Raw genomic sequence first — 72,089 nt, forward strand, 5'->3', positions numbered from 1 at the left:
ATGAAATTTACTTTTAAAGGGAAGGAATGAATCTTGGAGTGTATCAGGTAAGTGAAACTAAGAGAGAGGAATAAGAGTATCTGAAAATGTGCGGTACAAGATGTTTAAAAAATAACCAACTATTAAAAATTAAATTGAAGAAAAACATCAGGAGGTAGAAGTTTATAGTTTTATAAATTTATAGATCTGTTAAGGAATCCAAAAAATTTATTCGTAAATTTCACAATTTGTTTTAAAGTTCGTCAACAGATGTCACTAGTGAGAGGAAAACACAAAAAGCAACTCTTTCCGCTGTAACTCAGACTATTCCAGCTGCATTTAAATGTCAAACCATTTTATCCTTAATAAAAACCATTATATTCCCTTGAAGAAGGTGGTATTGCTGTTATTTATTAGTCATACTTCACTCTCACTCTTCTATTGCTAATGAAAAATAAGGAAGCGGCAATTTACTTTTGGTTAGAAGGAATGAATCCTACAGTTAGCAAGAAAAGTTGGACCATATGTTATAGATACATAAAGAAAAAAAATATAATTGAAGCACAAATAGAGGCACAGAATGGGTATACCCTATAGTTTTGGTACTTGCAAACAAGAATCTTCTTCAGTGTCGAAAAACAAAAGAAAAATAAATTGGAAGCGAAAACAGGAGGGGAATTGTTTGGCATTGTGGTAGGTACTTGTTTATAAATTTTTGTTATAGTATATCCATTTTGTGCCCTTAGTTGAGCTTTCACGTTATTTTACTTTTAAAATCTTTTGATTCATCTCATCAACAGCAAGATTCATTCCTTATATTCAAAGTAAATTTAATTCTTTTTCTTTCTCAGTCGAAATATAAAGGTATGTATCACGAATATAATAATATTTAATATATAATAATTTAAATATCGGGCATTTTTTTTCGAAAGGAGATCGCAGTGTTCCTTGTGGTTCACTTTCTCTGATCTAGATTGTGCATTATAATTATCACAGATTGTCTCACATTACGCTGTCATTTTTTATTTAGTGTTGCTATTTTAAACTGGACAGTTTTAGGTAATCATTATTTTGGTTTTTTTTAAGTCTAAAAGAGGTAAGTTCTTGTGACACCTTCAGACGGTCTGGATTCCGTACCTGAAAATATGACGATCCATTTCACTATTTTCCAGAACCGAGTCAACCAATATTTTAATATTAACTAGCCCTTATGATTTAGCGATCATCAGTTTAAGTTACATTGACATTTAACTAATGTTCGATATCGTTTTAGAATGTATTCAAGAGGGGTTCCATGTGTGATCTAAAGATGATTATATCACATTACCTAACCATGACTCCGTTTTTCAGAGCTATATTTTTAACGACTATTGGAAGGAATGGCAAGTAATTTCGACCCCAGTCAGATGACTTGGTCGTCACCTGGGCTGGTAGTCTTTTCTCCAAACTTACACCCCACAACCAGTGAGAGGACTTTCATCCACAGTATATCTAACGTGCATTTTGTTGCGCATAATTGCTGGTTGTTTAGTAAGCTGACAGGATCGCACTCACAACCCCAGCTCTTCACCAGTGGCGGGATCGACGCCTGAACAAACCGGAGCGCTTTCAGGTGATTATATTTTGGCAGTTAGATCTCTTGCTGCTTTGTGTGCAAAATTCAACTCAAGTTGATAGCAATTATTTAAGCATTTCATCCACGAAGATAAAGTTTCACTCAATCTTTACGCAATAATGATATAATATATATATCTTTGACTACACTAAATGTGTTTCAAAATAAATTAGATTGTATCCTTAATTAATAATTTCCTTGCAACTGTTACTCTTAAAACTACTTCTTAGAAAAACACGATATCTAATTACGGTTTCGAGATTTATTTCTACGTTTACATTATATCCTATTTACAATTTGGCTAACAGTTGCTAGGTTTAGCATAATTGCAGCTCACTTCTTGGTTTATTATTTTTTAAAGAGCAACAGCAGAAGTAACGGTAAAACGATTAAGTCTAACGTCTAATTATGGCTTCTTAGTAGAATTTATATATATATATATATATATATATATAAGTTCAAAATGAAGAATAAAACAAAGAAAAATTATAGACATATGAAAAAAAGGGGGTGGGAANTATATATATATATATATAAAGTCAACTTGGCTTTAGTATAATTACAGCTCATTTCTTGGTTTATTAGATGTTAAAGAACAAGAATAGAAGTAATGATAAAAATTTTAATTTTAATTACAGTTTTGGGCTCTATTTTCATATTTTTATTATATCTCATTCCACTTATGTCTCTCTTATTTATACTCTCGTTTTAATTAAACCTATTCTACTATGTTCATTTCATTTATAATTGGGGTATAGAATAATTACAGCTCTTTTCTGGGTTTATTACTTACTAAAGAACAAGAATAGAAGTAAAGATTAAATGATTAAATTTAATTACGGCTTCGTGCTTTATTTCGTGCTTTGCATCATATTCTATTCTACTTATATCTTTCTTATTTACATTCTATGTTTTATATCCTATGTTTATCACATTTATAATTTGGATAAAAACTGTTAGCTATAGCATAATAACAACTCATTTCTTATTTAACGAGCAATTGTAAGAGTATAGATATTCCACGAAAATTATTTTCATAACTTATTAAGTTCCTTTTTGAATAATGTGGTGAATAATTCCGTTTTTAGTATAACTTTGGTACGTGTAAAAATTGAATGTGATTGTAATTCAATTTAAATATAAGTATTTAAATTTCAAAATGTTAAATTGTAAGATTTTTTAATGAATTTTGTGCTGATTATTTCAAAATAAATATATTTACTAAAACAAAACAAGTATTTCCATTTATCGTTTTACTTGGAAGTTTCAAACTCATTTTTCTAGCTGCATAGGTTTTCAAGATGAAAAGGAAAAAAACATGTTTTTCGTAACAAATTCAACTGAAAAATTTGTTTTCTCCTCTGTTATTACGGTTTTAAGTCTTTCCTTTTTTTTCTTCTTTTATACGGAGATTTGTTTTTCTGTTTAGAAGCTTTTCTAAGAATTTCAGAATATTTTCATATTCTTATTTTCAAGAGGATTCGAAATGTTCTTGTTGCTTTAAAAAAATTTATTCCGAAAGTGTATTGACTTACTTTCGAATCAAAATTGTCTGCTACTTTTTGTTATTTTTTTAACTTTATTCTTTAGCCTGAAAAAAAGAATAAAAATGATGATCAATATTTTTTTATATTTATTTTTTTAAAGGATATATATTATTAGATAAAGTTTTCACTTTGCATAAATTTGAAATAAGGTATCAAAAAGTATGAATGTTTAAAAAAAGGAAAACTTTTTTTAAAAGCTGGAAATGTAATGTATTTTCTTATTGTGATGTCAGGGAGTAATAGTAACTCATATAAAATAACGATTTTTAAAAAATTTCCGATTGCAATCAAACATAATTTCCTATACTTAATTTGAGAAAATTCACGCGTTTCAAATTATATAAAGACTGTTACATGTATGATATCCTTAACAATTTTAGCAAAGGAAAATTATTTAAATCCGGGTACAAAAATACGGATTCGTCAGCTTTTTTTCTTTATAATCTAAGTTATGATTTTCATGTTTCAAAAAAATAATATCACCAAAAAAAAAATAACAATTAAAAAGTATACACTAAAAGTAATTCATTGAAAATAATACATACGAACAAAAAAAAAAAAAAAAAAAAAAAAAAAACTAAGTTTCTTCTCAAAATAAAGCTAAAGCATGCATTAAGCGATGTTATAAAAATAAGATGTTTCCCATTTATTTAATCTATTACTTTTCTTTATCAAACTTGATAAAAAAAAGTCTCTTATAGCTTTATTTTGAAGTTCATGATAGTCTGAACAATGCGCGAATATCTCTTATAGCTCCGATTTTATTTAAAAAAAGTTTGAGAAAATGGCACTTTGTCAATTGGCCCCATAACCAATAGAAAAGAAAGTAAAAAAAAGAAAAAAAATAATTAGTAAAAAATTTTTTCTAATTATCTTTACCCATTTTTTGTGAATAGAGAAGACATGAATAAAAAAAAAGCATAGATCTATTGTCTTGGCTTTGAGGCCGGAAAAATAAAAACAACTCGTTTTACAAAAAATATTAGTATCAAACAGGCTAGGATAGGCTGGTTGGTAGGGCATTAGCCCATGTAAAAGAGGTCGTAAGTTCAATCCCCCCTGGCCGAAGGCTTACTGCGTTCAAAATTATGACTAGAGCACTCTTAATCTGTCACGGTGACAAAGTCTTCCAGGTTCCAATAACAAATCATTACCTCTGGATCGGACATTGATCATGCTCTGGTTCAGGTCAAAATTACAATCTGCAGATCGATGGATGGTGTGTGAATGTCTCATCCCAGTAAAACGGGGTGTGATGTATGTGTGTTGCAGAAGTCAAATCCTTGACCATAGATGGCGTCAAAGGAAAACAAGAAGAAGAGCAGAGCAACCGTCAGTCTTAAAAAATAGGCTTGTCATTATTGACAAGTGTCATTAGACAACAACAACAATAATATCAAAATAAATTCCCAAAATAATAATTCTACACCATTGTTCATTAAAATTGCTATACAAGGAATATGCCACGTGGCATTAGGAAAAACTTGCATGACAAATGAATCCTCATGTGATATGCAAACGATTAGATTAAAATATATTCATGTGAAGCATACGGTAATGGAGACGCTTATTATGCAGATAAAAGTAAGGATTCACAGCATTTTTCCCATGCTTAATTTGAATTTAAAACGTAATTTTATTCAAAAATAAAGTTTTAGTCCTTGATGCAATAAGAAGAAATGCCTAACAGCACGTGTATGCTTTGATTAAGGTAAAATTATAACTTTTTGAGATTGTTTATCATATTGCATTTTTATTGCTGTCGTTAGCCGATATCTCTTAACTATCTACCTCAAAATATGTAATAGATGGGCTCAGGATGGTCATACGGGACGTCATGATAGATTTCAGCGGCCCCCACTTCTAATACCAAAGATAACAAACTTTTTTTTTCACATAGTCACAAGGGGTCACACGACTACATTATTAACCTAGCGTAAGTTTGAAAATACAATTGTTTGCCAGGCAACAAGTTTGTGTTCAAACAGTTCACCAATTTTTGTAGCAGTAACAACTTCCAGCATGCCAACCAAGGCTTCTGCTACCTTTAACGGTACATCATAGATAGCAGCACCTTCAGTGAAGTGATGAACGTCACCCATGGAAGCATGAATGGTGGCACGTAATCTTCACAGACGAATGTCAGGTTTGTATTCTGAACTATGATAGCTACGTCATTGTTAGCAGAATCACGATGAGCACAAGTCGTCAACTTGACATCGTCATGCTAGTCCATCATCCAAAATATTTTAATTGGTGTTGGGTATCTGAGTCGATCAACTCTTATTGATTCCCATTGATACATCTCAGACGCGTTAGCAGCTGTTGCTCTGTCCCATAATCGAAGCCACTCAAACTCTATATTTCAGCAGGATAATCCACAATTTAATGTTGTCTCTACTGTCCTGATCCTTTTGAATAGAAAGCATTTCCGACAGTCACCCTTGCCAGCACGTTTCCTTGATCTTCGAAAATTGCAAACTTGTAATTTATAGCTGCCAAGTGACTGACTCACCATCACTCATAAATTACTTCTGTTAATGAACTGTGGCATAGTCTTGAATTGGCAGATTGAAGTTCCGCAAAATGCCATGGAATTTCTGAACCAAAATGCCATAGAATCTAACTCACTATTTTCAGTTCATTAATTTCAGTTCTGAGAGATGAGGCAATTTTTGGCACTTATTTCTCAGGGCCTACATACCCTAATCTTTTGGTAAATTTAATAATCACTTGCTATTTTCACAATAACATATGCGTCCGATAAAATACCAATCCGCTTTTTCAATTCCCTCCTGGTACAGCATGCTTAATGCTCAGCAGTGTCTGTTCAGTAAAAGAAAATGATTGCCACGTAAGCAATAGTAAAGAAAATAAAAGAAATAAACCAAGAAGACTGCTCTGTGACACCATTGCTAAGTTTTTGTGAGGAAATTATAAACGAATTTGTGGACAAATAATGAATCCGTGAAACTTCCGAGAATAAGAAATTACGCATTATATTTTTTAACAGCAGACACTAATGATCTCAATCTTTGGTCTGAGAGGTGACAAACCAGTTGCTCATTTAACCTTGGCACCTGTGAATGTAAGACTCGGAGGCAAGCAGTCCTACCCACGCCAAACTTTTACAGAACTAGGGACGCATCACACAATATAGAACAACATACTGTGAGAAACAACCATGCTCTGAGTGGGATTCGAACCTTTAACTAACGCCTTTGCTGTCAGACACACTAACCGCGCGACTACTTGATTGGCATTGTATGTAAAAACAAAATTACCTAACACAACTCCAATAATCCGGTTGACAATAGAAGTGCAAAAGCAGAAAATGGGATTTTCAGTAAATTTATTTTCTAAATAAAAGGAAAACATTAAAGACAAAACCCTTCACATAACGTCATTTCCCTAAATTATGATAATTTTTCTCGATCAATTTTAACATCTTGAGGACGATAATGGGCTTTTCCGAACAATACGAACTTCACTTACAGCTCCAATTCCATCAAGAGATAAAGTTTGTGAAAATGGCACTGAGGCAAATGATTGTCACATAACCAATAGTAGAGAAAGTAAAAGAAAATAAAAGGAAAAAAAGCAAAGAAGATTGCCCTGCGGTGTCTTTACCAATTTTTTGTGAGGCGATAGGACATGAATCTGGGGACAAAACATGGCGAAGCTGAGAAAGGAAAATCACACATTATCTAACAAAACAATTTTTCTTCCTTTAAAGGCCTTAACCAAAAAGAAAGCAATAAAATCTAGGGCACCCCAAAGGAAAAGCAAGCACCTTGGACAAGATCCAAGACAGAAGCCAAGGGATATTAAGATAAATGTATTTCCTACCATGGTTTTTCCTTTGCTCAAAATAACGAGTTAGGAAGTGTTCCTTACTCTGTACTTTTTGGAGACTTATTTCTTTAAGTTGATTTAATTTCGTATTGATTTTACAATATAGAGTAGAAATTCCTTGAAGATTACATGCCCTTCTCCTGAAATACAAATAAAATTCATAAAAATCGGTCACTGGAGCATTGGAGTTTTTAAACTAACTGCAAATCACTTGACAAACTGATACAGTAATGTGGTTGAGGAAAGAAATATAAATGAAGATAACGAACTAAGTTGAAAATATCTTAAAAGCAATTGTTTGATTTCTATTCTTTGATGCTCATGAAACATGTTAGAAAAATTAGTTATAATTTTTTTGGAAAGTCTTTACTTTCAGGACTATTCAGTTTCTAATTAATAATCATTCACTTATCTTAAATCTCTAAAATAATTTTTATTTTATTACTTTCCTTTTCTTGATTCTAACTATGCAAATCACTTTCAAACCATTCTAAAGTTCCTAAAATTATTCTTTAGACCCCCTGCTGGTTTATCATCACTAACTTTATTTATTCACATAAGTGTATTTATCAGTTTAGTACACTCATGCGAAATTAGACACAAAAACGTGTTCTTTTTAAATAAGCTGACGTTCAATTTCTTTTACTCATTCATATTCTTAACTCTAATACTCATTTTACTCATTCATATTCTCATTTTCTTATCTCGAAGTCACTGTAAACAAGAAAAGTCCTTTAAATAAAAATGTCAGTTTGTAGCATATTTCAGGCCGAAAACAACGAATCTGCAATTATTTTTTGTTTGCCACGTGCCATTTTCCAAAACATAAACATTTCAGTTTGGCGAGCACTTTACGTATTTTAGCATCAACCTTACAGGCAAAAGAAAGAGCTCTCATTGGCGGTGATACCTTTGCAAACCTGGCGACTATTTTAGCAACCTTGGTGACTTTGGGGAAGTTTTGGCAACAGCCTTATCTACCTAGTAAAAGTTTCAATTCGCTAGCTGCATCAATAAGGAAGATGTCTGAGAATCGTGGCGTCTTATCTCCTACGAAAATGATATGTCAGGGTTTCGATGCATGGATCAATCACCTTTTTCAATGGAATTAAGTAGTTTCATCTGAAGGGCAAGAATAACATTTAAATATGTTATTCAGTGATATTTCATTGACGCATAGCAAAAACTTGAAAAGTCAACTTGAGGTACAGTTAAAAAGCAGCTTGAAATATCAATAGCTTAGTTGTCAAAGATTAGGGTTCCAATGACATTATTTGCTCAATTATTTATGCTGTTTTTTTCTTCTTTATGACTGGAACTGAAGAGTTCACATTTATAAAATTCTTCTTACCCAAAATTAACTTATAAATGTTTTATAATACTTAACTATTAGTTTCATTATTTAAAATGATATAGAAAATATACAATTTGAAGGTATAAAAAAATGTGAAACCTAATAAACAGCGCATTTTATAAGTGACAATATTCTAAAATTTGAAATAAATGTCCTATAGTTCCACAGTGATTGCAAATAAAGAAAAAACCTTTTTACTAACTGTTATGAGTAATTTTAAATACATTTCTGGACATATTCAACTGATTTACTTAAACTTAGCAGTTTCATTCAAATGCATAGCCATTCAATTAAACTATACAATTTCGTTCAATCCATGAAAAAAATATTTCCGACAATATTGCTAAGGTACAACTACTGACAAAGCGCTATAAGGTTATTACATTAGATTATGGCTAAAATCAGTTAAAGCCGACAAAAATTCTCTTTATGAACTTAACTAAATAGATTTCCTGGAGAAGTCTTCAAGACAAAAACAACCATCTTCAGAAATAACTCGTTTTTCCCAGCCCTTTATTCCCAATGACAATGAAATTTTCCTTCATTCTTTGCCAATAAGCCCCTTTGGCGCTATGTCCATTCATTCTTTTATTTCCGGTTGAATTCCGTCCTTCATCCACCTGCACCAACGAAGGCCTTCCTTAATCTCATTTAGCCTGTTACCTAATAACACCGCTGATGTCCTTATCGAGTCTGGAGGACCCATGGGACCGGCTCGTTGTTAGTCCGGCCGCCGGACACAAGAATGGTAAAGGTAGTGTTCGACTTCTAGATGAGATTAATGCCGACTAAATGAAGTGGTAAGCAAACCAAGAGACGCATTTTCCACGAGGTGCTTCCTTTTATTAAAGACTTAACAGGTAGAAGCCTTCTTTGAGTTGCAAATACGTTTTAAGAGTTCAGATATGTGGTAAATCCATGTTCGTGTTTTCCGAAAACTATATTCATCGCACAAATGTTTTAATATTCACATAATGGTTTCGTTAAGTAGGAAAAATCTATTATATTTTTATGAGAATTTATTTGATATTTGAGTTGTGGTGGTAAGTTTTTATAAAGTTGCTATTCCATGCCTTGCTGAACAAATAACATGCAGTAAGCTTTAAAAATAAAGGTAAAAAAAATGAATATTGCCAAATGAAGATCAAGAGCGAATTACGGTTTAAGTCCATTTTTCACAAAAATAGCATTAACATCACCATTCGTTGCATTTTTAAGGATTACTAAGCTTTGAAAAATCCTTGACGTGGAAAATCATGTCTTTCCAAGAGTTATTACTCAGTGAAGATGGGAATAAAAACTTCTTCCTTTCCAAGCACAAAATTGTTTTTTCTCTGAACTAACTTTTATGGACATAAGCCATTTTCCCCGTAGTCTTCCTTTATAAATTAATACTTCGCATTGGAATTAGTAATTAATTGATTAAACAGATTTCGGCAATTTACGGTAAGACATATACTTTTTTGGCAAAAACTTATGATTTTTGGTAATTTGTTGGGATTAACTGATTTAAGAAGCCGTAGAATTTTTCCATATTTGCGCTCCTAAAACGATCTGAAAAGCCGACTTATGTACTTTAAACGATCACGTTGTCAAAAGAAAATAAATATTATGTATTGTCCTTTTTTTACCCGAAAAATTACAACTGTTGTATTATACAGAGTAATGATTATAAAATAACTTTGACCTTCTAGAGAATATGCCCTTTGAGTGAACGAAATGAAATTATCTGCATAGGTATTGTGATTTAATCGCTCAAGAATGATGTTGAAAAACAGTAAAAATTGGAGATTTTTAAAAAATTGGAAAATTGACAAAAATTGGAGGTTTTTAAATGGCAATACCAATTCTTATAATCAGAACGTAATCCTTGCAGTAAATAATCAAAAATGAAATTCAAACCATATTTTTAGAACAATAAATTGTGGCACAAGACTTTTGCTATACGTCGTCTTTTTTTCGTGACCACTAACGAAAAGAGAGTGTGTTGAAAATCTTTAAAATCAGCGAAGAAACAATGGACATGTCGGACATGTAAAGACAGACATATAAAAAAAAATTAAAACATTAAATGCTTTCATTGTAATTTCTTCTCTGTTTTTAAAAGTTATTATCAGATTTCCTTTTTAGTTGTCCCGAAAAATAGCAACGCTAATCAAAAGTTTGGTGTCTCAATTTAATGCGCTAAACGTATCGTTCCAATTCCATTTTATGTCTTCTACTGAAAAGATTACGTTCCGATCAAAACAAGTGAGGGCTTCCATCTGACCAACTGTAACCATGAGAGCAACGCAATCATTTTTAACATCAATCTTGTACACATACATCATAATACCCATGCACGAAATTTTATTTAGTATCATTTTAATGGAATATCCAGCAGAAAGTCATATGTCGGCAGAATTCCTTTATAACCACACTGTAAAAATATCTAACACTCATTCAGAGTGTTTATTTAAATAACATTTAAACAAGATTTCTCCTAAAGCTTCTTCAATCCCAAGACATTAACCTATCAATGTTACTTTTTCATTTAAGCAGTTTGAAATTAAAGCTGTTTGGCTTGCTAAAGTTTGTAAAATTTTAATTTCCTTTCATAAAAATCGTCTTTGTCTAATTTGGAAACTTTAGACACAATACGTTTCTTTTCATGCATGATTTAGTAAGGATATAATAGGATTAGTAGCACTCAAAAAAGCATGAAAAACAAAACGCCCAGTAATGCCATAATAAACTATTGCAAGCATTACTTATAATCCTATGTTTACGTGACCTAAAATAATTTGTTTCTACCATGATGCTTGTAGTATAGTAATTTAATTCATATAGAAAATTGTCTTTATTTGTTTAAATGAAATGTTCGAATTATTTATGACTATTTTAATTAAACTTTATTAGAAGCATGAATTTGCCATGTGGAAATAAAAAATTTACTACCGCAGTTTCTCTAAATTATATATACCCAATATCTCATAGCCTTCTTTATTAAAATGAAATACATGAATAAGTAAAAAATTAAGTGAAATATTAATTTAATAGCTACCATAAGACTTTTTTGTGATTTTTTGTTTAGTTGTAATTTTATAGAGCTTGTTTCATTTAGCTTTTGGGGCAAAATCTTCGTATTACAGTCTTTGAAATAAAGATTTTGTATGTGATTTTTCGTTTTTGAGGAAATAATCTTTATCTTCTCTCTCGGCAAAATTTTTTGTATGTATGCTCCAAAAAGACGATAAAAAATAAACGAGAAGATAAAAAAAATTTTTTGTGTGTAATTATTGGACTCACATTCATTATTTTTTGCACTCATAAATCTTAAAAACAATGTATACCTCACAAAAAAAGAAATGCATCCTATCATGTATGAAATTTTGTCTTAATAAATTATTGAAGTTGCCTCAATTTTTAAAATTCACTTTATAGAACTCAAAGGTTGCTCTAATAATAGAATATCTATAAATATCACTATTTGAATTTCTTAAATTTTATCATTAGAAATATCGTTTCACCAGTGCTTATTCAAAATACATGCGGAATATTCTTTCAAGAGTAATAGAAATTCTTCGCCAATTATTTGTAACAAAATCCTTAAGAGTCAAACTTCCCAGGTGACAAACGAATCAAAGTTTATTCTTGGTATCACAAATCTTTCCCTGGAGTCCAAACACAATTTCTTCGCCAAAAAGGAGCCAGGTCTGGACATGTTTCAAGTAAAACACTCCAGACGGTATCTTTATAGAAGTTATTTCCCAATTCTGAGGACACAAATCTTTCGCCAAACAACTCGAATGCCATTCCATTCAATCCAGTATGCCTAGTCTCATAGTGGAGGCTGGACATGTCTCTCTTGGGCACACAAAAGGAATCGAAAATAGAATGAGGATCACTCTCTTTTCTTCTTTCTTCAACGTTAGTTCCGAAAAAAGGGACGAGGACTTCCCTATTTTACCATCCCTTTTGTGTGGCGGAAGTTTATGGTGATGCCATTCCTTGGTTCAAAAAAACGTGCTTAGAAATGATACACTGAATGGCAACAGAGACTTCTATATGTGAGCAGTCACATGGTCTTTGTGCTTGGGTGGTTGTGTAAAGAATGGTGACGTGAAGATAAACTAGCTGCGTTAGGGGTATTGTTCGAGAGTTTTGATGCTTTTGGGAAATCTTGGATAAATCAAGTAAGCGAAATTATCAGTTATTTGGCCCATAAACAAGATTTAATAACACTTCGAGAAAGTATTTGAGTAGTTTATCTGCAATATAGTTTTACTGATGTGTCATACTTTACCCACCACATCTATCACAACTATAGAAGAAACTTCCAAGTAAGCGAAATTATTAGTAATTTGGCACATAAGCAAGATTTAATAAAGCTTGCATTAGTGTAGTTTATCTATAATATTATGCTAATGCTTAAGATGCCACATCTATCGCAACTATATAAAAAACTTGCAATTTCATGAGAATTTAAGTGTTCAGCAATTGCATTTGAAAAGTGTTACATCACATTATTTTCAATAGTGCTGAATTATATTTACGAGTCAGGCTTCTCAATTATATTAGAAGCAGATTTGAAGTTGAAATTAGTCGTTATTTAGCCTTATGTTATGAGTTCTTTAAGTGGGTAATGAGCTTCTAGTAATAAAAAATGAAGAACAGTTTAAATTGGTTGGAGAGCACAGCTCAAGAGAAAGGATTAACTTGTGAGCCATGCGCAATCGTTTCAAGCTCGTCTCAGTAGTCGTTGTAATATTTTTAGTGCAATATGTTTCTCCGATCAAAAAAATTTTCAAATATAATTGAGTCATAAAGCAATCTGTAAAATATTTTCAGCAATGCGCTGTTTGAAATACTGAAAGTGAATCGTTAATTCTCGCTGTGATTTTCCTAAAGTAGCTAGTTCGTCAACATTACTTAGAATCCAAAGAAATATTGGTTATTTCAATGATTTAATAAAAGCTGTGAAAACAGAGTGATTAACTTAAGCCAAAATAATTAAAGACATTATATCAGCCATTCCAATAAACTAATGCTATCATCAGCAACTGATAGGAGTTTTAAGACACAAATAACCGATTTCGTTATCATATTGCGCCTGGTCACTGATGATGGTATTTGTTTATTATACTCGCGAGTATAAGACATTAATTTTCCTCTGGTGCTATTCTTTATCGTTTTAACTCTCTATAACGGTAGGTTATTGTTCAATTTGAATTATTAAGGATGCAGCAAATTTGCACGACATCATAGTTCAAAATGTTATGATGATTTAAACCTTAAAGTATTTTTTCAATCAGTGCTTGTGCATCTTTTGAGTAATGAATCGTTAAGAGTAGTGAAAATTTGCTAAATTTATTAAGCATGATTCCCCGTTTTTTTTCCACAGATACATTAATAAGATTGTCAATTCATTACTGTAAATAGGAGAATTAGGAAAAGTAATTAATGAGTGTATTTATAAATCGGCTTAAGACATACACACAAAATAAATTTCTCCTGTTTTTTTTTCTCTCCTTGAAACAACCCTCTTCAAACGAGAAGAGACATGATCCCCACATTCGTTCTACTCTGTTAGTGGTGAGAAATAATCATTATTTCATGAATTAGGACAACCATTTCCCCTGTAGTATCAAATAGCAAACTTCCTCTCCCCTGAAGAAAAACTACACTTTTCCAAATGATCCCGTTTTTCAAGTTTCATTTTAAGTATCGCTTTCTATTGTCATTATCGTTTATTTCAGGTTTTTTTAGTTATATTTTTTTCACAGTTTCCGTTCATGTTTTTGTCACTGTTTGTAAAAAGAATAAAAAAACATTCGACTCCACAAAACTTGTTAGTAGAGCCCTGAGGGAAGCAAAAAGCTTTTTGTGTCAGAAAAACTAAAAAAAAAGTTACGTTCATTAAAAGGGGGCTTTTAATAAATCCTGCATGGAAAGGAAAAATAGTAAAAGTTATTCTTGCTCTTTTTTTATTAAAGAGCAGTAAAAAGTGGTAAAAGAACTATCGATAATTAATGTACCATAATTAAGAAGGGGAAACTATTTTTTAAATGGATAACTGAAACCGTGAAAAGCTTTTCCAAATTTTTTTTTCTTCCTAATAAAAACCGCCTTTGTAATTAGATGGAGTTTTTTCCCCATTAATTTCAGATCAAAGCAATGTTGTTTTAGTGGTTATTGAGTGCGCTTTTTTACGAAAGGATATCTATTAATTGTAAGGTTTTTCTGGTGGTTAGTTTATAACTTTTGTAATTAAAATCTATTAAAAGCTTCTGCATTATACTTTCAAATTAAAGGGTCTTCCTTATTCCATGACTGAAACATGAAGTGAGGGAATACGTTTTTCCCTGAATGATTTTATTTATCTTATTAACTGACGTGTATCGTTTAGATATTTATCTTAGACAATGGATACGTATAACCTTATGAAATACGTATAAATAACCTAGTGAAATAAGTAAATACGCATAACTTTACGGGGTATTTTTGTCTTTTTCTAACTTCACATGTTAACCACCAGATTTGAAAAGACGTGCCACACTCGTCAAGATGATTTAGTCAAAAATTGCTTAAGATTGATTTTGTTATAAAATGCACTTCCGACGTGTTGTGCACGTCAGAAATTCATTATAGCAGATATAAAAGAAATGTGCTCGATTCATATCACAGAACTCATTAAGCTAACAGCAGTTGGAAGTACCGGAAGCAAAGTTGATATAAATTTTTATTCTTTAAAAGTATATATTTAGTTTCTTAACAACTGGATTAAAACATATACCTTTGCGTGACCTTAAATTTTCAATTCTGTAACCACGTGACTTTGAAATCGAGTCAAAACGATACTTAGTATACTAAGTTTAGTGTCGATGAAATTAGCATAAAGGAGGGATTTTCTTTTCTAATATCAAACTAAGGCACATTTGCTTTACATATGTATGAAAAAAACAACGTAAAATGTATCACAACTGGTTTCTGTTGCTGTAGAAATTCTATCACTGATACTTTTAACAATGACATTTCTAACAATGATCCTTCTACCAAAATTGCTACAAAAATTGCTATATGATCAACAAAATTGCTGATGTTGTGGTTGTTGTTGTTTTCGTATACCTGTTAAGGCAGAGGGGTGCGATTGTTCTTGTTTTCCAGTGGTGCCATCTATGGCCAAGAATTCAACTTCTACCACAACCATACGTCACGCCCTTTTATAGGGTGGGCCCATTCATTCATCCTCAGATCGTAATTTTGACCTGAATCAGAGAACGATCAATTTCCAATTCAGTATTTGGAGGTATTGATTTGTTATGGGAACATGGAGGATTTTGCGACTCGACAGATTCAACGTGCATCAGTCACCATTTTACTACACGGGGAAACTGCGGCTGGAGGGGTTCGAGTCCACGAACTCTCGGACATGGGCCAAGCGCCCTACCGGCCAGGCTATCCCGGCTATATATGATGTTGTGGTTGACATAAAGCATTAAATCCTTTCCAGTGTAGATTAAAGTTCCACTTTATATATATATTGATTTTTTGTTGACTTTAACCGGCAATTTATTATTCTGACTGCCAAAATGAAAGCTATAATAAGAATTAGCAAATTTAAAATATAGCAGTTAAAACAAAACGAAGGAAATAAAAAAAAAATATATGTGAGGAATTTGAAAGTTTAAAAAATAGTAGCTAAAGCAAAATAAAGAAATACTATATATTGAAATAGATACTTGTTATTAAATTTATTTTTAAAACCAAACTAAAGATTTTTTCTAATTTATGATTATTAAAATTTATGATTATTAATATATATATATCACAATGTATTGCAAATAATTAAAATAATAATGCAAACAATAAAAACAATCTCAATATGATGCATGGCAAAATTAAAAATGAATCTATCAACACTCATCGAATTATCTCAGAATGCGTGTACGGAATAATAATTTTAATGAAAAGTCAACAAATCAATTCGCATTTGTAAACAACATGCTCTAAATCTATCCTATTTAGACTATTTTAATTAAAAATTCTAATTGAAGGCTTATCTTTAAGGTTGTGTCCTTCATTAAGTAAACAGATTGTTACGAGTTTTCAGCAATATTACCAGCTAATAAGTGAATTTGTTAGACGGGTTTCCGCATAGTGTTGATCGAAATCTTGTCAAATTTGTTAAAATGTATCATCTACAAAGGTTATTAGCATTATTAAAGTAAACATGTTTCTTTATCTATTAATTAACTAGAACTGTCTATGAGTTAAATAAGAATTTTCTTTAGACAAGTTGCTCAGTCGATGAAATTCCGACTTTAAAAACTAATAAAAGAAACGCCAATAGTAATCATGTTCAATTAAGTATTTCATTAGTTTTATGAATGCCTTCCAGGAAGCAGAACCTTACAAAGAAACGTCTTATTACCTACATGGAAATTTTCTTTTATTTAATGACTGGTGTTGAACAGCAGTCCCCTTTTTGTGCTTACGACTAACAAACTTAAATCCGTATTCTCGTAATTTTGAACCTGACGGAGAAGACTTGGAAACTCCTGTATCAAACATTGGGAAAAAGCATTACTGGGAGTAATCCGCAAAAGCTTTTCATGGGTAGGAAGACCATGAAAAACCTCTGGTCATTAGCCCGACGGCAAGCAGATTCTAACTCACAATTCTTCTTCCACTAAGTATATTTTACGACAGCATTTTAGTAGGTGCAAGCCGGAAGCAGAATTCATATTGACCAACTATCGCTGGAATTCATACCCGGGGCACCTCATTGGGAGGAGAACGCTTTATCCATTTGCTGGCCACCGTGACTCTCTAATTAAATATTGTGATGCATACATATATATAAAAAAGAAAAACGCTTGGAAAATCTTTTTACAGAACATTTAAAAATGTTAATCATTATTCTTCATAACCTTGTCTCAAGTCCTTGAATTTATAATGGGCAACTACTTATACTCTCGAGTTTCATAAATGCATTTCTTTTTCCATTTTCCAAAGATCGAATACTGAAACAAGCTAGATTGAGCAAGAAATACTGAATGCTGTGCTACACTATCTACGTTCTTTCTTATTAATTTTGTCTTATCTTATGTTGCTTAAATTTTCCTTCAGAATTATAATTTTAATAAACAGTCCTAAAACAATTTAACTTAAAAAAATATTTTTAAATGACCTCATGTAAGCGTTTCATTTTGCTCGGTCAATGTTGCATTTTGCATGCATTAACATTTTTTGAAATTCTTATTTGGTTTCTAGTTACTGTAAAAACTATTAAAATATTCTTCGTGGAAGACATTTTGAGCAGTAGTGTAAAAAATTAATTCCTAATATAATACTTATTTAGAACCTTAAATATTTTCTTCTACTTGACATTGGATTCGTTGTCTGAACACAATTTTTCAGAACGTCTATTATAGAAGAAACATAATTCATTAAAAAGTAAATAATATTTATTAAAAATTCAATATGACTCATTGGCTGTTTAATGATTGTATTATCTTTATCGTTAACTGTTGCCTAATGAGATTTTACTATATAATAAACGTACACTCTTAAGACTTTATTGTTGACAATTATTGAAAATCAAAATTATAAATATAACAGAAAATATAATTAAGAAGGGATGATAAAAATTATTACTGGTAAGTACATATAAAAAAGGGCTGAATAAAAATTTACAGGAAAATAGTTATGCGAATTACTTTCGTTTTATGCCAATGACTACCAAAATATTTTTTGTTCATAAAAGTACTGGTAAATTTTTTGTATATAAAAGATCATATCATGCTATTTTTCTCTCCCATAAGAATGTGCAAATATCTATGACACCTATACATTAATGACATACAGAAAAATATAAATAAGGTCTGTGTTGAGAAATAAATTGAAGAAAAAGCGTTTGTAAGGTATATTCAGAAATTGGATTTCAAATGGATATATTTTACTTTTATTTTTTAATAAGAAATCAATATATATTCTTGAAACTGATCCATTATATGTCTCTATCAACTGTTGAAAGAGTAAAATAGGAAACTATCATCTAAAAGTGCTGGGCATTTTTATAAAAATTGTCATACATGTAACTATATAAAAATACAATGAAATGTGAAAAATAATAAAAATCAAACGCATTATTATATCAAAGACTATTATTAAGAAGGAGTTATAAGTATCGCTGATAAATACTTTTAAATAAGGGCAGAATAAGTAATTTTCAAAAAAATAACTTTATAACTTTCATTCATTTTATGCGGATATCGGTCAAAGATATCTGAGAATATTTTGTGTATAAAAGATCGTATCGTGCTTTTTTTTCTATTCCATAATAATATGCAAACCAGTACGGCAATATGTTTTAATGCTTGGAATTGATCCGTTTCTACCAATTGTTGAATGAATAAAATAGAAAACTATTATTTAAAAGCACTGGTCAGTTTTAGCCTTAGACGTAACTATACAAACTATTTAAACTCAAAGAAACGATTGTTTAGACAAATTAATTGTATTTCATTAAAACTTTTCAGACCAAATCACAGTCGAACGAATTCGAAAAGTAATTTAAATGCCAAATACTCGCTCCTATCTTTATCAGTATTCTAGTAGGGAAGCCTGCTCGAGTTTGAAATAGATTTTAAAGCGGTGTTAGAGAGCTAAAAGCAAGGTTACAGCTATCGCCTCATTCGGTATGCATTAGAGACGTCGGTGGCTTGAAACTTTCTGAGTAAATGACCGATAAATATCCTGGGATTTTTAATTAACTCCTGACTCGAGGAAAGACGTATCGGGTTTTTGGATCTGTTTCTGATCTTGTCCTCCGATACGTGAGAAGAATGGATATTGATGAAGGAATAAAGTGTTTCAGAAAACCTTGTACTTCTCTGATTAAAACTACCGATTTATTTCAAATTCTGTAGTACGGAAACACAAAATCAGCAAACATATTAAAGTCTTTATATTTGTCTGTAGTTCTGAATTGAAATTGTTTTGCTGTATCTGTTTTTAGTGTTTATCTTTATTACTTCTTATTATAGATATTATTCATATCATTATTATTTATTATATTATTATTATTAGTTATATTGTTATTATTAGTTATATTATTATTATTAGTTATATTATTATTATTTGTTATATTATTTAGTATCTAATGTCATTATTATTTATTATATTTAATATTATCATTGTTGTTCATTATTATTCGTTATTATTATTTATTGTAAACATTTATTTTTTTCTCAGATGTCCACCTTACTACTTACAATCGCGCGTGGTAATGACATTATTGGACAATATAAGCATGCAGTTGTGGAAGAATTTATTTAGTTTGTGGCAGTTGGAAAATGCATTGTTCAGACCATCATTTATTAATGTTCATCTTTGTCATTTGTTATTAGTATTATGTTAATAATTATGTCATTTATTATTGAATAATATTATTTATTATGCTTAATATTATCATTGTTGTTCATTCTTTATAATTATTTATTATTAATATTTTTTTTCTCAGATATCCATATGACTATTTGCAATCCCACGTGGTATGAGCATTATTGGACGCTTTAAGCATGCAGTTGTGGAAGAATTTATTTAGTTTGTGGCAGCTGGAAAATGTTTTGTTCGGACCATTAAATATAATTGTTTTTCTTAATTATTTATTTATTATTTTTATTAATAATGTTATTTATTATTGAATGTCATTATTCATTATTATGTTTAATATTATCATTTTTATTCATTATTATTCTTTATCATTATTGCAATCGTATATTATTAATATTTAATTTTTTCTCAGATATCCAGCTGACCATTTTTCAATTCTACATGATATTGAGGTTTTTGGACGAAGTAATCTTGCAGTTGTGGAAGAATTTCTTTAGTTTGTGTCAGCTGCAAAATATATTGTTCTGAAGATAAAACCATTTTAATAAATAAGGTGACGAATACGTCACGGGCTAATTAGAAAATACAACACTTTTTATATTGGTAACGTCATTTGTTTGACTTATTGCAGTGAGCCATTTAGGTGGTTTGCGAAGTTAGGTAGGCAGCCAGCAGTTTCAAATTAGCTTACGACCCATGCTCTAAGCCATGCTAGTTAACAGCAAATAGCTCTTTAAATCCGAAAATCAGTTTATAAACCTGGAAACAATTGTTACCAGCTGTAGTGGTAGGAAACTTGAAATCAAATATTGAGGGACAATAGCTAACAGACTTGATTTTATATAATTTAAAATAAAGTTAAGTAACACAAAAACCGAAATAACTTCCGGCAAAACTGCTGCTCGATATGAAAATGAATGTTGAACACTTAATAAATTAGGGAAAGGACTAGTTAATTATTTTTGAAGGTAAAACAATGATAATGCATGGCCTAGTAAATCAAAGTTACCATGAAATAAAAAAATAAAATTTTAAGAGGTTATATTTTTAAATAGTTATTAGATGGTTAGACTATATTCATTTTTATGAAAACTCGAAATGAACAAAAAAAGTAAGAAAGCCTAAAATATGAAAGCTACTCCCCCCCAAAAAAAGAGATGGCTAAATGATAAAACTTTGGAGACTAGAGGGGTAAAATAGTATGGGGACGGATAAAGAAGGATGGAGAAGGCTTAAAATTAATGACCTGGCCTATAACATGCTGTAGCGCAGTAGAAGAAGAGATTATATTACTGTGTAAGTTGGTATTATGTTATTTTTGACGTTTTCACTAATTAAAAATATTTCACATTGAGCTTGTCATATATTTTAGGAACTACAAAATCACGTAAGCATTAAGTATATCAGGATTTTCAATTAAAATTTAGTTACGCTCTAAAGTTATTTCTTGAATTTGCTCTCTCAAGAAGAACGAAGATAAATAAAATCGATTTAAGGTACCTTGTTTAGTAATTAAAACAACCGCTTTTATTTTTTTAAAATTTTTTTAAACAAATTAGTCATGTAAAAATCAAAATAAATCATTTGTATCAAGGTAAAACGCCAAGATTTCAAATGCTGTGAAACAATGTTAATTGAAAGTGTACGGAAGAAAAATATTTGAAAGGCATAATCTCTATTTCTTGTAGTCAACATATTGATTTTCGAGCTATTTTTCTTTAATTCATTAGAATGCCACTTGGGAAACCTTTATCTATTTATCTTTATAATTGCGTACCAATTTAAAGAAGTTGATCTTAGTTCATCTAAAAAATTATTATTGTTTGATTAATTTTTTAAGACACGTATAGTTTAACGTATAAACGGGATTGTTACGCACAGTCTTGTAATCTTAAGCTTGTGTTATCCTTCACTAGCCCTAATGTTGGAAAACTTGACTGTCCACATATACCACGGAGGTTTTACACACTGTATCGACCATGCATGCTGTAACTGGATATTTTTCGACATGCAACGCATCATCAGCCTTTCGAAATGACAAAGGTTTGAATGTTTCCTTCGTTAAATATTAACAAATTTATTCCCATTAAAAACTTAATGATATGTAGTGGCCCTATAAACTACGTAATATGTAATCACCAATGTTGTATTTTATATGCAATTTTGTAACAATACATAATTTTCTATGTAATTACAAAATGTTCTTATAATTTAATTTTATACTTTTCTGTAAAATTTCTTCATTTTCTAGATAGGCTTGTAATTATGTTTTTTTTCGATGCAACTTAACCATTTTTAATTCTTAGAATTCTTTGAAGGATGAAGTCCATCTGTTCACAAAGCATAAAATAACAAATTCAATCTGACTAATAACTACAGTTAATAGTCAGTTTTTACTACATATATAAGCTGTAGTTTAAATCTCAGACATCATACAACCTAAAAGCTTACGGTAATTTGCTTCCTGAAATTGTATTTTACAAAACGAATGCAAAATTAATGCAATAATGCGTAAATAAAGCTGATGTGTGCAGAAATATTTTTAAATTTTGCAGACAAGTAGTCTATTGCAGAATATTTATTTAAACTTTGTCTTTATTTCGCGCAACAGTCGATCGTAATAATATGTATCTCTATAAAGACATCAGTTGCCTTGATTTTCTTGTAAGCTCTAGAATAAAACTAGACAATAACACTGGAATCCGATTCTAGGTTTATCTAATACTTTCCAGAACTAGAAATATCTGAAAATCACGGGTGCAAGTCATGCCAACCAACACTAAACTTCATGGAATGTATTGATCTTTAGTCCAGAACAAGAATACCAAAATAAATATTGTTGGTGATAGTTTATTCCTGATTATTCGAGAAATCTTTGATCTATCATTGAAACTCTAATTTGTAACAAACAAAGAATATGTTAAAAAACATTCTAATTTTTACTTCAATAGATTCTAGAATTTAGAAGATTATTTAGAATTAGATTCTAGAATTAGTAGTTTCAGAAAGATATTCATAACTTACAAGAAAAGGAAGGCAACTGCTCTCTGTAAGGAACTGATCCTGTCACGACCATGTCAATTGAAGGAATTTTCAGTTTCTGGAATAATTAAACTTTACTTTTATAAATTTTAGTAATCACTGTAATATTTAATTTTTAACGCAAGATAATTTGCCGACCGGCCTCTTTAGGGGACAGGGAACTGTCCTTGCATCAGAAAGGTTCTGGGTTCGAATCCCGGGCAAGGCATGGATGTTTCTTTCTCTCTGTGTGTTCCATGTCCTTTCTCCTTTGTGTGTATGAATGTGACTCACCCTATAAACGGGTTTGTGGTTGAATGAATGGTGTGGCAGAAGTCGAATTCTTGGCCATAGATGGCGCCGCTGAAAAACAAGATCAATCGCACCCCCTCTGCCTAAACAGGCATACGACAAAAAAAAATATGATAATTTATTTCAATTTTTAACTATAATAATTGAAAAAGTGCAATCAAAACCCAAAAAACAATGATAGTTTTTTCTGTTTTATTTGTTTTCTAGGTCATTTGCAAGCTATTCGCATAAATTTAAAAACATTTTCGCGCATTTTATAGGGCCTTATTTATACAATTGTGCAAATGTAGATAAGAAAGACTACAGTATGTTTTCACAGAATTAGTTCAAATATTGCTCTTGAGAAACCATGTATTTCATTTATTGAGCAATGTTTCAGCCAACCCCTGCTTCTACAGAAGACATTTCTTCACCTTAATCCCACAACATAATATAACGGTTCATAACCGGCTCAAAGTCTCATAGCCAACTGTCCCACACTTCTGGTGGTATATTTCCCAAAACTAATGTCCATTGTTAGCTCCATTCGCAATCAACGTTAAGCTCGTTTTCCATACCGTTAACCGCTCGTAATAGCCTTGGCCCCTCCTCGATTACAAAGTCGAATGGGGGGAATGCACTAATTGATAGATCGCAGCAATAGACCCAGGCCCCCCTAAGCAATCGCTCCTGGAGACCCCCTTTTCTATTGGAATTGTGAGTTAATGTCTCCATTAAGACGAGGTGGGGGTGTGGGACGAGGGGAATGATAGAATAAATCCAAGAGATCGAACTTGTCATTTTATAGGGAAGGGATTCTTGTGTGAAATTGATGCTCGTCCACTCATTTGTGCTGCACTAATTGCGGCTCTGTTTTCCTAATGGCCTGTTCCTGAAACTTAAGAGATGGAGGATTCAGATTTAGGAGAAGTTGGCGAATTAATAGAAGAGACTCGTAATGGGGGGTGCTTAAATTAAATCTCCAATGCATGATCTTATGGAGAATCACATTCTAGAAGATGTTCTGTGGGGTAATTCAAATGCTATCGTTTCTGATTTAAAATGATGTTTGGGGTTTTGCTGGGGCTTATATCTTGAATTTTCTTTCCCCTATGCATGCTTTATCTCTATCAGGAGCAATTAAGAGGAATGAAAAAGCAATTGGAACAATTGAAAAAGAATGCAGTATAAAAGTAGGATAAAAGTAAAATGCAGTGGAAGGAAGTTTTTCAGTTGGTTGTCGGATTAATTTTCGACTATTTGTTTTGGTTTTAAAGTTCCTTTAGCTTTGATTTGAGGTAATAGAAAGAAAAGTTTTCTAGACATTTAAAATATGTTTTTAATATATTAGAGAGATGTACTGATTTCGGGAAGCGTTTCTTGAAAGTGATAGAGAGATGGGTAAATTTCATTTCAAGTGTGCTAAATATGATTTTAAGGAATTAGAAAGGTTAGTCAATCTTACGTATCGTGGCTCTAAGGCAATAAAAGGATGAGGCACTTTCATTTCAGGTGCGGCAGAAATATTTTAATGAACTAGAGAGAAAGGGTAAATTTACGTACCTACTGCAAATATATACGCGCATGTTTTGAAGAAACAGAGCTAGGACAGCTCTAAGAATCTGTGTTCTGAGCATGCGCAGCTATTACAGAACATGCGAATGTGAACATGTACGATTGTTCGTGAAGGTGCAAAATCACTCTCTTGAAGTAGATTATAATTATTTTTCTGTGACTTTCACTATTGTTTAAATCATGTAAATACATGATTTAATATAAATATATTCTCTGAAATAAAATGGAAATTAAAAAGGAAGGAGAGAAACATTTAGACTTTAATTCTTAATCGCGATTTAAATTGCTTACTATTAATTATACATTATTCAATTCACCATAAAATAAAACTAATTTTAGTTATTAATAGGTAATCTATATCATAATTTTGAATAGTTGAAATTAATAAAGTACATTGAAAAAGCATGCATAAGAAAAAACGTTATCGGAAAAGGGTAAACAAAAGATCAGGGTTACGTAATGCAAATATAATGGAAACAGGGTAAATAATTAAGCATATAATAATAAATAGCAAAATTACATGATTTGAAACAATTTTTTAACTTATCTTAGCCTGTTTAAGATAATTTTCCTTTAATAGCACATTGTTATAATATTACAAATAAATCTTTAAAAAAAAATCTGGACTTAATTTTTGTAGTTAGGCCCTGGAACATTAATGTCCCGTTCGTCATCTTTAGTCGACGTATGTGGACCCTCCAATATCCAACAGCAACAGATAATAAAGTGATAAACATTCGAAAAAATACAAATTATGATTCAAAACAGTGTGAAGGGATATAAATAACACGCTTATTGTTAGACTTTTTTTTAATCGAAATGTTGCATAAATCTTCGCAGATATATGATTTTTTCAAGACAAAGCCGCCATGACATTTTTGAAAATTCTGACAACCATACAAATGGAAGGAAAGAAATTCAAAAGAGAGTAATATGAAAATCGAATGCAAAAATGGGCTCTATTTAGCCCAAAAGTTAAGTTGGAACTTCTGATGGGACATATATGTTCCGTCAGGTTCGAAGGGTTAAAAGCAAGCAAAAAGTAAAATTTAGACCACTGAAATTTGCCTAAGAATTTTTCATAATATTTGGGTTATTTAAACTAGTTATTTTTTGTAATAATTCAAATATTGTATACAATAAGAAGGCAACTATGCACTTAATAATACCCAATAGCCCCCAAGGAGGTACACGATTTCAAAGCCAATGACGTGATGGTGACAATGTAGACAGCACAGTTCACCCTACTTCTTTTCAGGCTAACTAGAATCTATTTATTTACAGCTGGGTGGTCTTCGAACCGCTACCGGAAATGATAATAATAATAATAACGTAAATAAAACCAAAACCGGGGATAAAAACAAAATGACAATTCAGTGTCTGAACCATTATATCATCGAAGCCTGCGAACATATAAGTAGTAGGCTAATTGGCACTTTGCAAACTGCTAATATTGCTCAACAATACGCCTACTAGGCTTACTGTAATAAGCCTAACAGATAATGTTATCAATTAGCAAATTAACCTACGACACATAAACAATATTATTACTCGCAATATTAATAATGTGCATAATATGAGTTCATCGATAGCCAAGGTCGTTAAATACACACAATACCCATTCCTGTTCTTCGATTCTATACAATTCCTAGTTTTCAAGCATGTAACATAAGCTTTACCAAAGATGTATCTACACTGTCACAAAAAGAAGCACTTTAATCGTTTTATCTGTCTTACAAGCAGGAAACAAAAATGGACCAGTATTTTCCAGGATCAGAATTTCCCATTATGGATATCAGATTCTGGATCACCAGCTATGAAACAACGAGTTTAATCCAATCAAAGCCGAATATTTCCGTTGCCAGTCTCGTTCTTCAAAGAGAAAGAGCCCTCTAACAAGAGCTTCGCATTTTCTAAAATTCAATTTCACAATTCGAAAAGTGCTCTTCCCCTCCCTCAACCCCTCGTCATATTTTGCCTGTGGAAATGAGAAGATATCTCTCCCTTCCTCCCTGCGCAACGGTTGCTTGATTTGAATTGTGTTCCTCCAATGTGTTTTGTTTTATTTTTATGTTTTGAGCTCTCTTTGCGATCAAGTTAGCATTTGATGATTTCGATGCATATTGAAATTTTTGAATTTCCATTTGAACGTTAGTACCGGTTTCGTGTTGCAATTTTTCCTTCTCTATGACAATTCTGTTCAAGTTATTGAAAACTCCCGTATGGTAAACGTATAGTTTAATTTCAAATCCGAGTAAAATGTATTTAAAAATCTAATATATAAAATTGGATGGAGTGTATAGGGCATTTATAATCAAACTGAACCTACCCACAGGCATATGCAACCCTTTTACTGAGAGAATAAAAGCAAGATAAGGGAAATTAAAATAAAAAGAAAAGGAATAAGGGAAATTTACCTGACATATTTCTGTAATTCAAAACTCGGCAGTAGAAGCAAGTGTGGGAGCGGACGCCAACTAAGCTTTAAATGTAAGAATGGTCCACAAAGCATGTAAAACTCACAATAGTTTGCAAGCAAATCTACTATCTATGTCGAGGTAGGTAGGAATACTTTATTTACGTCACGCTAGAGCTACAAAAATGGGCTATTGGTGAAAATATCCCTGAGAATGATCCGAAGATATGTCATTACAATTTGTGAAGCCATTTTCCTCATTTTAGACATAGCTCTGAAGGGGAACGAAATTTTCTCCAGATCCTTTACAACTGGTATTGCTCAGCGACCAACCACAGAGCTTTCAACTTCATAGATTTTAAGAGCATATATATTGCAAGTACTCGGTGGCTCTTGGTGGATTAGAGGACTGAGCCCGGACCGAAGTATGATTCTCTATTCTTCAGGGCTATTTCCGCCCCTATCTATGTGGAAAAATCGGAGTGCTCACTAAAAAGCAGGATACACCTTTTCGCCTCAATATAAAGTCTATTTTTATTTATTGATTTTTTTCATTTTAGTGGACGTAACTTTAATCACAACTTCCACTCATGTTTTCTGCTATATTTACTTTTTATTTTTTTACACGATTTTATTTTTATTTTAACGCTTTTGTACACTTAATTTTTAGCTATATGTTTCCCATTACCGGCTAGTTTCTGATATAATACTTTTTCGTAGAATCTCCTTTTTCGTAGAATCTCCTGTAGTTCTTAGCCTCTCTGCTAAATTTGGAGATATTCGGGACCTTAGATTGTGATACAGATGCCTCATAGTCGACTCAGTTTAATACTCATAAACTCTCTGTATTTTTTAAAACAATCTCTAGTGTCAGAGTGTTAGAAAACTGGTATGTTTCTTCAAGAAGATCAAGGAAAAAGCTTTTTTTAAACTGCTATCAGACAATAATAAAGTTCTTGTCAACTCATTGCTTATAACGCTTTCCCGCTATATGAAAATGGTTGTTCAATATACATCGTTAATTATGTATTTCCACAGATCTTGAATAAAGGTTTTTTTTTACTTGTCCCCTGTTTATCTGTAGACTGCTGTTCATTAATAAGTGTTATATTGATCAGCGTACAACAGTCAGCCCTAAAGATAAAAAACAATAGTTTTATTTTAGACTACATATTGTTCTCGTATAATTTAAAATAGTTCTAAAACAACAGTTATTAATTGAATCTGTTTCAACTTTTCAGATTCATGCTAGTAAGAATATATTAGTAATTTTTATTGGCCTAAGAAAAGCTTTTGTGCATAACATGACTAATCAAATAATACCTACAGAAATTATTAGGTTACTCGGTTTCAAAAGTTAGCTAAAATCATTTTTTTGAATCGACATTTTTATCTTTAAAAGTTCTGTGAGCAGAAACAACTTTCGCTGGTTCACAGATTCGCTTATCAAAACAGTCAACTGCAACTCATTGTGAGGTGTTAAGAGTCCGATATTTCTTTTAAATCGAAACATTTTTGTTTTCTGTTTTTGTCATGTGAACCATTGACTTTTCTTTTCATTGCCGTCAAACCCAAACTTTTCGAGTCCTCCAAATAGGCTGCAAAATCATCAAATTGGGACAAAAAAATTTTATTGCAATTTTAAGTTTTCGAAAACTCAATTTTTTTTGGAAAATATAACCTAGAACAAATAAAATGCTCACGAACAGCTAGTTTATAATTGGCGGGATCCCAGTTGCGTAGAAAGACGTCACCAGTCTTGAGTTGTTATAGTGCTTTCATTCCTTTTAATGTAGACTATCTCTCCTTAAACCTTGATGATGGATTTAGAATCATTTTGCGAGTTCGAATTGTCTAGATTTTAATTAACGATGTTCTACTGTATAATTCTAGAAGATACACAAAAGATTTCTGAAATATTTTGTGCTATGCGCGTAATATATCCTTCTACACCATAGAGACCGCTTTTGTTGTTCAAATAATACTCATTGCAGAAATAATTTGGAATCGATGGAGACCACGGATGTTCCTAGATTTACTCTTCTCTCGGGGATTAACGACTTACCGTGTGTTCTTAAGAAGCAACAGATCCTAAGGGAGCCATTATTTTCAACCTGAACCTATCTTATCCCGTAGCTCGGACAAGATGTATGGCGATAATGACCTCTGGTCATCTTCTCTTAGTCAGACGCCTGATGGCAAGAAGTGCCATTGACATCAGCATCTGTTTTCTTCCTTCTAAAGAAAAAGGAAAAATCACAGTAACAATTCTTTTTCTTAGAGAATTGTTCTGGGATAAAGGAAGCTGGATTTGTAAGTGATGCTATAGGGATTGGAGTTATTTAAGCTTGTTTACGGAATATTTTGTAACCGCTTTTACGTTGTTTTTGTTTTAATTAAATAACTGATTTTTTGTTATATTTAATTTGAAAGTGTTATTCGTTTTTGGAAAATTAGCAGTATTAGCACTTTATTACTTGTTTATCTTTTTATAACTAAGGCAAATGGAAAACTAATCAATTTTATTACAAAAGGAAAAAAATTATAATAAAGCTTTAATGGAAAAAAAAACCGAAATTTGTGTTGAAATTAAAAGTGTAAACAAATATACAGTCATGTTAAGTGATAGATAGCTATTCCATATATATTATTATAGCTGTTCTGTAGATTAACAGCATGGGATGAGATGTTGTACTCTGTTATATAGTAAAGAGTTGATCTTTATAAAAATTGCATCGGAGATATTCACTGAATTAAACAAACAGGATCAAGTGCGACATTCATTAGAAATACGCAATAAACCCCACTACTTATTCATCACATTATAACTACGAAGATACGAATGATGCGAGATATTTTATATTTTTCCAATGGGGAAAAACAAAAATTAGTCGAAACAGGCCAACTAGAAAACGGAAATTTTCAAACAACTAAAACCTTGAACAAAGTCCCTGTTTTGTTATGACTATTCCATTATAAAGAGTACAGAGAGAAAAAAATGAACCAACGTAGACGTGTAAATGAAATGACTGCCCTACTACCTAAAAATATGTGGTTAATTTATTAATAATGATGTTATTCTACGTATTTGAAATTAGAGGACAATTACATCAAGAAGTGAGATAAGAGCTAGTGATAATAAAACAGAGAAAAAGAGTTAAAGAAAAAAATGTATACAAAAAGCAAAAGTGTAAATATAGTAATAACTAATGAAGAGTTTAAGAAGCAAATTTTTATTAATCAGTAAATTCGGCTATTATTTTAGCAGTGAAATTTTATCCAATTTCTTTTAACAGCAATGATGCATGAATAAGAAAGTTCAAATAATCATCAAAAATTGGAAATCGTATGAAAGAAATAGGTCTGGAAATCAAATTAATTTCTCTTGCAGTATCGATCGGTATTTGTGATTTATAAGTATTGCCCCCAAAATAACTGTCAAACTACATGACGTTTAAAGATATAACCATAGTTATATCAGCTGAAATATGACTTTTCTCCTAAAAGGCTCTAAATAATGTCTTTTTAATAAAGAGGAGTTCTCACCCCCCCCCCGAAAATATAGTAAGCTAGAAAAGTCAGTGATCCCCTTTGGGCCAGTGACCGTTTTACTTTTTGTCAGAAATTGGCAGATACCTCTTTTCATTGTTGCTCTGGCCGTGTGCCAGCTGGCACCAGTGGCATTCACAACTTGGGGGAGGATGGAAAAGTGTCAGGAAAGGATGATGCTGAAGAGCTTCTTAGCAACGCATCTTCTTTAATTACGTATCAGGAAGAAGACGAAGAGTTGATACCCCGGAGAGAAGGAAGAGTTTTCTGTATCACAAACCACTCACCAGGGACTTCAGCTGAGAGTTTGAATAAGGCGGCATCTGTCTGGGTTTATTCGAATGTATCAAATATTTGGGATGGATCATTAGAGTGTTATTCTCTGTAGAATGCATTCGAACATGCATTTGAAAATAGTCTGATGTACCTACTTTTGCATTGTTGGTAATTGATTGGGGGTGTAAAGCACAATGCATCCTTTGATGAAGTGACACGAAATAGAAATAGCGTATTTCCGGGAGTAGGCGAATGAATACAATGGTTATTCATTGAAAATATTTTGAATAAATTGTTATTTAATTGAGATTTGCTAACGAAGTGCTGTTAAAGGATGTATATTTCAATAGAAGGGGAAGTTTTCATTTTAAATTTTAAACAAAGCGTTCAAATTGAGTTTTGAAATAAGATACGAGTAATATATGATGCGATGAATATTTTCATTGAAAATAGAAAATACGGCAAATTGATAACTGCAACTGTTAAGAAGAATCGTCTCGATTAAATTTTCAGCTTCAGTTTAAAGAGAAAAATTGAGTATAAAATATTACTTTCAAAAATATATTTAGGGTCTATTATTTTCTAAAAACATTAATGGAGAAAGTTGAACCATATTCCAGTAAATATTTAATAATATAAAATAAATTTACGAATACACTGTTAAATATTTGCAACGCATTGAACTACAATATTGTCTTGAAACTGAAAAAACAACGGATTTAAAAAAACGACTTGACAGTTATTTTTCGTACTATTTTAATACTATCGATTCAAAATGTTTCTAAGCTGTTGTACACGTACCTTGATATTAAATTGATAATATAGAGAAAAAAAAATACTAATCTGCTATGCTTAAATCGTATTATATAAATTAGGAGTTAAGAGGATTTTCTGTAACCAATTATACATCGGCGCTGCTTGCTACAAATTAAAAATCAACGTAACTCACGTTTATTTTCACCTCTTTATGAATTGCAACGACGTGATAATACGTTTCTTCCTATTTTTTCTTAAATTTTCTTGTTTCTCATTTATATTATTTTCAAGATTATCCAATATTTTCCTTTTATTCATATCCATTATTTTTATTATTTGATTTGAATTTTTTAATTAAATTTTTAAGACTTTTATCATCAAGTTATCTTAAATATGAAATGAACAAAAGATGAAATGGCATTATGTTTAAACTATTTTCCTTCAATTATGCTTATAATATGGCATATATTTAGATAAAGTTACTTGATCAGTCAGCAATTAAATCTGTGAATGTTTCAGATGCCTTTTATTTCTCTAAAAAATAATAACTGTGGTTCAGAAATCAAACTTCATGGATTTTTCAGGATGTCATTTTTTTTTCATCTGTGGAAGGAGTGTCTCATGCAGGAGGTTTCATCAGAAATCTCTTATTTGCTACAGATGGTTTCAAGAAGTCAACATTTCTCCAGTTGTCATCTTTAAAAGAATTTGAACGAATTCTCTGAAAATTTGAATCCCTCTTGGTAACATCTTCTTCACCATTTTATTCAAGTATAATCAAGTCTGTTAAAGAGAATAATATATCAGAATTTGTCTCCCTTACTGATTATTATTAATAATTACCTATGAAGTTTGGTCAGCGTAATAATTTTGAACGCATTCGGCTGAAGTTTCTAATATGCATGCATCATGGTAATTTCCCCAGCAACCAGCTTGACAATCTCAGTTTCTTGTTTACTTTAGGTGTGGATGCCCATTCACCCTTTTGTGTAAATACTTACTTGTGCTAGACGGTGTTTTAATTCTTTTAGATAATTTGTACTTTTTTGTTTTTTTAAAGCACTTAACCTAAAAATGCGCGTCAGTGAAGGATATACAGCATCAATGTATACTAGGTAGGGACCCTTAACCTTAAAAAAGCAATAGTGCTAGAATATAACGGGCAGTGGCATTTAACTCTAAAAGACGTCAGTGTAGGGTAAACCGGGCAAATAGCAACTTTAATTAATACGATAAATGATAATAGCGGCTTTCCATACAGTAACATTTTCATTCCTATCTATTAACAATAGTAAAATTTATGAATTCAGGATTTCAAAAATTATCAGTCATCAATAGATATTATGATAATGAAAATAAAGTCGAATTTTTAAAACTTTTATTTTAAATTAAAACTTAGCGGAAGAACCGCATTTCACGTGGTCCCTTTTAATAACTAATTTATTAACACAACACATAGACACATAAAAATTACCTTTGAGTTGAAGTTTCAATATAAAGAAATCATACGTTTTTTGCCAGAACACATAATCGAAGATAATGCTTTGAAATCATGATTTTGTAAGTTTTCTCAAAATTCACTCATATTATGAAATTATTTAAATTTATGATACACTTGAAAACAATTAAATTTAAACCTAAAGTGCTCAAATCAGGATGGGCTTAGTTAGTGTAAGATGCGGAAGAAATGAAGCGACGGATGAAAAAAAAACGGAAGTACAAGAGTTGCCAGGTTAGATAGCTACGTTGCGTCGTTTTTTCAATAGTAATTTGGAGTTACGACATTTTCTATCTGCAAATTAAAGATTTAGTCGGAGTTACGGAATTTCAGAAAATTACTAAAAAACTAATTCTGATCCAAATTAACTAATTTTTTTAAATTTATTATTATTTTTTTACGAAGGTTGAGCGAAATCTGTCGAATAGTTCTTGAAAAATGGAATTTTTAATATCTGACGTTTTTGACATTCAATTTTTGAACCAATTTTGCTTAATTTTTGTATATTGTCGTCTAAAATTATATTCTATTAAAATGATACAAAAAATTGTATACCTTAAAAATTCAAAAATTTTTTGACCGTTCTAAAATAAAGTAATAAAAAATAATAAATGTTTACTAAAAGTTATTTTATTGTATGGAATTATCTTTGGATAAACGAACTTTATAATTAAATGCAAACATTTTTCTATTCGCTTGAAAAGTTCTCGAGATATAGCTTAATACGTCAAAAATAAAATTAACACTAAGGGGTAAAAACTTTGGATGGCTCTCTTGACCAATCTATTGAGACCATATATTTCCCAGATTGTGGCTATCCCTATATTTTAGGGATAAGATATCTGAATCCATCGAAGAAAAAAAGGTATGTTTATTATGAGAGCATTTGTTTTTGCGTAGGACTTCGTAACTTAAAATATCGTCTGCAATTATTAATTATCATAATTGAAGTCAACCCCTCGATCCATTAAGATTGAGTTCTAGAACAAGTAGATCCGATCATTAGATTAAAAGTTACTCAGGATAGTCAGTCTTTTATTTTTATTTTTATTTTGGAGCACTGTACAAGTATACTCACTTGAAAAGCAGACGACTGTTTCGATGACATAAGCAAATACCACGCTTTCAGTACCGAAACGCCCGCCCTTGTTAAAGCTTTTTTGCTCGTTACATTAATGCAGTAACCGAAATTTCACAGTTTAACTTCAATTATTAGGAATACTAATCAAATATTGTCGATTTTTTTAATTAATCAATTTTTTGGTTGATTGCACGAAAAAGTAAGATCGTTTTGACTTTTATATGATACAAAAGTTTTAATCAAGCATAGTTCTGTTTAACTTGACAATTAAAATGAATTGGTGTTAAAATATAGATTTTTTTAGCTGGATTTGAATCCAAGGAATTTTAACGAACTAAATTTATGGTAATTGGACGTCATTAATTCATTAAATGAGTTAATGACATTGCCTAACTTCTATTATAAACAAAGCTATAGCAATATTAGAGCATTCTTGCCATTTATTCAAAAAAATAAGATATCTTAAAGTTTTAAATGTCGCAAAAACTTAAATCTAGCATGTTCTTGACAAATAAAATCTAGATTTTATTTAGAGTTTTCGCTCCCAGTTATGTTTTTAAACTTCGTGTATAAATAATTATCTGTTTTTAAATATATTTTATTTATAAATAGCTCAGTGCAAGTAATGTAATAAATTCAAATAAATAAATGTTAATTTTGCTATATATGAAACTGTACTATGTACAAAAATACTGCTATGTAATAAAAAAAAATTTATCTTTAAAAAAAATGCTTCTCTGTTTTGACATTGAACGAATTGCCTCACTTTAGAATGCAACAATCGTGCGTTGCATATAAGTGATTTCAATGGATCTTTCTTTTCCGATTTTTTAACATATATATTTCAATTAAAAGAAAATTGAAAGTTAAAAATTTTACCATTTTTGTATTGGTACTATATATCATTAAATAAATTTTTTTACATTTAAACTGATGCATTTAACTAACATTTATAAAACTAGTCTTATAAATGTTATATATTTTCGAATTATTATTCAAGTTAACTTATCAATCTTATTATTTTCAGAAATACATTCTCAGCCGATACGAAGCATCTTAATATATACCAACGTTTTTCACAAAAGAGCCATTGCAAACAATAACCTCTAAAAGCCTTAAAATACGATCCTCTCTCTCAATATTTAATAAACCCCAATATTCCAAGAAAATTCTTCAGAAGATAACATCTTCTGAGTATCCCACAAAATCCCCTTGGTTTTATCAAAAATGCCATAAATTAATTTACCGGAAACAGTTAAGTGGGGGGAAAAGGAAAGGATGGCGCTCAGGATTCTATCTCGCAAGTCAGGGCGACGTTGATAAAATCCATCATGCTTTTATAGGACCCCCATAATTTACGACGTGGGGTTCAGCTTATGCATAAATTATACATGCACACTGAAGACGCATGCCTCCCACAAGTTGAATGTCCCCAATGTCAGGTCCGACGACTATCTATTCTTCCTAGGTCTGGCTAACTCTGAAGACAATCATGTTTGGGGGGGGGATGGTCTGGATGAAGGATGGTAACAAGGGAGGTGGGGGTTTTGTCCACGACACTGGGGGCTAAATTAATTTGCTGCATATCCATGAACATGATGGAAGATTTAGAGCCTCATGAATCTACAGCAACGATATAGGCTTGTTAGGATTGTCTCTTGAAAGTTTTAAGATATGTCGTCTTGATTTCCAGAAGGTTTTGAGCTTATACTTTATGACGTGGATAGTTTTTTTGCAGTTAAAAACATAAAAGAATATAAAAGGTAATATTTTATTTCAAACAAAACTTTTTAAAATTTTTAACATTATCTAAAACTAATGTGTTGAAAAAGTCGGTAGCACTAAAAACAAATGCTAAAAGAGAAAGAAAATAAAAAACTTTTTCTTTTTCTAATTAATGATTAATTCTAAATTTTCATTATATATACATTTTGTAATATTTTGGTTGCACTAAAACTTAAACATATTTTTTTAAATTAAGAGTTATAAACTATTTCTTAAATATCAATTTTAATCTATAAGTTTTTATTTGAAACACAGTAGCATATAGTACAAAATATCAGACAAAAATGAATAAATAAATATTTAATTATTTCGTTTGAGCCATGGTGCCTCAAGGGATAGAGCACTTGGGCTCCCAATTAGGTGACTCGGGTTCACATCCCAGTGATGGCTAGTTGATTCGAATTCTGCTCGCTGTTCGCACCGAGAATAGTACTGACGTAAAATGTCATCAGAGTTAGACGGATCATAGGTTAGATTCCCCTTACTGTCAGGCTAACCATGGGACGTTTTCGTGGATTTTCTCTCCATATAACGTAAATGCGGGTTAGTTCCATCAAAAGGTACTCTAAGAGGGCAGATTTCATCCAGGAGATTTCTTGTCTTCTGGATTGGGTTCAAAATTACAAGGATACGGATTTGAACATTGGTAGTCATAAACTCAAAATTGGAAAATCTGTTCATTGACTGTTATAAAATTAAAAAAATGGTTTAGAGCCTTGGTAACTAAAGGGTTATAGCTCTCGCTTCACAGTGAGATTACCCAGCTTCGAATCTCAGCGATGGATGATCTATACGAATTCTACAGCCGGCTTGCAACAGCAGACGTAAAATATCCTCAAGTTCGTGAGATCATAGGTTAGAGTCAATTGGCTGTGAAGTAATCGTGGGAGACATTCGTGTTTTTGCTCACCATGCAACGCAAATGCGTGTTAGTTTCATCAAAAGTACTCCACGAAGACAAATTTCTCCCAATATCTGATCAAAGAGCTTCCTAGTCTTCGGGTTCAGAATTATAAGGCTGTGGAGTTGAACATTAGTAGGTGTGCACATATAATTGGGTCGGCTGTTCAACGACGGTTTTAAAATAATATCGTTTTCATTGAACTCCTTGCATACTTGAAGAACATTATATTAATTCTAAGAAATGAAATAATTACCACAAGAATTTGAAAAATTCAAATTAAATATTTGAAACGGAAAATTGAATAACTCCTTTCCTTAAAATCCTGTTTAATTAATAAACTGGTAACTCTCAGTCTGGTTCTTCATGTAGAGCTGTCGATGCATTGACAGTTTTACCAATAATGTGCATTCAGGTAGTCACATATTCACTTGAGCAAGCTAACTTCAACTGAGAATATTTTTTATCTACTTGGCCCGAATAGTCGGTGTATACCAAAGCATTAATTTGTATTTTGCTTTGACATCAGTGTTTCATTATAAATCTTGGTTGAATAAGATACAGCAGTGCCTTAAGCACAATAACCCGTGATTTTCGGAAATTTTTTTACCAGAATCCTACTTCCTATGTCAATATTAATCTCCATACCAAGTAAAGTACCATTTTATTTGCAACATGCAACACTAAATATTTTCAGTTCAAATAAAATCAATCTGTCTAGAAAAACAATAACTTAGTAAAACGCTTATTCGGGTAGGTAAATGAAAATTTAATGATAAAGGGAGTTTTAAAGAGGTAATTTCAAAATTTTAGAAAATTAGTGAATTTTTCAAAATCCCATGACAAAAAATATGAATAAGCGCCACCAGGTGGTGCTCTGCGTTCTACTAATGTTTGCTACAACGCACCAAATACTGCTTGGTGGTTTCCACGCTCACCTGATTCACTTTGCTGGGAAGCTCTCAAAAATATCGTATATAAACGAATTGTGAAGAGTTCAATGAATTTTGCCGTAAAACTCGTTTTTGTTAATGCTACTTTTATATAAACTCAAGATGTGTTCGTACTCCGTCGGTGTCAAGTATGCATAACATTTGATGGGGCATTATTGTTGTATACATTTTGTGTTACTTTAGGCAGGAAATGCATTTATCTAGTACATGCATAGTAAATGCAATATCCAGAAGGTATTTCCCATTCATCATGTTTTCATATGTCCTTTCAAATCTTAAACCTTTGTTGCCACATTTCCTTAACGTAATATGTTGTTATGAAATTTTTAATCTTTATGAGATGCCATATCAATCATCATTTTTTTTCTAAATTATTTGAGACACCTGCTTGTTGCAAAAATATTTGTTTCTGAAATTTAATTATTAGGCTGAAAGCTAAGTTCCAACCGTTGGGTTTAATTGGCTTCAAAAGTTTAAAGCTTGGGAGCATTTTATTTTTCTCCAGAAGCTCTCTAGTCGTTTTACGTTATCTTTCATGCAAAAGTTGGTTTAATCACTTTTCACCGAACTCAGCTGGATGTCCAGAGGAAGGCTGAGGTTAAAACTCAACCTTTTTAAACTTTGCAGACTAACATTCTGCTTAAAATATTTAATGACACATGTTAATATTTATAAAAATATTTTAAATAAAAAATAAAAATTAATGCAATGTTAAAATTTAAAAATTCAATTTAAAATTGAAATGGTTTGAACTTTAAAAATGACAACAACAAAAAGCGGATAAAATTTAGTTTCGAATCAAATGTTTAAATTTAGTTATAAATTTTAAATTAGTTAAGAAATGTTTGATTGAATTTTACATAATTAAAAACATCAAATATCCACCGTTTACTTTTAATTTTTCTGTTTAAAATATAAAATTACTGATAAATTTAGTCGAACAATTTCACATTCTCTCCTTTATTATAATTTCAAATATTATAATTTAAAACCCTTTTTTATTTTTATTAACTTGTCTGAATAAAATTGTAAATTTATTGTTTACGATGCGTTTAAAAACCGAAAAACTTAATGTTTTGAAATTACTGCCAAAAATTTTTTTTCACTTAGTTCTTCCATTCTACAATCGATTAGCAGAACGAGAGAATATTAAAATCCTATTAAATTTAATGATAAAGATTAACTTAGCAAATAATTAATCTCAAAAAATGGCAACCACAACTTTCAAAATATTTTTTTTGATAAAAATACATAACTTTTTTTATCATGCTTGTGAAAAATCTTTAACTTGAAACATCACCTTCAAAAATAAACGTTATCGTGATTTATGAAAATGAAAAAAAAAAAAAAACTGAAAAAGCATCGAGACATAACACAAAAAAAACATAAAAAAACTGAAATTTTTGATACTTGAATTCCGGTAGAGTTTATTAGCCCCCTGAATTTATGTTCCTTACATCCCGCTATAACGTTAAATAAATTCTAAGCCTCGGAACAACTTAGAAAACTTGGTTTTTATGGCTCACATTAGTGTTAGAAAACGACCCCACCCCCCATCACAAATGACCCTATTTCTTAAAAGCGTGTTCTTCCACATAGGCTCTTTTTATTAAGGGAAATAGCCTGGGAATAGCCCTTAACTCGCATGGCCACTATCCCAAAAGTGCCCTTCTCTAATGACCCCAAAAGACGCCGGGATCAAAAATCCCTTGTTATATTCGCCAAGTTTGGCGCATTTATTTATTTGGTTATTTTTTTCCCGATGCTTTTACTTGGGGGAATTTCTAAATTATACATTATTCATGGCAGTTCTTAGAAAAGATCGTTTCTTTTTACAAAAATCTTTAGGAACCGTTTTTATCTCGTAGGGTGAGAAAGAATTTTCATTGAAAATGCTTTTTTGATCTTTCTTTACGAGGTATTTTTTTATGTTTTTTGTCATGAGGGTTTATTGTGAATTTTGACATATTGAAGTAATCAAAGTGATTTTAAATATGGAAGTGAACAAATTATTGTTAATGGAAAGGTAATTTTGTCGTAGTGAATCAAATGGAAATGTAATTTTTAGTGTGGGGACCTATGATGAAATTAATGTTTTACGTTATTAAAAATGCATTATAATTTAATTTTTATTTTATTTTTGTTTTATTTGTTTTGAGCGTTCTTGATACACCTTAATTATGTCAAGTACACATACAACATTTCGGCTTAGGCTAATGATTGGCTGATTAAGAAAAATATTTTAATGATACAAGAACGGAAAGAAATTTCAATTCACTGAACACAATTGTATAAAAAAAGGCAATGAAAGGATATCAAACGGAGATATAAACTTAGTGCAATGTGAAAATTAAAGGATAAAATATCAATAAGGTTTCTCAAGATCGTGTAGCCTGTATTTTTCTGTGGAAAGTAAATCCATTCTGGGCATCGGTAAAAAGTGAGGGAGTTTGAATTTTAGTATTCATGTCGCACTCTGTGGGACAAAGCATCAAATTAATCAAGTTAAGAAATCAGATTGTATTTGTTAAATCAGAATGTTCGTTACAACTAAGCGCGTTGAATTATTTAAAATCAATAAAAAAAAGCTTAAATATGTTTTCAGAAATAGATTTATTTCATAATTTTCTATTTACTGTGATTGGATGTTTGAAGTTTTGTTTGAAATTGAATCTCAGTGATTGTTCTTTGTACACAACATGCATGGCACAAAATACATTTTTGATAAAAATTATTGTTTTCAGAAAATATTTAAAGTTTTTTGACGAATTCATATCTTTGGATTTGAACACAGTTTTGGTCATTTTTTTCTCTTTTCCCACTCAATCGTATTCTGCAATTTAGGCAGACATTTGAGCAACAATCGAGACAGAAACTATTCATTGGTTTGCATAACAACAACTTTCGTAAGTTATTGCAATTGTTCGTTCTATAGCAAGATATATGATGCACTATGAATTGTATTTATTTATTTAGTATTTATCGGCATACGATTCTTGAAAAATGTAAACTTTAATCTGAAGGGTTATTTCTAAATCATTAAAAAACGAATACAATGTTGATGAACAATCGAATAATTTTTTCCGATAGTTTAAGCAAAATAATTTTATTATAAAATTTTAGCATTAAAGCAACCATTTATTAAAAATTTACTTATTAAATTACAAAATCGAATACACTACGGCTGTAAATACATAAAACCAGAAAAATGTATTTGTTATTTAATCAGTGCGATAAATAAAAAATGTCCAAATATTTATAATTTTACTATCATTCAGTGTATAGTGATTTCAAGTATTGCAGACTTTCCAAGCTCACCAGTGATTTGTCTTTTGCGAATCAAGTCAGAAAGGTGCATCTTTCGTTTGACAAGAGAGCACCCCTAGAGTGACAGTACCTCACGGAACCCGACGGATAGATGGCAGCACCACTCATCCGTGATGCCACTTCCTCGCTTTAGACATAGATCTGAAGGTAAAGGAAATTTTCTCCAGATCCATGCAATCCATGATCCTACTCAGCAACTGACCACAGAACTTTTTATTCAACAGAATTTGCAAGCACATATACGATTTTTTTAACCGTGTACATGGTCTTAATTGACTCGAGGAGCAAACCACGGCCCCTCCAGACCGGAAACCGATTATTTAACCACTTTGTTACCACACTGCTTTTAGTCGAAAGCTGAACAATTATCATCATAAAGATTTATTATGGTAAAAATTTATAGACAAAATTTTAAAATCGAAAACTTGTTTAACAATTACAGATTATCAACTCATTCTTTCAAACAATTGTTCTGATAATATTTGATTTTTTTTTTCAAATTTATGCCATAATCATATCAATTGCTAAATTTCAAAAGCTGTTTCATTTTAACAACTCTAAATGAAATCGAAGAAGAAGAAAATAAAGTTTGAGTTGACACTATTTGCTTGGACCGGGATAGTCTGGTTGGTAGAGCACTGGGACCATGTCCAAAAGGTCGTGGGTTCGATCAGCGCCGGCCGAAGACTTCTCGTATAGTAAATAGTGGCTGGTGCACGTTAAATCTGTCGGATCACAAAGTCATTCATGTTCCCATAACAAATCAATACCTCTGGGGGTACTGATCCAGGAGCTTCCTTGTCTTCTGGATTGCTTCAAAATTACAAGGCTACGGAGTTTAACATTAATAGTAAATCCAAAATTGAACCGGCTTTTCAACGACGGTTATAAAATATAAAATAAAATATTATTTGTTTAGTTATTGAAAAATTTTTTAGTTTAAAACGAAAATAATATATCTTTCATTCTAAGACAAACAGGTTCATCATGTTTAGTAAAATTTCATGGAAACATTTTTTAAATAATATGTAAGTGTTCCTTTAATAAAATGAAACATTCCAGCAAAAGCCCGTTGTGGGTCAAGATGTCATGGAGGTCAAAGTTCAACAATTCAGTGACCAATGTGGTCTCGCATTGAGCTTTGCTTGGTTTGATTAATTTGATTATTCAAGCTAATTAGTTTGATTAATTTAATTATTTATTGACTGATAAATTGCAAGTTAGAAGATGAATCGTGAAAAAAGAAAAATATTTTTTTTAAATGCTGTAATTTATTAATTTTGTTTTTTGTTCCATTTAGAAAAAAGATGGAAAAATCATCGTAATTAAAAATATAATTTGTTTATTTTCATTGAAATTGATAATTATGTATTGTAATAATTATGTATTGATTAATACTAATTAATATGCAAAAATCAATTTTTATTATTAATTATCGAAAAATTTATAATGGAATTAATTATCATCCTGGAGGAAATGTAAAGACAATCGATGTGCAATGTATATCTCACTACCACTTGATGTGAAATTGCGGAGCTTTAACCTCGATGATGAGTAGGTGGGCCAACCTTTGCCCACAACGGGCTGTTGCGAGAATGCTTTCCTTTCTTTATATTTAAACAAAAAATATTAGAAGTACCAAATAATGCCATGAATTTTATAAAACGATTCACATAATGTACGCGTATAGCTGGCGTTAAGAAAATCGAATTTTAGCATTTATTAATAAAAAACAAAATAAAGCATTTTATAGTCAATTTAAACTCCAATGTTCTCTTTGAAATTTTATTTCTGAAATAATTACGTTTAAAACCAAAATAAAAAAAATTACCTTCATTTATTTCTCTTTATAAGCAATTAAATTATAGAAAAAACAGCATATAATACGGATTTATAAATATGAAGAAAAAAAAATTTACATTCAAATAGAAGAAGAATTACTTTCAAATTCCCAGCCAATTTATTTGAGCCTTATCCTTCTTTTCCTTTCTACTTATTCTTTGTTATTACCGAAATAATTATGCGTGAATAATAAGTTTAAAAGGAAAAGAAAACGAATTGAAAGAAGATTAAAATTGTAAAGCGGTGAAATAGGTGGAAATTACCAGAAGAGATTTGTGGTATAATCGATGAAGATGATTGCGGCCGATTATATCGATTGACATTTTTAAATTATGTCATTTTGCTAATGTGAGAAGGTCCTCTTTCTGAGGGACGTTAAGTAGGCATATGTCATAATGACGTTAACGGAACAAATTAGGGACTTGCAATTACGACGTCGCTCCTTTAATAAAAAATCTTTCTTTCGGTATAAAATAATATTACACAGTAAAGCGTCTTAATTTTTGCCGTTAGTATTTCCTGACAAAAAAAAAAGAATAGAAATAGAAAATATGTATGTATAATTATCGTAGAAAAGGGTCAGCTACTGTTCGCTTTGCTCACAAGCCCCCACGGTTGTGTCACAATATTCCTTTCTTCTGGGTGATAAACAGATTTTTCATCAAAAATACTTACAGTACTCTGCTTTTATAGATTATTATAGATTAACTCTATTTTTTAATTTTGTTATTTATTTTTATTGTATCCCAGGTTTGAATCTCAGCGGTGGCTCGTTGATATGAATTGCATACCCTCAGTTGTTGATGGATCATGGGTTAGAATATCTTTATCATCTGGTTAATCGAGTGAGGGTTTCGTTGGTTTCCTCTCCATGTAAGGCAAATTCATGTAACGCGGGTTAGTTCCATTAAAAAGGCCTCCACAAAGGCAAATTAGTTAAATACTTGATCCAGAAATTCCCTTGTCTTCTGGATTGGATTCAAAATTACAAAACTATGGAGTTGAACGTTAGTAATCGTTAACTCAAAATTGGTTCTGCTGTTAAACGACAGATAAAAAATGAAATAATGGATGTTTTGGTGGTCAAAAATCTAAATCCGACAACGAAAGATATAGTTTGTCAGAAGAAGTACGTTTTTGATCCTATTACAAAATTTAATTAACATATTTTAGACAACTAAATAACATATTTTAGTTCATCTCTTAAAACCATTAATAGTAAACCATAGCTCACAAGAATCTGATCCTTAGAAGAAAGCTTTTTAGGACACAATTTTCCCCTTCTACTGTACACTAATACACAATTATTTAATTAAATAATTTCAATAATGCAATTATTTAATCATTATTTAAAATTCAAATTATAAGATAAGACAATTTCATTATTTTAACTAAGTAAAACAAATTCAACCGAAAACTTAGAATATCAAGCAGTAGGCATTTTTATTCTTTTTTTGAAATTAAACTTCTGCGCTTTTTTCAATTTAAAGTTGGTGACTCTGCAGAAGTATAATTCATGAAGATGTTTGAAAACGAAGCAAAAAATAAAGTTGAAATACCTGTTTAAAATAAATAAATCAATAAATAAAAATAAAAGAAGTAGGCACGTGTTATCTCTTTTCCAGATTAATTATTTAACTCCTCTAAATATTTCTTGCGTATTCATTTCCTCAACTAAAAATAAATAACATCAAACTAATCATTTACTGTACTAAATAGTACCAAAGTAATAATTTACTCTCGTACTATTCTGAAACAGAAGGATTTTAGAATATCACAAGCTAAAAATATAAAACTTAAAAGTACTTCTATCTAAATCTTTTGAAGCAGTTTAAGTAAAAGTTTAAAAATTTGCATGGATTCTGGAACTATAAAAAACGTCACAAGCATAACCCCGAGTAGCATTAAAAACCGATCAAATATCCTCTGTCCAAATATTCGTCATCATTTAGCTTTCAAAGTTGTCAAGGGAGATATAAATCTTTCAAAAAGCTAAAAAAAATTCTGCTGGTCCCTTAGTCTTATATATTCGATTTCTGCAACCCCCAGAAGAAAAAGAAAGAATAAGAATAAGGGGCTTTGGGCTCCCTTAAATAATGCAACATAAATCCCTATTTCCCCACCGCATGCAGTCAATCTCAGAAACGCCATATATTTATGGTATAGGGGAGACTTTTCCCGATATTGATGAAAACGGGATTAACTAATTGCCTTTTTCTTCCGATATAAGATTAAACAATCATGAAGACTCAGAAGTTTAAGAGAAACAAACTTTGTTTGGGATAGATTACTTTTGCTCTAAAGAGCACGATTTTGATAAATTATTTTTCTTTGTAGGGTGCGTCTAATTGAGTTTTACATCCTGGTATAGAAATAAAAAATGTAACAATAAAATAGTAAAAGTTGTTAAGCAGCACAAAACCAGCATTCTAATAAGATGTTTTTGTGAAAGATCTTTTTGTCCTCAAGAACTTGTGAGTAAGTAAATATGAAACTGCTGTAGAATCTACACTCTGTTGCAAGTTAAGAAAAGTCGACAAAAAATTCAGGGATCTGTTTCAATGTTAAATAATTGCTACTGATTTATTTTAAAGTGTTGAAAAGTTCTGTGCCTCTTGAAATTAGATGACGAGATTAGATTTCGTATCAATTTTTCCTTCGATTGAACTTCAAATATACATTCAAGCTATATTATTTTTTCATTAATTAATTCCTACAAGTTTTCAAGTTTGAATCACGGTGGTTCAAGGTATAATAGGTAACGTTTGCCTCGGTGACCCACGCTCAAATCCCAGCGTTGTCCTGGTCAATAAGAAATTCTACTCCGGGCTCACACTGGCCTTAGTTCCCATAAATTATCCTCAATAGTAAGGTACATGGACCCTGGGTCAAAATCTCTTTGCCGTCGGCATAACTGTGGGAGAGTTTCGTGGTTTTTCCTTTCCATGTAACACACATGTTGGTTAGTTCTATCAAAAAGTCTTCTACGAAGGCTAGTTAGTCTCAATGATTGATCCAGGATTTCCTTTTTGTCTTCTCGATCAGGCTCAAAAGTACAAGGGTAAAGATTGATGGTCACAAAGTAAGGATCAGGTCTACTGCACAAAGCTGGCTATAAAACAAAATAAATTGTTTTAAAACTTTTTATTTCAAGAACTGAAAAAAAAAGATTACTCCATGCAATCTGAAATATTTTAGACATATTACTAACTTTTTTTCAGGAGAAAGAAAACTTTGTTTTTTGCATCATTTAAAAAATAAATAAAAGAAAAAGTTATGTAATTTTAAAATTTATGTTTTAAAATTGCATATAAGTATAATAATGGGTCATTTTAACAAAATCAAATATAATTAAAGCATAATATTTTTATTCATTTCTTTATTTAAAAGCAGCAATCTGGTATTTTTTTCATTTTTTCAAATGTCTCGCGGAAAATTCGAGAACATATTTTGCGTGTGCTTAAACTGTGCAACAATATTAAAAAAGCAAAAGCCCTCGATGCATGGCCTTTTAAATTACTATCACATGATTTAATAAGCAATGTGATTTAAAATTATTTTTTATTTTAAAACACGTAAATAAGTTAACGATCAATCCTTGAAATACCAAGCATTTTTAACAATTAATTCGGCCAAAACAAAAATAAAAAGGAATAAATAAATTGCTTTTTTTTTTCTTTTCAATCGATATGAAAAGAAAATAACTAATTGTTTCATTTATTTATTATTTCATTTCTTTGAGAAATAGAGATTAAAGTTTTTTTAAAATCACATGCATTTTTGTCAATTCAAAATGAAGTATTAAGCAGAATAAACTAATCTAGTGAAACGAAATTAATTTCGCATGTGCAAACTTTACATAAAAATATTTAAATTTTCATATGCTATGGCTTGCTAAAAATATGTAAAATTACTATTGCTAATTGGAATGTAGAAAAAATATTATTTCATACCATTGAGATCTAGGAATGATGTTTATCTAAATTGTAAACCTTTAAAAGTAGCACGAATGTTATAAATGGAACAGCAATACCATATCAGTATAAGTTAACAATATTTTATCTATTCATGAAAAAATAAAATCGATTTTTTCTTCAAATTACATACTTTTTTATTCATTAGAGAAAAATAAAATTTCAGTTAGGCACTCTATTAATTGTTTCTGGCATATAAAATTACAAAATGTACAAACTTAGTATTTTTTTTATTTTATTTTAAATAGCCATTTTTCAGTTCTAATATTTACTATTTTGTTATAATTTCGGTATAAATATTTACTTCATGTTACTTTTTCAAAACCTTCGTAATTTGTTGAAAAAAATCTACTTCTTCAATTTTTTTTTGTAAGTGAAACTTAGTTTTACTAAAAAGCAAAATTTAGATATTTATTCAAAAATAGTTTTGAAAAAATCGCACGGACACAATTTATTTAAAAAACAAAAAAAGAGTAAATAAAATGTTTCATCAAATTGTAACCTCTTAAGTAAAAGATGTACAATAAAATAATTATAATTTAAATTTTCGGAGAAGTCTATCAAACATCTGCTCATCAAAACAAAATATGTTATGAATTAATATGCAAGTTTATTTCCTGAACTTAAGTATATTGCAAGAGTTTAAAACGAAAGTTTATTTCCTAATATGATTCCATTTTATCGATCCGGGGTAAAATAAAGTCCTAATTTAGCAATTTATTAATTGTTACACTGTCAGAGTAAATTACAAATTGTACCTAGTTTGTAACGTTTTTATTCATTAAAACATTATTTAGTGTGTTTTTTAATTTCATTTTAAAATTAAATGCTTTTTCACATCCAATTCCTTAAATGTATTGTTCTGGTCATTTTGTCAAAACTTTCGTGATTAACTAGGCAAAAAAAATCCTTAATTTTTCCGTTCCAAGAATACTTCAAACAAAAAACAAATTTTGAATATTTATTCAAAACTCTTTTCAAAAAAGAAAATAATTTACTAAAAAAAAGAAGCAAATAAAAAGTGTCAACAAATCGTAAATCTAATTGTAACCTTTTCATTGAAAAATTTACGCTTAAGTAAATATTCCTTAAAAGTAAAGTTCTATCTATTATCTTTTCATCCCAAATCTTTTAGAGAATAAAACAATAGATTAGGTAAAACGAATAAGGACAAAATGTCGTTAAAAGTGAAAATCCTGCTGAAAGAAATGTTTGGAAAACAAAATAAAAAGATAATGTTCAATATATTCTAGAAACTAAAAACTTCTTTTTTTAACACGCTGTTACATAAAATGTGCATTAGGCTTAAAATAAACCATGTTTCTTTTCTTTTTTTTATTGTTACGTCTGACGCTTTCAGAGAAAAAAAGAGCTAAATATATGACTCTTTATTTGATATTTTTTGTGCATGAAATTCTGTACATATTTAAAGAACTTATTGGAAGAACATACTAATTTTAGTTTTATTAATCTACAAAACATTGATTAATTTTGGAATTGAAATTTCCGAGACCTCCACGAAAAGTATAGTTTCTGAGTGCATTGCAATTAACAGTTGACTAGTAAAATTAAAAAACATTCTTTTTTCAGCAAATAAAACACTAAAAGTGCAAACGCTAAGCTATTTATGGAATTCACAAATTGGAAGTTTTAATACAAAAATATAAGCAAGAAATGATCTTTTTTTCCTATTCTTAAAGCATAAAATGAGATCTAAATTGCTGAAATTCACTAAAATATCCAGTAGAAGTTTAATCCCCACATCTCTTTACTTATATTTGTTTGGGTGATTTTATATTTTAATTTAATTGTTGAAATATTTCGTTTCTTTATTGTGAGGTTATGAAATTGGACGTTAGATGATATTTTCAAGTGGGTTAGTGTAGCATATCAGTGAGCTTATTATTATGGACATAGGTCAAAATGCGTGTTTAAGATAATGGACATAGCTCAAATAGCTTATTTAAGAAAATAAGCATAGCTCTAAAGGCATATTTAAGAAAATAAACATAGCCGAAAAGGCATATTAAAATTGGATATGACTCAAAATGCGGGTTAGAGAAAATGGACATAGCACGAAATGTGCATTTTGTATGGCTTAAAGTATGAGTATGGGAAAATGAACATAGCGCAAAATCATTTTCAATGTTATGTGTCTTTCAATGTTATTATAAACAATTAATCATTTTCAATGTTATGTTTCTTTCAATGTTATTATAAACAATTAATCATTTTCAATATTATGTTTCTTTCAATGTTATTATAAACAATTAATCCAAGATATTTGCTTACTTTTTTAAACAAGAAGCATAATCATTTCCGATCAAATTTTTGGATTTTAATGACGGGATTCAGATATCCAAATGGATAAAATTGTATTTTAAATAGCCGTCAATTGTGGTTGTGTTTTATATGCACTCATTTTCTCAGCTACTCATAAAATCATTAATTTAAAGCCAAGTGAGAGGAAAATGGTATAAAATAGATTCTATTAAAAGAGACGAAGAATTTCTTTTAAAAAAATTCAATGTTTTAAGTTTTATATAGTACAATATGAAAATACCCCAAAGATTCGAGTTACACATCCCACAAAGTTTTGATAAGAAATATCTTAAATTATTTCAGATTTAAAAAAAAGCAAAAGCACATAATTTGAATGAACCCAATGTTTAAACTTCAACTTGAAGTGCTGTATTTACTGTAAAGTGTGTGATGACTAGTTTCTTTTTACAATATTTCTTAAACTTTACTTTTATTTTCTCTTTTAAGAGTTTAATGTAGATTGATTTATCGCTACTTCGCTAAAGGTTAAGTATGATTCCTAGCGAGCCCAGCTCAAATTAACAAGAATGTAATATGCTCTATATTGAAAGGATTAAATTTGAAATATATATCGAACTCGAAGAGCAAATCGCTTTTTCTGAAAATTAGTTTAGCTTAAAAAAAAAAAAAACATTATTATTACATTTTACTAAGTTGTTTCTAGATAATTTTTAATAATATTTACCATTTTCAATTCGAGCAATTTAGTAAAGCTAAAAGAACAGTACATATTGGTATTTGTCTCAAAGATATACTTTGCTAGAAATGCAACTTAATTAATCCTTGAAAAATATCCTAAATTATTCACCAAAAATTCTTAATTAACTACTTTAATAAAAGTACATTCTAAAATTTTCAAGTTAATGTTTATTTTATTTCATACCCATGCTATGTCATTTCTTCGAATTGAATGCATTTCATTTGGTTTATAAATATATATTTTAATTTAAATTTAATTATAATCGGAAATTTCAGTCATTTCAAAACCATATTTCGATCTTTTTTTTCTTAAAAATCTATTCAATTTTAATATTTACTTTCGAGAAATTTTTAAATGTAAACAAGTTTTAGAAACAAATTAAAACCTTTTCTTTCCCAAAATATTCCGAAGCTGAATCAAGCTCTACAAACGCTATCTCTCTAGCATTTGAAATTATTAATCAATTTTAGTTTGCTTCAAATGAAATGAAACTTTACTCCGTTAGATAAGACAATTCCTTTGACAAATAAGATAGAGATACGTATAAAAAAATCAACATTCATATGCATCTGGAATTCGAAAGTCTTAATCAAAGGTAATTAACAATTCTTCCTCCATTCCCGAGCGACGCAAATGTCGAATTATGAATATGGGAGTGCAATCAGTTTTAACTGATGCGATTAAAAATGTTCCCTGTAGGATTAGAATTTCTCTATTCCTGACAGAAAAAAAAAGAATTAATTTTCTGCTATTCGTGAGCTCTGAGTGTTCGTTCGTAAAGGGTAGGAAGAGTTAATCTCTTACGACTTCTGTTTCTGACTCTTTGGTATAGATTTGAAACAATGCATCTTGCATTGCAGATGGATCATTATTGAGTAGTGCGGCGTCCTTATTTAAGTCTTTATCGCCTTCTTGGCATTATGGACACTAAAATGAATGTCTTTATTGTCCTGATTTTGTCTGAAATACTTCATTTTAAATTTTGTTTAAAATTAACAATACAAAGAGCCTTTTTTGCCAAAGGGATGTTTTTAAAAAATTATCTCAATTATGTTTTATTTATTTAAATTTTTTCGTGTGTGAGATTCATTTTGTTAAACAGAAAATAAAAATATAGTTGAATTAATTTACTTTCGCTAGCGGAAAAGTACTTATTATTATTATTAATAATAATAACAATAATATTTCTATTTCAAACGTCGTTGAATAAACAGCTTTAAAACAATCAATGCAATTTTGTTATTAACATAGCAATTTTTCATGGAAGATATTTCATGAAAGATTTTTTGACTGAAATTAAATCTTATTTGTGTTACAAACAGGAAAACAACCTTAAACCGTCTACTGTAAACCAGATGATGGTTAATGGAATAATCAATGATCATAATTTACATGAGCGATGACGATAATTTACATGAGCACTGTGATAAGAGCAAGCCAGGTACAGTATATTTTTGACCAGATTCAAATCGTGATCACCTCGTTAAGAAGTAAGTGCTCGATATATATATATATATATATTATATNATCAAAAATATAACTTTTGTCTATTGTATATGTTTACCTAAGGGGAAAATATCAGACATGCTTCTCTTATCTTTCCGTACCCCGCAAAAAATGTGGCACAATCCACATCATTTAGCATGTTCAACATGCATATTGTTCTGTAATCTGATTAAATATATATATAATCTGATTAAATATATATATATATATATTTAATCAGAATTACACGATTTCTATGTGCTTTCTGAACTCTGAATTCTAATCAAAAATATAACTTTTGTCTATTGTATATGTTTACCTAAGGGGAAAATATCAGACATGCTTCTCTTATCTTTCCGTACCCCGCAAAAAATGTGGCACAATCCACATCATTTAGCATGTTCAACATGCATATTGTTCTGTAATCTGATTAAATATATATATAATCTGATTAAATATATATATATATATATTTAATCAGAATTACACGATTTCTATGTGCTTTCTGAACTCTGAATTCTAATCAAAAATATAACTTTTGTCTATTGTATATGTTTACCTAAGGGGAAAATATCAGACATGCTTCTCTTATCTTTCCGTACCCCGCAAAAAATGTGGCACAATCCACATCATTTAGCATGTTCAACATGCATATTGTTCTGTAATCTGATTAAATATATATATAATCTGATTAAATATATATATATATATATTTAATCAGAATTACACGATTTCTATGTGCTTTCTGAACTCTGAATTCTAATCAAAAATATAACTTTTGTCTATTGTATATGTTTACCTAAGGGGAAAATATCAGACATGCTTCTCTTATCTTTCCGTACCCCGCAAAAAATGTGGCACAATCCACATCATTTAGCATGTTCAACATGCATATTGTTCTGTAATCTGATTAAATATATATATAATCTGATTAAATATATATATATATATATTTAATCAGAATTACACGATTTCTATGTGCTTTCTGAACTCTGAATTCTAATCAAAAATATAACTTTTGTCTATTGTATATGTTTACCTAAGGGGAAAATATCAGACATGCTTCTCTTATCTTTCCGTACCCCGCAAAAAATGTGGCACAATCCACATCATTTAGCATGTTCAACATGCATATTGTTCTGTAATCTGATTAAATATATATATAATCTGATTAAATATATATATATATATATTTAATCAGAATTACACGATTTCTATGTGCTTTCTGAACTCTGAATTCTAATCAAAAATATAACTTTTGTCTATTGTATATGTTTACCTAAGGGGAAAATATCAGACATGCTTCTCTTATCTTTCCGTACCCCGCAAAAAATGTGGCACAATCCACATCATTTAGCATGTTCAACATGCATATTGTTCTGTAATCTTGCTTGCAAGCTTACTTGCAAGCTTACTTGCTTGCTTAAATTTATCTTGACTACATAATAAAATACGATTATACGAAGCAAAATGAGACAGAAGTTGCGATATCATAAAGTTTAAAGCAACGTTGGAACAGTTGGAAATATTACAAGAAAAATCTGTGCGAAAACACACGAAATAGAAATGATAAATTTAAACGAAAGTAATGAAAAAAATTTAAAAAAATGCTTCTTACATTAAATTCAGCTATTTGTCTAGACGTGATCATATTTAGTAGTAACAGAAACATTAGGTAGCTGTTTACAAAACAAACATGTACATTTATTTGGATTTATCTGTATATACAGTGTGTTGAGGACGATCTCCATGAATTGAAATATTAAGTTGGAACTTTTATGCTGCTTTTTGTGAACATAAAACAATCTTTCTTTCGAAGTTATATTTTTATTTAGCAATTGTAGGGTTAAAATATTAATTTCGATACATTTTATTTGAATAAATTCATATTAAGTTTGAACTCCTTGAATACATCCATATTAATGAATATATAAATCGGCCCTGAATATATCCATATTAGGTTGGAATTTGGTTTCTGTTGCTTTTTGTGAACATGAAATCTTTATTGAACAACTGTAGAGTTACAATATCAAATTCTATAAAACATTTCTTCATATGATCGTAAAATTTATGCAAATCTTAAAAATCATGCTATTACAACCATTGATCTTAAAAATTTGAAAATATATTCTACAAATATCTCAGAATTAGTTTATGGAGCTCGCTTCAAATTGTAAATTTCCAATATCAATAAAATGGGAATTTTCAAATCAGTTTAAGCAAAGACACCATCTAAAATAAAGGAAATATAGAACAGCAATGTTACGGCCTTAAGAATTTAGGTAAAACGTTTCAATAATAATATGCACCATACAAATATGTATTTTAAATTATCACAATTGCTAATTATTGCTTACTTCCCAAAAAGTTTAAAAATACTAATTCGAATAATTGATATAATTTTAAGCAAGCTACCTAAGTTACCTCAAAGTCAGTCCCTGAATTTTCTAATTAATCAGATTAACTAATATGATTCTGAATATTCTATTACTATCACGTTTCTTTGCTAATATTTAACCTTGTTTGACGTAAATGTTGCCCATTGGCGATTTTGGCGAAGGCATGCACCTTCAGATGCTCTTAAACCCTTTGATCCGGTTCCGGAGACAAGTTCCGTATTAATCGCTCTTCTGAGTAATTAGGAAACCAGCGGAAATAGGCCTCCTTGTCCCGTGCTGTCATTAAACCGAATGTCACACGCACGCTATCTCCCCGCTTATATGTATTCGTTGGGTATTTATTCTGAGGTCCTCCATAAGAGGAAGGGAGTTTTGATCCCCATCCTTTACATAGTGTCCAATGCAGAGATCTTAGAGAAATGTTTTTGAAACCTTTCCTCAAGGTTATGGTGAGGTTGCTGTAATTAAGAGAACTATGATTCGCATATGTTGCGTTGAACTTTAATGACGAGCTTAGATTCCTAGGCTTAGGGCTAGGAGCAATTGGATATTATAGATAAACATGGGTCGGGAAACTTTGACTATTAGGCTCTTGCTTTTTGAAAGCATATTTTCTAGCCTGTCAAAAAGGCTAGACTGTTCTATATCTATAAAAAAAACGAGTTAGATATGATTACGTATTCTGAAAAAAGTTCTAAAAGATTGAGATAGCAAAAAAAGGGGTGAATTAGAATCTATACTTTGTAACTTTGATCCTATACTTCGTCAGTTTCAATAATTTTTTTATGATTTTTTCGTTACGTGGTGTATGATTCCTGCTCCGAAATCTATAAAATTATTGAAGAAATTCGGTAATTTTGCATAAAGTAATAAATAATAAGAACAATAAAATAGTGTAAAGGATTTTAACAAACCTGAACTCAAATGAATTCTGTTAGAATTAGGAGGTCAAAAATAAGGATGCGAATTTTAATCATTGAACCTATATGCTTCGTCTCTTCCGATAATTTTCTTATTTGTGACACTTTTACGTGTTCTAAAAATCTCTACTTCGTTTTAACGAAAATCATTGAAGAAATTTACTTTTTTTATACAAAAAAAATAAATAAAAAATAACTGAGAAGAACAATAACAATATAAAAGTTAATTCATAAAATCTGAACTCAATTAAGTATTAAAAGAAAGAAGTGGTCAAGAATAGGGATGCGTGTGTTATGTATCATACCCATGCTTAGTCAGTTCCAATTCCAAAATTTCTTCTGCTCCATAAGATTCTTATTTCGTAATCTAGAAAGTTATTAAGGAAATTAAAAGATTTTTACAGAAATGAATAAGAAAATAAAGAGAATAAAAATGTTAAAGTTATTTCAAGAATTTCAAACTCAGTTTACTACAGAATGAAAGAAGTGGACAAGAACAAGGTTGCGTATTTTATGAATCGAGCCTATGCTTTGTCATTTCCAATAATTTTTTATTTGATTCGTAAAATTCCTTACGTTCAAGATCTATACTTCCTAATCTAGAAAGTTATTGAAGATAATCAGAAATTTTTACTGAATGAATGAAAACAAACGAAACATTAAAAATAAATAAAAATATTTCATTAAATATGTACTTACATAAGTATCGAAGGAAATGGTAAATAATAAGAATGCGTGTCTTAATTATCGAACCTATGCTGCTGCGTCAGCTCTAAACATCTTATTATATAATTCCTCTTGACGCTCAAGATCCCTACTTAATATTCTAAGAAATTGTTGAACCACTTTAGGGACTTTTTTGAAACTATTAATGAAATTATTGACGAAATTAATACTAATAAAGAAATTAACAAGACTATTTAAAAACAATAAAAGTGTTTTCCATTCAAATGAGTACCGAAAGATAAAAGTGGTCAAAAATAAGAATGCGTATTTTAATCATTGAAACTATGCTTCGTCAGTTCGAGTAGCATGTTTTCCTGAAGTTTCTTACGATTTTTAATAAATAAATGTGTAATTTTTTTACTGAACATTAATTAAATTTTTGAATATAATAATATAGGGTAAGTAAATATATAATATATAAGTAAAAATATATTAAAAAAAATAAATTTCATAAAATTTCTGTTCAAATGGTACCGAAAAAATGAGTTAATCAAAAACAAAAATATGTATTTAAATCATTAAAATTGTGCTTGGTTTGTTCAATTGATTTTTATAATCTTAAGTATTTTTAGTTTCATAAATACCTGGTTAATTTTTTCAGAAAACACACGTAGCTTTAAAATAAGACACGTAGCTTTAGAATCTATAAGTAAAAATATATTCCCTTTAAAATCGTACTCGAAATATCAGTAAACTTATGCTTTGTCGGTTCAATCAATTTTAATATTTTGAAATACTTTGTATTTAATAAAGAAATTTACATTCTTAGAGAATTTCTGTAATTATTCATAAAAAATAAAAATATAAAAAAAGCACATTTTACAGAATCCTTTCACAAATATGCATAAAAATTGCGGCGATCGAAAACAAAAAATTCAATTTTAATCATTCGATTTATGCGTTCGCGAATTTTAGTAATTTTTCTATTATTAAATTCCTCGTGCTCATATAAATGAATGTTTAATTTTTCATTCAAGAAATTCTGCAAATTTTACGCTAATAAATAATGAAGAGCAACGAACAAAATGGCTAATGAAAAAAAAAAGTTTGGCAAACATACGGTGCCATTGTCGCGTGTGTCAAAAATGTTCATCTCTTTTTATTTTCATTCTCCTTCTAGATGAGTTAAGAAATTAATCATAAAATTAATTTCTACATTTTTTGGTTAAGTGTTGTGGAAACCACTCAAAATACCTTTGTTTCATCGTGTTTGCATAAAAAATCAAATCATGCATTCGAAGAGAAATTTGAATAATGAAGTGCTGCATACGAGAAACGAAGCGAGAAATAAAGAAGAAAAAAAGAACAGAAAACAATTAAATACTTTGCAAATCAATGCCCAATTGTTTTCTCAAAATAGCATTTCATTAATTAACGGACATTGTGAATGTTAAAAAGCTAAAAATATAAACTTATATTAGGGCTTGAGATAATTAGAAGCATCTTACAATAGCAAAAACATGTTAAATGGTGAAAATACTCATATTTAATAAAATTTTATAATCGGTTGAATACGCAATAATAAAAACTAAGTGTTAGAAAAAAATATTTAAAAAGAAACCTTTCTGATATTTCCATACACTTTAAAGCTTATTTTCTAAATTTTAATTATGTATCACTTAAAAATGATTTTCCAGTAAACTCTTACGTCTTTAATCGTTTTTTATTAAGTGAAAATTATTTTTTAAGACTTAAAAGCAGTAAAATAAAAAGAAGGTAATAATCAAATAAATTATGGAATTTAAGTACTTAAAATTATTTTTATTTTTTCTAAAGATTAAAAGAATTTTCATTTAATACAAATAATTTATTTTCATTTAACTTAATACGTTAATAAACGAAAGAGCACGAGAGATTTGCTTATATAAATATATTTATCAGTGTAAACTTTTAACTAGGGACCGTTCATAAATTATGGGACGCTTGCAGGGGTTTTGTAAAATTGTGACATTTAGTAAAAAAGGGTGGGTAATGACATAGATGTGACAATCCACATTTTGCTTAAAATATTTAAAACCCACGAATAAAATATTTTTATATCATTTGTTTCATACAGTTTTGTTATCTTTTTCAAAAAAATAAGAACACTTCTAACCATTATCATTGTTAAGCTCACAAATGTCATTAAAAAATGTAGCTAAGAGTTTAAAAATAAAATTTGAAATATGATTTATATTATAACATGAGGTATGTTTCTGAACTACTTGTCTACGTTTACATAATATAACGTTACATGTGCAAAAAGAGGTAGGGGATTATGACTCTTTATGACAAAGGAGAAGAGGGTGCAAAAAATATTGAATAAAAAAATGTGGTCTCATTTATTGATATGCAACATTTTGCAGCAGCTAAAATGCATAAAATAAAAATTTACGCTAGCCCTGAATTGGAATATTATTTAAAGGAATTAAAAAAATTATTCTATTATTTATATTTAAATGTGATACATTTCCAATTATTTAAAATAAGTCATACGTAAGAATATTTTAGAAATATATTTTTAATAATGCTTTTGAGCACTGCGAGCTTTTGAGCATTTATATTCGAGTAATTTAATTTGATGTGTGAGACCAAAACTTCTATCAAATTTCAAAGTAGAAAGCCACAAACAAGTTGTATTTATATAAATCTTGTACTTTACATGAAAAATAAAAAAAAATAAAATAAAAAATAAATAAATGTTATTATAATATTATTTAAAACTATTTAACTATAGTTGAATTATCTGGATTATTTCGATTTCTGTAACATTCTAAGGACAAATTTATTCTAAAATTCTGTGCGACAATTATTAATTATTTATTTATAAGACATTCAAAGTGTTCTTAAATAGAAATTTAGTCTGTAATTTCCTTTCTAAACAAACATATTAATATTCAATAATTCACATCTTATCAACAACTTTCCAGTTGTAAAAATATAAGTCTTTGAACTAAGACTCATTAATTACAAATTCCACTTGAAGTTTCAACGGAAGCAATTTCATATCTCAGTGTTGCCACCGTGTGAGTAATATTAATAACTTCCTGTGTATGTCTTCCGTAGAAGTAACAACAGTCGACTTGGTGAGAATTCTCCCGACGTTTTCTTCACTTCTGGAAGACCCAGAAAAGAGAAATGTGGCGTTAACACTAACATTTCCCGATTTATCAGAGTCTGGGATTAGTGTCTTAATCCTTTGCTGCCCGACGCTGCTTTGTGTTTATTAATTACGGGAAATTACGTCGCCAAATCTGGCATCAGAAATGAGGAGGCTTTCTGTCTCGAAACAGAAATCCAACTGTCGCGCTTGAAGACGATTGGAGTTAAGTTTTGCAAATGATCACCATTAATGTGCCTAGTTAACACCAATAAATGTTTGCCGATGCTGAGATTAGAATTTAGTCTTCGCAATTAATTAAAAATTCAAGAGAGGATAAAGGTTAGCGATTGTGACAGAAAAATCGAGGTTTAATTTTCCGACTTGATAATTCGTGAGAATTAGTTCCGGCTGAATTAATTATAATTAATTTATGCATGAAAATTGAAGATTAATTATGTGCTAGAGTGAAGTTATTCTGAAATTATATCTCCTTATGTTTTAATCAGCTAAATATTTTTGGATAACATTTTTAATTGATATAGAATGAAAACTTTTAAGTTGTAATATTTTACAGAATAAAATTGTTCTATAACAGAATGTAGAATAAAACTAATATATTATGAAATGTAGATCAAAATTGTTCTATTGTAGAATATAGAATAGGATTTTCGCCTATAAAACAGAGAATGAAATTATTTTACTATAGAGTATGGAATAGAATATAGAATAAATTTTTTTCAATATAAAATATAGAGTAAAATTGTACTACAGTAGAATATAGAATAAAATTATTCCACCACTAATTGGCTAAAAGAAAAAAAAATCAAAAATCGACTACCCTATCAAAAATTTATGGGTGTCTGATTTTTTTTTATATTTATCTATTAAGGAATAAAATTATTTCTCTTTTCATAGATTCGCCTGATGACATTTTTGCCAAATCAAGGCTTTTCAAAACTAACCATATTCACTGGATCAAAAATTTACAAATTTTTTATTTACTTTTGTTTTTCCACACTTATTTATCTCAAAATTACAGATAATTTTCAGTAATTATCACAGATAATTGTCTACGTTTACATACAGATAATTTTCTGTACAGATAATACAGATAATTTTCTGTAATTATCACCCATCTAATATATTTTAATAATCCCTGCCAAAAATGAAGTCAAGACATTGCAAAAAAACGTCACAGGTATTAATAATAGGAATTCCATTAAGGAAGACGGGATTAAGAATAGCAGATCCATTCTGATTGTACGAGGAAAATTTTAAAAAGTTGATTCAAATAATTAAATTTTTACCCATTGGCGAAATGGCTGTTGTTTTGGGTTTGATGGCGTGTGCACCTTATTTGGACGTCATCACACTTTTCAACTGTGGACAAGAGTAATAGTAAACAGTGCTCATGCGTCGTCATTGCGTGCGTTGCTATGGCGACCGCTGCTGTTTGACATTTTTTTCTTTTAGAATTCTTTTTTTTCCCTTTTAATTTTATTATGCATTAAGTTGGTGAGTTTATTTTTAAGATATGGGAATAGAGAGATCCCATAAGTACTTCTTGAGTTGTGAATTGAAGAGAATTTCATCATTTGAATTTCATCATCAGGTGAATATCACAAATAAAGAGGGTTAAAAAATAATGCAACCACCATTTTGGCAATAGGTAACCTGTGATCACATTTTGGCAATCACAGTTCTTTTTTTTAAAATTGTTTTCATTCTACAAATCTAAGTCTATCTTTTGTTAAAGATATTCGTAAAATCAAACTGTAATTTTTTTCTTTAAGACAGCGATATTTTTTTCAGTTATTTTGATGATACTTTTCTAACTGTCATTATTTAGCTTTTTTTTTATTCCGGATAAAAGTTTCTGAATTTTGACTTCTTTCACTTTTCAAATATCATTCAGACAGGTTTTGATGTATACCTTGGTTTCGAAATACTTTTTTCCATTTCCGCTTTCCTCAATTATGATTTTTCAAGTTTTGCAAAAAATTTCGCTCTTCACTTAAATACTAGTTTAATACAGTGAATGTATATGCTTTTTGACACGAAAATTGTAAACAAAACTAAGTTGATCAGTAATGATAGCTATTAATAATTTGTTTCAGAAGCCTTATTAAAAATGAAGAAAGAAAAGAACATATTAAATCCTTAAAAAGAATTTAAATGAGGAGGGGAGGAGTTAAAACTTAATGATTAAAAACAATTCCATGCTACATTACTCAATCAAAGATGTTTCGGTGTTTTTAGTTCCCCCCTTCTTCTCTAGTGATTCAGTGATTCGATGGTTTTAAACAATTCTATTAAAATGCTAACATCTTTTACTTAACTTATGACAATGATTCTAAGTATATACTTAAAGGTGGGCCTTATAGAGAACTCTGCACGCAATGTGGTTACGTTGCAGCAAAAATTATTCTTTTATGTTAAACTTCAAGTTTTTAAATTCTCTGAACAACTATGCTCTGTTTTTGGTAAAAAGTAACTTTAGAAACTTAAGACGTGGGGGGGGGCAGTAGTTTCACAATAAGCGTTCCGAAATTAATCATCATTCATGATTTATTTCTTTTGGTAAAAATCAAAATTGTTAATTGATTATATAGTTATATATTGGTTATATATTGGTTATATAATTGATATGGCTTGTTAGTGGTGCTTCTAACTCAGATTTTTCAAACTAGGGGATTTGATGGAACTAACACGCATCTGCATTACATGGGGAGGAAAATAGCTAAAATCTCGAATGGTTTACCCATAGGCAGAAGCACTCTACCACATGATCCGTCTATCACTGGGGATAATTTACTCCAGCATTATGGTCTGTCCCTAATATATATTGTTAGGAATTCCAACAATACAAAAGATATATTTTGTTTGAATCTTAACTATAAGTAAAGGAAGAAAAGTGAGCATTTTGAGGTCATAAACCATTGTTTTATGATGATAGCGCTAATGAAGTATGTCGAATAACTAGTCTTAAAATCATGATGAAAAGCATGAAAATTTGATCGTCCATGGCGAATCTTGAATATATTTATTCCAATAAGAGTTTTCTATTTATCTTTGTTTCCTTTATATTCAAACATTCCGAATCTTTTAGTCCCGCTTTCCTTAGAAGTTATTTCTCAGATTAAGGTAGCATTCATTTTATTCTCTCTTAAATATATTTTTGCGTCCCCAATATGACACTTTTTTTATTTAATATTTTACCACTATTCTGAAACTGCTATTTAAGGTGATTATTGTACAACACTTATATTAAAGCATGCTAAAAAGTTAACGATTTGAGTTTTTATGCTTTCGCAATTTAATGCAAACATTTTGAGACTATTTCCTCGTCAACGCATGACATACAACTTCACTTTTTCAGATGTTTTTTTCAGGGGCATTCTTATCTTAATTTCCTGTTAGTACAACTAAAAAAAATTATTCATCGTTCAGGATAATACTTTCTACGAAATATTTTATTGATGTTTTCCCTTTTTCGAATTTTATATTCACCTCACAGACCACTGGGGAATTCAATGGAACAAAATTTGAAAAAAAAAAATCTTTATACAATCACCCGTATTCCTTATCCTGAATAACATTTCTCTGAATTACAAAACGTTTCCGAAAAAAAGGGTTTGCCTCTTTGTATGCTTTTCTAACGGATTGAAATGTAAACGAGACTTGCTTTTTCTCTGAATCTATAGATGTGGTTTTGATTGAAGATTGAAACGCAAAACGTAACTACATATTGAGTAAACAAATATATTTTCAGTGGTCTTTCCAGACTTTCGTAAAAATGTTTTCTCATAAAACTATGAAAAATCTACTCATAATTCTGTTTATTTGTAAAAATAAGATACTATTTTTTGTGATTTAATGAAAATCACAGAGAGCAACTACGACCTGTTTTAAGCCTAAATTTGGAAGAAAAGCGGTCTTAGACATGGACGCATATTCTTCTTCATTCTCCCAATTCTTAGGCTTGGATTAGACCTATTGACTTGAAATTCTTTGACTTGGGACTTACAATAACTAAAATCTAATCAAAATTCTAGTAAATATTTTTAGCCTAGTTTTTCTATAAACTTCATTCGCGAAAGTATCAGTCTTTATTATAAGCCATATTTGTGTTAAATAAGGATCTTAATGAATAAAGACCTTTTATAATGAATAATTAATTCTTAAAGATATATAAATAATTCTTTCTTAATCCTTAATGAACAATTAGCTCCTAATTCTTGATGAATAATGAATAATTAGTCTTAATTCTTAAATCATATTTGATCAATTCGTCAAAATTGATCTGTTAGAAAACTTGTACTTTCTAAACTTGTACTAATTAACACTTTCTGAGAATCTGGGATAGATTTGGAAAAATAATAATTTATGGTTTCAAATTATTGAAGAGGGTAAGTATACTTTTATTTTATATTTAGTTTTCTAAAAGAATTTTTAATGAAGCCTAAGAAAGTGAGGATTTTATTATCCTTTATATTTACAATTATATAACAGAAAGAAAAGGTAATGTTAAAAATAAAGTACAACAGTACTTTGATAATAATTTTCCGAATTTACCTACAAATTAATTCCTATTTTACCGTCGTAAAAAGCGTACTCAAGAAACGATTAGCATACATAAATATTATAATATTTTTCATGGTATTGCTCAAATGTTACAAAACAGACTTTGATCACAATCTTTCATTGTGGCTTTAAGCAGCAAACAAACAATATTTCGAACAGATTCTCTTGACAGCTTATTCAAACAAAAAGAAAGTAAATACTAGTTTCCGAACAAACCAATCAGCACGGAATGAAGGTTTCTTCTAGTAACTTTAGAATTTCGTTTTTCAATCGCCTGACTATAACGCCAAAACTTGTTTTAAGAGCATTAATAAATAAACAGCTACCCAAAGAAAAAATGCTACCTTCTCCCTTCAATATTGTGACAAGCTTGTTTCAACCCTGTGCTATTTTCTTCTCAAGCATTCCAGAATCACAATAACTGTTACATTTGAAACGAAAATGAAATGTTTGAGGTATTTTTTTTATTCCTTTCTTCTTTTGTAAAGGACACATCGATATATGTTCGTCTCCTCCCCTGAAGGGTGTTTAAATATGAATGTGAAGGGGAAAAACGTTCTAGAAAGTAGGGAATGAATGCATAGTACAAATTGGACGACAGACTTTCGAGGCAGGCAGAAAGATTTTAATGTTAAGTGCGCATTAAAATTTAATGTAAAGGGCAAGATAAAGAAAGATACTAAAACTCATTGATTACTTTAGTCATTTGTAAATAGTTGCATTTTTTTCAGAAAGTTGAACAGACTGGATTTGAATTTTTTTATATTAAAACTAAATTGCGTTTGAGTGTGGTAATTTAGAAACATCCAGACTTAAGAATATGTTTTGAACATTTATTATTATATTGGTAAGTTTTAACTAATATCCTGCCGTTAAAATTTAAAGTTCACTTTTGAAGTTTTTAAAAGTGCGAGGTTGTTGTTTGAAGAGAATTTAAATACAGCGGTTCATTTAATCGCTCTTTGTCCAACTCCATTGGCTGGCCACAGCGGAGGTGCTCTCCCGAGGACAAAATTTTCTTTTTCAACATGACACACCTATCACAAGTTTTTTTTTCAGTTATAGTATCCTCTCCATGCACAGCACACATGTCACGGGCTGCTTTCGCGGCCTTAGAACAATGATTAGAAGCAAAAATGAGGTGTAGAAAATGCTCGTTTTATTAACTTGATATCCCATTTTCATGATCAACCTAAATTAACTCCGACAAAAAGGAGGCCAGGAACTGAGTTGCCGACCCATTAGAAAACAAACTTGTTGTATCTTGCAATAAATCTAAATTTATTATATTTTATTTAATTTATATATTTTATAAATACTTTTAAAGATTAATTACTTTTCCAACTGAAATTGTATACTAATTTCCTCAGTAGATGGCAGCACTGGTTAGCTGTACTTTTTATCAAATTTTTGAAGTTTTTAACTATGTATAACATGATTTGCATCCAGGTTTCGCCACTATGATAAGTTTTAAAACTCACAATAGTGAGATTTATCTTAAATTTTAATTGTCTTTTTAAGTGAATATTTTGGTTGAATTATGTTTATTAAAGTTTATTTATATCAAATTAGTATTGTTTTATCAATTTTACAAAGTATTATTTCATTCATGACTGTTTTTATCCATGGACTATTTTTTTTTCTCGATGATCACTGGGATTCTGCTACTGCTCGTGAGGGTAAAGAGGTCAATCATTCGTCTTGCTGACACGTAGATAAAAGGTGGTGGAGAATGGCTGCTGAAAGAAAAGATGAATGAAAATGGCGAACGAAGCTTGACCGGAGCCACCAAATAAGTAACGGACTGCCTTTCCAAGTCCTCCAACTGCTGGTATGAAGAAAGATTCCTGTTGAGAAGAGAACCTGTATCTATGAATTAAACAGAAATGCTATGCTGGCGCACTTGTTCCTGCAGTATTGCCGAAAGAAAGGAGGAATCGAAGTGTCGGTGTGCTTAATATCAGAAAAGGTGCTGATCCACATGTTCCAGCTGCAATGCGGAAAGGAAGCGGTAGAGTAGTTTCTGTGTTCTGTATATAAGAAAATGAAGTGTTGACCTACGAGTTCCTGCTGTTGTACCGGTCAGCATTCAGAAAACTTAGTCCAAATTTCGTTTAGTAGATAAGGACTCTAAGTTCAATTTTAATGTAGATGTAAGGAATACTATACCTTTATTTTTAATTGCTTTTACTAGATATAAAGAATAATGTGCCTTTTATTTTTAATTGCTTTTACTGAATGAGTAATTTGCCATGTACTTTTAATTGCTTAAACTGAAAATATAATTCCATATTACTCGATTTTAAACCTTGAAGTAACTGATAATTTGTAAGTATGATATGTTTGCATAATAGCATTTGGAAATTATTAGGATTTTTTTTTGTTGGAAAAACTAGGTATCAATAAACTTGTTTCCGAATGTTTATTGTTGCAATTGATTTCTTGATTGATTTTTTTTATTCCAACCTTGGTATAATTGTTGCAAAATCTTCTATATTGATTAGTAGTTAAAGTATACCTAAATTTTATAGGTAACAGTACAATTTAGACTGTAAATAATGCGCATTAAATGGACGCTATTGTGTTCTTTGACTTTCTAAATCTGAATTCATTAAATATTCATTGAAAATACTTAGCAAATATTTATAATAAGATCATTAGTAAGTAATTCTGTTAATCTTTATTATGCGGGTTATTTGCTTAAAAAAAGTTAATTCAATAGTTAAAGAAGGATAAAAACCGTTTACACAATTTGAATTGATATTATAACGTTATGTTATTGTTACAGAACATTAATGAGTAAAATTACTTCTCTTTTATTCCCTCTCATTGTACATTTTTTCTTCTTATCGTACATTCTGTGTACCCTCTTATACAACATTCTGCTTTCCTAAGTATAATGAATCTTCTTTCAAATAGTGTTGATTATATTTCAAATTCAATTATTCACTCCGTTATCATTAAAATATTAACAAAATGTGCTTACATAAAATCTTTCAAAGATAATTTTGTTAATAAAATATTTTTATTAACGAAATTATCTTTGATTTATTCGAAAAATATCGACTTAAAAATGAGGAAATAGAAGCAACAAGGAGATCGGCCTGAGGAGCAAGCCAGAGGTGATGGTGCTATCTACAATTTTCGCACACTTTTACATTCAAATTCATTTCATTTTGATTCAAAAAAGAATATTTTTAATTAAGCTTACTTTGAACAGCATAATCATATATTGCGTTAAGAAAAGTGTAAGAAATTTCCACATTTTTGAATATTTTTGAAACGAGGAATTTGATGCAAATTGAATTGTAACAAACCTGATTATATTCATCAACTTCGAAAAGCATTGTACGAAATGTATTCATATTCATACGCCGACGATCATTTATTCATTTTATCATAAGCAAATCTGACAGAATTCGGTTTAGTTAATAAATAAAATTTCAACCATTATTTCATCGCTTCGGCCCCACAAACTAAATCGCTGTCTTAATTTAGCCAATCACAATCCCGCCAACACCAGATTCCCCATGGTGCACCGCCCTTCAAGGGCTTAATGAATTTTTAAAAGACTTAATTAAGTAAGCACAAGGCGGAACATTTTCCATGCGTGCCCTAATAAAGAGCAGAAAAATGAAAAAGAAACTCTTTACTCACCAGCAACGTTTTATTTTTGGTCTCATATTTGAATAAACGATAAAAGAAGTCTCATCTCTGAAAAGCTAGAAAGAATTTCTACCTAAGGAGTTGAAATGTCACTCTCCTGCTTCTCTGATGAAGTGCAGGTGGCTCTTCGCACAGGGCACTAATTAGACTCGGACTAATTATTAGGAAAAATTATTACATGAGAGAGTCTGAAAGTGAAACTTACAAAGGGAACATAGTTTTCTTGAGATACATTGATATAATTAAGAATGTTTCAGAATAATTTTTCCTCATTAGTATGGGCAAGTAACAAATAACATTTCATAATCATCTGCCATCATTTAAAAGAAATCGTATTGCTTATTCATTTCGAAAATTTAGTATATATTCCCTTTTAAGTAAAAGCATTTGTCGAAAAGTTTACCCTTTAAAAATAGTTAAAAAATATTTATATTTTTACAGCAATTAGTGTGGAATTTTGCCTTTAAAATATCTTCGTTTCATAAAATAACACTTCGATAACGGATTTATTTGACAAACTAAATGCAATTGCCCTATTTGTGTTTAGAAACATGTTGGAGAAACTTATTAAGTGATGTTATAATTTTTTTTTATATTTGCGGAGTTAAAAACAATCTCACGAAGGGCTAAACATAGAAAAATAGAAGGAAAAAAAAGAATCTTTTACGCACCATTTTGTCTCATACTTGAACAAACTATAAAAGAAGTTTCATTTCAGAAAAGCTTGTAGAAATTTCTACCGTAGCAGTTGAAATGTCATTCTACTGTTTCTCTGATGAAGTGCAGGTGGCTCTCAACACAGAGCCCTAATTATATTCTGACTAATTATCAGTAAAAATTATTACAAGAGAGAGAGAGAGAGAGTCTGAAAGGGAATGAAACAAATGGAAAAGAAACATAGTTTTCTAGAGATACATCATTCATGACATCATATGCCATAAAAAGTATTACTGGATGATTTTGTAGTCTTGTAAATGTCCCCTTGGATGCAGTAGAATAGTTATCAAAATGTTTAAGGAAGTTTATTTGGTGATTTGGATAATTTTTTGCAAGTAGAAAAAATATTTGTAAATTAAAAAAAATTAATACATATATAGTATGTATCTGTTTTAAAAACTAACCAGTTTTAACGTATTACTATGATCAACGCTTATATTTGAGAGTTTCAATTATATATTCTAATAAATACAATGGAAGATAGTTTGTTGTGATATTGTAAAAAAATGGATAGATGGGTTTTAGGACATTTTTTGCCAATTAACTTATTTTGTCAATTCCTTAAATATCAGTTTTCTACGAGAAAAAAACGTATTCCAAGCGTTTTGATAATTTAATTGTTAAATATAATATAATAGTCAATATTTTACATATCATAAATTAAGTATACAGGATAATTATAAAATAACTTTACCAGCATAGGTCACTTTACAGAGCATAACTTTCAAGAGAACCGAAAAGAATATTTTATAAAGTAGTGTGAGGTATGCACTCAAGAATAGAGTAAAGAACAATTATGCAGCCCTCATGTTTTCGGTTACGGCAAAATAACTTTAATTTTTCTTTAATGTAATTAAAAATTATACTTTTAGCATAATTAAAAACTGGTACTAACCAGAGATGAAGAGAGTGTTATTCATAAATGCTAGATTCGCTATCAGTGATTCTACTGAACGTGGTCTGACGACAATGAAAAGAATGAAAAAGCACAGTGATTATTATGTTGCAGTTTGTTCTTTTCAATTTTATCATTAACACTCGAATTTGAATTTCATCTGTGATGATCACGGTGTAAAATAAATATTGACAGTTGAAAATTTTGAAACTTAGTAACTGTAAATAATAATAAATAGCTGGATTATCCTTATTCATAGGCACATACCTTATCCTAATTTTATTTAGCGAATATATTAGGCAACATTTGGAATAATTTTATTTCCTATAAAAGCGCTATTATAATATTTTCTTTCAATTTGAATATCTTTACAACGTGATTTAGTATGTAAGATTTTTATTATATTTATTGTGTTGTCCGAGTGTTTAAATACAATAAAAAGTCGTAAGAAAGATATGAAATGCAATTCAAGTAACCTTTTGGGCAATTTTGTAGCAGATAATTCTTGTTCAGTTCAGTGTAGTTTGAAGAAAAAAATGTGCAAGTAATACACTAAGAAATACTGTGCTATACAAGAAAAAAATTACTAAAAATTAAAATTCAATATTTGTTTATGCATTAATTAATAATAACTGAAATATGCTAACTCAGGTTAATTAACAGATTTTTCTTTTAAAAATTAATCTCATTGATGCGTTTACGTCCTTCTAAGTCGGCATTTCCTGCCATTATTTAAAGCTCTGGTTTCAAAAGATTAAAACACCTTCAGAGAGAATATAGTTTTGATTTCTCTAACGGTTTTTAAATGTGACTGTTTTTAGGCAACAAAAAATAAATTTACTCCGTGCTAATTAAGAGAGAGAAATTGCGCATACAATTTTGATTACAATTTAACCCAAATACGTAGTGCTGACATTGACGTACGTTAAGAGAGTCAACATGTTTTTCCATTTTTCGTTTTCTTCCGAACAGAGATAATAAACAGTAAGGTAACCAGATTTCTAAATAATGATTTGAGGATAAAGCACCACAGCGTAAAGCATCCCCCATATATTTATGAAAAATATCAATTTATGCGTGCCACAAAAATTCCTTTAAAAAAATAATTAATATCAGATTCAGAATCACCTTCATCAAGCTTGATATCAGTATTGTAGAGTATAATATATCATATATGATATTCCGCATCTGTTTAGCACTTCTTGTAAAATGAAGAAGTTCGTAATTATTAGTTTATTTCTTCTTTTCTAAAACTATTTTCAGACGAGTGTGGAGTTTCCATAAGTTAGTTTTAACATGGTACTCTTTTGCTTTTAACTTGTATACGCAGTAACATGCGCATTTCTGATTTCTTTGATATTTCACTGCAGATAAAAAACGATGAGATGTTTTCAGACAATTCGAGATCTTTTAAGGACATATATTAAGATTTGAGGACAATTTCTATCCTCAAACAGTTTGAAAAACTGTTTGAGGAGAGCTATTGAAATTTGAGGGCAGTGCTCAAGATATGACTGGTTTTGTCAGAGCATGAAAGAGTTTAAATTGGGATCATTTCATGACCTCCATATGTCTTAACGTTAATTCAGGAGGCCCGGGTTGAGTTAAGAAACACATTTGATTATAGTATGTATTAAAATAACGCGTAGAGGTAAATTTGGTCAATTTGAAAGAAAAAATGAGCTTAACGCCTCAAAGCTGTCTATGAAATATATTTTCACTTAAAAATTATTATACTTATTACTTAATATCTTATATACTTTTACGATGCGCTAAATATCGTGGTAGAAAAAATTATCTACCCTATTTTAAAAGCAGGCATAACATACTAGGAACAAAAAAATTTGCAAAGAAAATTTTTCTTTAAATAAAATGAAAGAAAGAAATATGCATAAGCATAATATTTTTTTAATTTACAGACAAATTATTTAAAATTAAGATAGGATTCAAACTTTTTTTTCTCTACTGTCCAGCAAACTAAGGCATTTTATTAAACACGTTTTTCTAGGATTTTTGTTTTCATTTCTTTTGCTTCGTGCATTCTAATACCATAATAAAAAAACACACTTTTTGACAAGAGTGGAAGAGGGTAAAAAAAAATGAAAAATAATGTCTTAATTTAAAATCATAGTAACTTGGCATAAAAAATCATTGATAAAAAAAAGATGAAATAAAAATTCTAAAAGAGAAAGTGAATGAGAAAAGACATACGTAAGTTGCAATGTCGAAAATTCAATTTCTCTCCCAGCCGAGGGAAATAAAATATTTATGTGGAATAGGTGACGGGCTATAGCTTTTTCTGCGTTTGACGGCAGTAAACCTTGCCAAATATTCTCCAAAATGGCGACAGCTTCCAAGAGAAACTCTCGGCAGGTGTTCATTTTTATGAAAACATAAAGAAATGATTGTAATTTAATTTTTTTTTCAAACATAGAAAAATGTTATAGAGGAGAAAGATTGAGTCAATGCAGGAACGATGGCAAAAAAAATAGCTAGGCTTATACGAATTTTTAAGAAAAATAATTTGAATCTATTTTTTTTTAAAAAATATGTCAATGTTTAATTTTATTAATTAGACCATTTTTTTGAATTCAAAACTTTTTTTTATTGACATTTTTACATTTGTATAGAAATAGTAATAGTAAAAAAATATTTTAAAAATTGTACGTACTTGTTCAATGTTGCTGATAAAACATTGCTCAAGTTAAGAAAATTTTTCGTTGTTTTTTGTAGAAATAATTTTTCAGGCTTAAAATCAATAGGTGACGCAATGGTATTCCTTCGTTGATGGCAGTGAGCCTTGGCTAATCCTATAATGGAATATAACTTCTGCGAGAAATCTCGAAATGTGGTCACATTTCTAAAAACATATAGAAATGATTGTAAATTGACATTTTTTTTCACACATCGAAAAATTTTATACATATGAGAAACTGAGCTAATATAAGAACGTTTGCAGAAAAGGGCGCTAATATATATAATTTTTGTAAGAAAAATAATTTTAATATAATTTTAGAAAATTGTTGAAAATTACATGGTTTGATTTTGTACCGTTTCATGCAAGATATAAACTCGATTTTTGTCACGTTCCATGCAAGTCTTTTAAATTTTGGATGCAAAATGATTGGAGCAATATTTCTGAACAGAACAACAGAAAAAAAAAGAGAAAGATGAGCAGGAGAAAAAAAATTCTATTTCTATTGAATTGAAATGTTATTGCTTTAGAAATTCTAAATAAAATTTTGTGACGAGTGCTTAAGCAGTTATGGTATTTCTGATTAAATATTTATATCCCTAGCCGGGAAATTAAATTGAAAAATTTACATCCACGGTATATGTCAGGATCGAGTTCTCATTTATGATAAATATACTATCAATAACGTAACAAATATCTAAATAATCGCATAAAAGTAATAATGACTACTTCAGAGTGATTGCATTTTCATAATTCTTAAACTGTGCATAATTTAATACTTTTCCCCTGATAGTTTCATTTTGCTATGAGAGTTAAAAGTAAGCGAGGAAAAGTTTAGCCACGTGAAAAACCTTTCGTATTATCGCAATCATTTGAAACAAATAATAAATTGTATTCAATGTTCTCCTATAAGACATATTTTCA

The 72,089-nt window shown here is 30.0% G+C and overlaps 1 long non-coding RNA gene across 1 annotated transcript; it reads right to left on the reverse strand.

Moving 5' to 3' along the window:
* Positions 1-32,120: 32,120 nt before the first annotated feature.
* LOC139427000 (uncharacterized) lies at positions 32,121-55,168 on the reverse strand. Its single transcript, XR_011638130.1, has 2 exons — positions 55,106-55,168; positions 32,121-32,396 (listed from the first exon to the last, which is right to left on the reverse strand). It is a non-coding gene; the product is annotated as an uncharacterized lncRNA (long non-coding RNA).
* Positions 55,169-72,089: the final 16,921 nt, after the last annotated feature.

Source organism: Parasteatoda tepidariorum, chromosome 1 (assembly GCF_043381705.1).
Source record: "Parasteatoda tepidariorum isolate YZ-2023 chromosome 1, CAS_Ptep_4.0, whole genome shotgun sequence".
Lineage (NCBI taxonomy): Eukaryota > Metazoa > Arthropoda > Arachnida > Araneae > Theridiidae > Parasteatoda > Parasteatoda tepidariorum.